This window comes from Anser anser, assembly GCF_964211835.1.
Source record: "Anser anser genome assembly, chromosome: 9".
Lineage (NCBI taxonomy): Eukaryota > Metazoa > Chordata > Aves > Anseriformes > Anatidae > Anser > Anser anser.
Window position 1 is genome coordinate 27,488,545 of NC_139729.1, and position 72,089 is coordinate 27,560,633.

The 72,089-nt window shown below is 45.8% G+C and overlaps 1 protein-coding gene across 5 annotated transcripts; it reads right to left on the minus strand.

Annotated features, from left to right (window-relative positions):
* Nucleotides 1-2,526: 2,526 nt before the first annotated feature.
* LEKR1 (leucine, glutamate and lysine rich 1) lies at nt 2,527-55,500 on the minus strand. 5 transcript variants are annotated; one of them, XM_083849070.1, is made up of 12 exons: nt 55,353-55,500; nt 47,268-47,482; nt 37,353-37,472; nt 36,536-36,711; nt 33,550-33,735; nt 15,109-15,190; nt 13,007-13,084; nt 12,517-12,720; nt 10,746-10,839; nt 7,044-7,196; nt 5,809-6,108; nt 2,527-3,338 (listed from the first exon to the last, which is right to left on the minus strand). In XM_083849070.1, the coding sequence occupies exons 1-12, from the start codon at nt 55,410-55,412 to the stop codon at nt 2,931-2,933; spliced, it is 2,076 nt and encodes a 691-aa protein (XP_083705196.1). In that variant the 5' UTR covers nt 55,413-55,500; the 3' UTR covers nt 2,527-2,930. The 5 variants fall into 5 exon arrangements, with proteins under 5 accessions (XP_083705196.1, XP_083705198.1, XP_083705197.1 ...); XM_083849072.1 differs by lacking the exon at nt 55,353-55,500 and adding an exon at nt 51,500-52,954; XM_083849071.1 differs by lacking the exon at nt 13,007-13,084.
* Between the last annotated feature and the right edge of the window lie 16,589 nt (nt 55,501-72,089).

Sequence of the window (72,089 nt, forward strand, 5' to 3'; positions counted from 1 at the left end):
TAAAGACAAAACCTAACACAAAATTTTCATTGTGTAAATAAGAACCCATTTTAAATAGCTTAAAATAAAGATGTGTGGCTTTTGCCTGAGACAGGAAATATCCCCAATTTCACTCACGCGTTTTCTTTTGTATTAAAAACGTACAGTGCTTTATGCAGCATAATACAAGCTTCAAAGGAAACAATTTATAAAATGCTGTGAGCTGAATCAAGAATTTAAAGCAAAGAACATCTCGCAGCACAACTGTCTCTTTAAATGAAAAAATGACTGTCTATGTTTTTTTCTGATTAATACATTTCAATGATATACGGCATGGGGTCTGGCTTCGGTTTCTATTTTCATATACTCTCAATGCTGCTAAGATACAAGATGATTTTTTCTGAAGTCTGCTTTATTCCTTCATGGAAAAACTCCATGTGCAAGCCACAGGCTGCGATCCCAGATCACACACACTCACTCGGTTAAAGGTCTATTTATCATTTCCAATACATGAGGCACATCACTGCTTTATTTTGTAATATTAGGAATATGTCTGATACATATGGCAAGCACTTACATCTACGGTACATATGGCAAGCACTTCAATACATATGGCAAGCACAAATTTCACCTCCTGTCAAAGCAGCGGCAAGACAGCTCCGTGTCACCAGCACTGCATTTGACTCTCCCTGCACTACTACCTGTGAAGCATGCAGAGATCTGGGGCAATCTTAATGGAAAAGTAGTGACCCACAATGAGATACAGCCTGACCTTCAAGTCTGATCGCTGCTGCAGCGAGCGGGGTGAGGCAGGGAGCACGGTGGGGGCAGCCCGAGCCCAGGCTTCCCGCGGGGACCGAGCCGTTCCTTGCCCACCGGCCTGCGGCCTGTGCTCCTGATGTGCTTCACATCAGGGGCCTGGCCCCGGCCATTGGTGCCATGGCCCCAATTCTCATCAACGTTTGGGTTAGGTTTGGCCTTCCCAAGGTTCCCACATACCAGGGGCTTCTGACGCTGCCCAAGGAGCCAGGTGGTTCCGCATAGCAGTGATGGCTTTGCACCCCAAAAGAGACAGTTGGCCAAAACACGTTTGATGTTTGATGCCTTCATGAAGCCTTCTCTAAAGCATCTGCCCAATATTGCTGACCCTTGCTTTTCTGACCAGAGGAACCAGGCCCGGCAGGGAGGGCAGACGGAGGCCCCCACAGACTCCAAATGCTTGAAACTACTCTGGAAGTTATGAGTACTGGCTAAAAATAAATTTGGATAAATGTGGTAGTAACACGGTATGCTGGTGTATTAGCTACCCTGGTATGCAAAGTGGCAGTCTACTAGCGGGGTTAGTACTGCATGGAAAGATTTAGGGCTCTACTCCCGATCTGGCAACAATATCAGCACTGTCCAGGAAGAAAACAGAAGCCTTTGCATTAGGAGAGAACAAGACAACCCGTTGCTGTAGGACATTTTCTTGCAACCTTGAGAAGTGAAAGGATGGCTTGCTTCCTGCAGTCAGCGGGTCAGGATCCCACAGAGACAGAGTTGTTCCAAGTTCGTTTTTTTTCATTATTCCCTTGTGCCGTGAGTCCTAGAGTACAAGGTCCAGCATAAGAAAAACCCATTCATAAATGACACCACTTCTACAAGATGTATTACCTCCAGGAAGTTTTATTTCCTGAAAATGTGGGGATATAATTAGGTGTCTGCATTCTCTGTGGCATTCTGCGCTGCTGTGTCTCATTGCGTTGCGAGAAATGCTTTCTAAACTTTCTTTCACTACGTGAAATTAATTTGTTTTTAAAAGCTTGTCACTGGTGAACAAGGCTTCCTGATACTAACGTACTTTGTCTATTGCTTAGCAGCGTGGGCCCGGGGTTTCTGTAAGGTAGGGGAAATACGGGAAATATCTGTTCCTGACTCAGTTTGGGCCCATGATTTATGCTCTCCCTCCTGCTAGAAACATTATTTCCGTGGCTGCTCTCATTAGTTTATGTGCTACTCCTTTCTTACAGTTTATCAATGCCCGGTGAGTCCTTACAGCTGCCGCTGCTACAGGACCTAAGCACTAAAGCAGTGGCCCAGAGCCCAGATCTGAGGTCTGCCCTGCGTGCGTGGCTCCAGCGGCACCATGGCACCAATGGGTGGTACGATGTGGAACGGGGTATTGTTATACAAGGGTTAAAACGGGACAGGTTGCTTGCCCCACCTGTGCTCTGCCTTTGCTTTTAGTACAGAGGCATCACTGCGTGCACCTCCACAGCCCACAGGTAAACATCCCAGCACTTCAATACCAAATTCCAGTGCTGAACTCCAGGTTACATCAACCACCACAAGCTTTGCCAGGAAGTCTTCGGCTCCTTGTCAACCAGCGTGGAGGGAAGACTTGTACACAGAAGCAGTAGGGAAGGTGTGTCCCTGCCACTGGTGAGCACGCGGACTTGTTGTGTGTCTGCACTGAGTGCTGTGTGCTCCAGCACCAGTGCCTCCCACGGACCAACACGGTCCGTGCAAGTACACCACTGCTCCATTAAACAACTGTAAATACCTGACTCTACTGGAACAAAACACATTTTTACACCAGAAACAGACAATGAAGTTACACAGAACAACATACATACAAAATAGGAAAATTCCAACAAAGTGGTTTAGGGAAGACAGCATTTGAAATTGGCAATTATTTTAATTACACCTACTGAAGACCTGCTCCTCTTGGAGAGGCAGTATTTTTCCTTCATACTGTTCTCACCTCGAAATGTAGATAGCATTTAATTACACTGATACTCAATGGACAAAAAAAATATTATTGCATCAAAAATATATAATAATTTAACTTAATTTTAATCTGTAGGAATGCATGAATTGCATCAAGTAATATCTGACCCCAAGGTCCACAAGTAAATGGATATTTATGCACTGAAATACTTCCCCGTGTGCTATGCATGTGCGTGCAGCTGTCAGAGCTGACTCAGCTGTCTCCTTATTACTGCAGTAATCCTGCTCCTGGGCTCATTCAGGGAGGACGCCCGGCCTCTGGGAGGATGCGGTGGGCTGAGGGCTGGCAAAGCCATGCTGCCGCCACGCTTACTGGAGGTGGGCGCCTTAGCGGCTCTGGAGATACCAAACTGTCCAGAGAGATTGATTTCCTTCCCGGAGCTGGGGCTCGGGCGGCTTTTCTGTCCGTAATCACCAAGCAGGGCAGCAGAGGAGGTTAGGCTGCCCTGAGCCAGGGAACACGGCGATAACGGGAAGTTTCCACTGAGCTTTTTTAGCTCCAGTACTTGTTCCCTGGCTTGAGTCAAAGCTGCAGTCAGCTCATAGCGTTCCTCGCACTCTCTGCGCACCGTTTCCTGGAGGAGAGTGTTCTGCAAACAGAAACAAACACTCGCTTTACAAAATGCCGTTAGTGAAAAAGTCTGCCTACTAAAGTCCTCTGGTTCAAGGCAGGGGTGCCTGGAGGGCACTGATGCATGCAAAGCCTTCAGTGCTTCCCAGTATTTTGGTTCCCCTGAAAGTTGCTCCGAGGACGTACATCAGCATTTACACACGCTTCATTCTCTCAGGAGACAATGGAAAATATGAAATAAGTTATCAGGAGCTACTTCTGATGTCCTGCCCATCCTCCAACTAGGGGAACTGGGAATCCTACTCTTGGAAAGGAAACGGCAATGTAGACTCCCAGTACTACTACGCCACCTTATTACGATAAGATGTCCCAGAACTTATCTGTATTTAAGCAGTTGTGAACTGATTTTTTGTGACTTTATTGATTACTATTTCACAAATAATTCTGATAAACGATTATCTATCTAGTGGTTTTCACAAACTTTTCACTGTGATTACTGACACCCAAACGATAAGTGACTGGTAGTGGTCCTCGGGCAGACAACTGAAGCTGTTCCGGTACTACACAAGTCCCCAAGTCAGTATATTACGTAGAACTTCTTTGTGATGCTACCTTTCCTGTTTCCAGCTGAAATAAAAAGTCAATAAATAACAAAGGGCAACATGCTAAGTGGATTCATAAAAGTCAGAACCCCTGACGGTACTAATAGAAGCAAAAAATAGCCATGTTCTAACTGTGGTCTTCTAAGCAAGCAATTGCTGTTGACTCCAGGAGGTACACGAGAACGGAAGGGAAGCCACCACGAGGACAGTCTCTGACACAGAGAATGACGAGCAAGTCAAATAGAGAATATTCTCAGTCGTGCACAGCCTCATTGCCCGGACACAAACATTTCTATGTAGACCTTTTTAGCGCTGAAAGTATGGGCCGTGGGCAGGGTCAAACCACATACCACTCCGAAGTGAGGACAAACGTCTAGCTGAAATTCCCTACAGCCAAATGACAGTCAGTATATACAAGGAAAAAAAAAAAGTGGAATAAACATAATCCCAATGGCACTTTTTTGACATTTGGAAGGGACAATACTGGCGTCAGTAAAGTCAGAACAGAAGCACGTTGCTACCAAACCGGATGGGGTAGGCTCTGTTTAGCCAAGAAAAGGCTATTATTAAATTATTAATTTTTTGGATGTGTGTTCCTTTCAAAACTTGAAAAATGATGGAGCAAATAGGAGTTCTTTGTTGACCACTTAAGTTAGATTAGAACCTCATTAGATTAGATCTAACCTCTGTACCTACCACAGGTGAAGGAGCTGTAGGAGGAGGAATGCAACTGCTCGTAGAAGTAGGAGAGATGGAATGTCTAAAATAATTTATTTTCTGAATACCTAATTGTGCAGACAGCTTAATGACAGGAAGTTAGACTTTAGTCTCTCTGCCACTCAGATGGTCACTGATAGTCCATGAACTGATCTGGGAAGTGTTACCACGAAAATCTGAGAGAGTATTCTAGTGTGAAATCTGTCTTAAAACCAGTTTTGATTTTCAGCCACTCTGACCTCCCCGTTTCCTAATACCATTATATGAGAAGAAGAACTATGCTTCGGAGTGGGAAAACTAAGAACATAAGTAGAGCTGAAGGAACCCCATGGCAGAGGGTAACAGCGTGCTCCTTACGACACTGAAGTTCCCGATCAATGCTTGGAGAGCACACGTCTTTCCAAGAGCCCTTCCCACACGTACAGGACAGAACGACTGCCAACACCCTTCTCATGCCACCAACACAGTGCTTCTGAACCTTTTTCATGCATTAAATAAATGTCAACCCAAGACCTAACTCATTTTGAAGAGTTTCATTTTCACTGTTTATCAATTTTCTTCTGCCACTAATTACTTCAAACATTCCAGTCTAATCTTATCTGCAGTCCCTTACTCCACTGTTTTCACATTTCTCATACAGCACTACAGCTCTCTCTCCTCCCTTCCCATTATATTCCAAACATTCGGCAAATGCTTGCGGTAAGAATATCCAGCAGTCAAATTTCTCTTCATGTTTGATCACTTTTACGCAATTGTGTTACAGAAAGTGGATTTACTGGTTGGAGGTGGGACAAACCCAAATGAGAAATATCCATGTCTTCTGCTCAGAAACCTTGAAGAATGCTTTATTGTTTACTTATTTATGTAGCGTGATGCGAGGCTACGGTCTAAGAAAGAAGGGTCTTAAAAGACCTGAAAATGTTTCTTTAAATAAAATAATATTTTAAATGTTTGTCTAATTAAAAATTTCACATATTTTGTGATAGTTTGTATTTATGAAATTACTATGAATTTGTTTCATAAATCTTTTAATTTCAAGGTTGTTTTTTTTTTTTTTTTTTTTTAAGCCAGTGTGTACCAGGGTCTGAAAAAATGTATGCTTTGAATGATTCTAGAAATCACATGTCTCAAAGTAAAAATAGCAAGGCATTTCCTCGGTCATGTTCCTACCTCCTCTTGAACTTGACTCAAATTATGAATCAGCTGTGTCCTCTCCTGGGTTAATTTTTCCAGTTCATCTGACTTGTGTTTAATTTCTTTCCTCATATTATCCAGAAATGATTCATTATTGTTCTTTTCCATCTCCAGCTGAAATTCAAGTTCAGTAATTATTCTTTTAAGGTCCTGAACTTCCTTTTCTTTATCTTCATCTTTCTCTGCAAGTTTGATCTGGACATCTTGTAGCTTCTTTTCAAGAATTTCTGCCTCCATCCTTAAGCTGTTGGTGGCACTTGATATTAATCCAGGTATCTGCATGACAAAAATTGCCTAAGTCTACATTCAGTGGTTATCTTTAGACACCTAGAATTAAGTATCAGACAAATGACTTCAGGAAAAAAAAGTAGAAATGCAAGCATGCAAGTCCTCAGAGACAAAGAAAATGCTTTGAATTTACATAATATTCTCAGAGGATATCAGAGAGCTCTAAGTGTATCAAAACTCCCTCAGAGCAGAGATTAATTAATATGTCCAAGATCAAACAGAGAAATAGTGGTAAAAATGGGAAAATTTAATTTCTTTACAGCAAGCCAATATTTCTTCTGGGTTCTACAATCATATTTGTAAAGCAAACTGTGATAAACTGTTCTTTAAAACACTGTGTAATGTAATGAATTTTAAATAACAATACAATTTCATCAAATTTATTTGATTTTTCCAGAATTCTCAAGTGACATGTCAAATCTTCCGAAAACTAAGGTGATAGGTACATTTTTCAATTTCTACGTAAAACCTCAAAAACTCTGTATCTGGGTAACAGAAACGGCCAGTTGTATGTGATGCAACAAACAAGGGAAGACATTAACTGGACCTTAGCCCATCGGTGAGGAATTCATTTAGGAAGGGAGAAAACAGTGCAGATGGTTCTGCGACAACCTGCCATAGTCTCAAACAGTCCAAAGGCTTTTAAAAGACGACAGTGTCAGTTGTTAGCAGCTACAGTCTGTGGACACAGATGAACTCTGGGTAGAGAAAATCTGATAAAAGATCCACAACCACAGTAATTACATATCAGCCTGTTTCATTTTCCAAAATTTGAAACACATGCTATATACTAAGATTGGGAAAAAATATTGTATCATCAAGACACAGGACTACACATAAGAAGATTTTATTCCTTCACATACTATTTTTCAAGGGTTTACGCGATCCACTGCCACAATATTTTTCTCTCGAGTGTCACACACCTTCTTCTGGAGCTCTTCGTGATCTCTCTGATATTTTGTGATCAATTCTTGCTGTTTTTGCCTTTCAATGTCTAGTTCCACCCTTGCTTCTTCCTTGACTTTGAGAATTGCTTCTTTGTGTCGTGCTTCACCTTTAGCCAGATCAATCTCCATCTAGGGAACAAGTGCATTGTAACGACACGTAGCAACTCACCTCAGGATTTATTTTTTCACATTTCACGGTACTGTAATGAGTGGTGTGAAATTTAGAAGGCTGAGTCCCTGGGAGCCGAACAACCACATCCGACCGACGGCAAGCACCTGAGCCAGCGAGCCAGCTCCCTCCTCCCGCTGCCCCTCCAGCGCCGAGCCCCGAGGAGCTCGCTGCCCCGGGCACGGCGTCTCCAGCAGCGCTACATGCCCTCCTGCAGGCAGCTGGACTCCGCTCTGGGTCACCACGAAACGCTGATTCACAAAACCTCTAGCTAGCCCTTAGAACAGATCGTTATTCTGCTGGAAGCGTTTGCTCTGGAGGTAAAACTCTGCTCGTTATTACATCCCAGTGCAGCAAAACGAAACTTTTCACAGTAAGTGAGATATACTGTGCTAAAAATAGGCCCTAAGCTCAAAACTAAAATAAAAAATACCGGCTTTCTTATGAAATCGTTTCCTATGCGCGCTCTGCCATCTGCAGCAGATAACGATGTGCCACAGGCAGAGGTTCTGCTGGCTCCCAGGGGCCCCGCTCACAGCATACACACACCGACAATTTGGAGGTATGGAGCGACTTAGCGCTGCATCCCTAGCTCCTCACGTGTCCCCTATCCACTACATCTGCCACAAGCACCAAAACCGAGGGGAAGGCGCATACCCGAGAGCCTCCCCCCGCACCGGCCGGTGCCCGACGGGCAGGTGGCTGCACGGACCCATCGCTGCACCCCGGAGCTGGAGGACAGGAAGGAGGCAGCTCCTGCCCACCTCAGCTCACTTATCATTACTTTTTTTTTTTTTTCATTTTTAAATTGCTCTTCAAATGTTTTAGCACTGCTCTGATGGTATATACATTGGAGAAGCTCTGGGTCAAAAAGTGGAGACGAGTAAGTAAAAGTGAAAGGTTTACAAACTGTGGGTAAAGCATCCCAGTCCTTACAGCACCTCGCGTATTAAGTATCGTGAATTTAAAGTTGAAAATCCAGCAATAATCGCCTCAAAATAAAAGCCTGGATTCTGGAAGAAATACTGAAGGCTGTGTTTTGAAGAATATTTTTCCCAAGCCGGTTTGCTAATAGTATACTGCTGCAGGCTGCATTCTAATGGACTTAATTGTCGTACGCTGAAAGAATATAAAAGTCATGTTAAACAAGCACTGCACTATCCTAGTTATTTAAAATTATTAAAAGCCCAGAATGAGCTTAATTATAGCAATCTAATTTCATACACTAATTATGAGCAAGAGTGTTACAAATTCCTCTAACTCTTTTGGGGGAAAAGATAAACTGGAAATATTGTAATTATTTTAAACATCAAAATATACACAATTCTGGGCATTGAATGGGCACAAATCCCCCCCTGAGATTTCTTTTAAAACTGGTACGTTTGTAAGACCCTCAGAATAGACCATGATTATTATTATTGCAATAATGTAGAAGATACATCTATATTTATTCGATATTGGAGTTTGGTTTCTAACCACAGAAAAACTTATTTATTAACTCTACATATTATTATAGAAGCAAGTCGTGAGCTGGAGGCTACTTGATGACTAAGACTAGAAAAATATAAGCGGTACAAAAACCTGAGCTCATTCTGAAGCTGATGCAAGCACTTTTCACATTTAACGTTTGAAGCTAGTAGAGCTGATAACCACAACAGGAAATAAAACGATAGGTGAGCTCCAAAGAAAGCATAATGACTACTAATTGCTTTAGAACTACTTATGTGTTCCCCAGTAATTACATATCAAAACACTCACAAATGCTTACATCGATTTTTAAGCCTTTTGTAAAAGAGAATTTTTTGACCCACTACAATTTAAGGTTTATCTGTATTTTACATATAAAACTGGAACACTTTATACTTATGCAATGGCACACTGACCCAGGAAAAGATAACTTTGTCACATTTCTGACTTTTGTCTGATGAGAACATCCTTAGAGTACTTGACGTTCACCGCATTTTAATGGCTGTGATACCAAAGATGTAATTGCTGTCTCCTCCTAGCAGCAGCCTTTATCTTGTTTTAATGTCAAGCTGAACAACACGTTGTGATTATGCAGACAGTGTGACCTCATTCCCAAATTATATCCTGCCACACAGAGGTTAAGAAGTTTTAAAAGAAATGTAACAGATCTTAATTGCTGGTAGTCCAAAAAATTTCCTGAGCCTAAATAAAGCTTTCAGATACTTATCACATACTGAACCAAACCCAAAAAAGACAGCAATTTTAGTCACCAATTATGTAAGGCCTAAATCAGAAATGTCAGAGTTATTGTTCAACGCCATTCGCTATTTTTCCTTCACATTTTTTTAAAACAATTTCTTACTTCTTTTTTTGTGTGTGTGTGCGCGCGTGTATGTTTTGTTTCCCCCCATCAGCTACAGACGGGCACGTATAAAGTCGCGCACACACGGAAGGTCGATCGGCCTCCCTCCCACCTTCCCCTCACTGCGAAGCCAGTCACAAAAGGAGCCTGGGGGGAGGCGCGTGAGGGGGGCTCTGCAGCCTGCTGTAGGAACCAGCGTCTAAAATAACAAATGCCGGGCCCTTTCACAGAGAAGCTAACTTGTAGGAGTGTGAGGTCTTCTCAAACGCACCGCGGAGGTATTCCGCTGGACTCTTCACCTCCACGCAGCTCCGATCTGAAGGGAAGCCACGTAAGAACAGCAGCCGTCAGCAGGAGCCTGTGTGGCAGAGATGCTGCTGCCTGAAAGAAGCTGGTGATGGTACGGGGCAGCAGGACAAGCAGGCACCTCTCACGCTGGAGGCCTTCCTAGCTCCGGGACTTCCACTGTGCAGCTCTTTAGCTCTCTTCCGTGGAGGTGAGCCCAGCTCACGTGGATGGATGTTGCTTTAGGGGTGTCCTTCTCCTCACCGTGCACGTGAGACTCGCCCTGATGCTGCAGGAGCTAGGGGTTCACATTAAACCCACGAGTTTCACGTGCAGAGCGGGCTTGGAAAGGACAAAGCTGTGATGGTACTTCTCCAGTTGTCTACTGCCACCAGCAGCAGGACGGTCACGGGGAGGGCAGGAGCGTGTATCCCGCCCTACGTCCTCGCCACCTCAACTGGACGGCCAGCAGCTCAGGGGCGTGCTGCTCGTCCACAGCTTGTGGCAGCTCCGGAATTAACACGCTACAGCAGCTCGTTTGTTTGGCTCTGCTTTGATTTGCAAATGCCTGTCCTTCTAGGGAGAGGACATTTTTGCTCATCCGCTTGCTATTTTATCGATTTGTTTCACAAATAGCCACCCCCGGTTTCAGTTCCCCGACAGCCCGGATCCAGTGTGAGCACCCACGCCTGTAAACGCTCACACTAAACACCATTTACGTTCAGTTGCAGCCTATGCAGGGATCACCCACTGAGACCTCTCACACAAAGAATCCTACTGACGTGTCTGCACTTGAGGAGATAGGTATCTGCCTGACGGTGCAGATCTGTGACAGCTGACTAGAGCTGAAAAAAAGAAGAAATCGAAACCGTGCCAACTACACATCCAGCGTTACCTTCTCCCTCCAGTTATCTTCATTCCGCATCTTCTGTCTTAATGTTTCCTGCAGCTGCTCTGTTCTGTTCTGATGAGAAATCAGCATTAACTCCCTAGAAACCACAAAAACTCGTATGTAAATATGTGCTCTGCCCAGATTGGTGGTGTGCCATTTCCTTCAATTAAGGCCTTTGTGGCAAGGGCTGGTCTTTTCTTCTTTGTTTAGTATTCTGTGCACTAAGCCTAACAATCCTGTCCGGAGCCCAGAGGCACCACCATAATCACTACTTAGTATTTGCATACTGCTGTCACACATTTTTTGAAATTTATGTTTTAAAGAAAATACTCTAGTTGATCATTCTTCCATATATACACATGTAAACCTCAAATATATTCATAATGCTCAAGTCAAATTAAGATTAATACTGACTAACTTTTATAATACTCAGAACAAGCTGTTGTATTTAATGAACTCAGGGTATTACTATCGTTATTTTAAAAAAATGTAATAGCCCCTGAATTAAAACCACCAAGTGGTTGCTATTGTTATCGTTACTGTTTGTTATGTTTTGCTTGTAGAGCAAAAGCCCCGGAGAGTTTAAATTCTTGTAACTTAGGTTATCAGCAATGTACCGACTGGAACAACTCACGTAACTGAGGCTTAAGAAGGGAAATATTCTTAAATTATCGTGTAATATCTTTTCATGCAGGTACTCACGTACAGTAGATATTGAAGCCCTTTAGATGTAAAAATAGCTTAATGCCTCTTGTGTACATTACTATCGCAGAAAATCCTTATCTTCTCCAAAACCCACATTTCTAAACGTATTTTCCCAAACCAAACAAATAACCTACTGCCATGTCGTAAGTAAGGGACAGCACTTTCTATTTTGTTAATAAAAGACAAGTTAATTTATCAGTAACTGCAAATGTATTAGCAAGACACTTTTAAATAGTAAAAACAACTCAGTGAATGTTAGGAATAAACCAAATATGTAGATTATACTCAAGGCAATTAAAGAAAAAATGTGGATTTAGGTTGATATGCGGAGAAGTCTAAAACAAAGGCACTCGGATACCACTCCAGGAAGCAACAAGCCTCTGCAGCTCAGTGCTTTATTTTCCCCATCTGAAAAGTAATTACAGGGAAAAGGCTAGCTTTGTCAGCAGCTGAGGACCTTCAGAATGAGATTAGACTGGCAGGAGGCTGTCCATACACTTCACCGAATTCTCAGCCATACCCAGCACCCTGCCATATTGCAGTATTTACAGCATTGTTACCACTTGCAAGTTGCTAATAACGTAAGTTACAAGAATTTAAAGTCTCCAGGGCTTTTGCTCTACAAGCTCACATAACAAATAGCAGCTATAACAACGGCAATAAATAGGTGTTTTGATTAAGCTTGAGCGGGATTGCCCTGGATTGCAAAGCAGGGTTGTTGGGTTTCTTTTTTCCTTTTTTTTTCTTTCTTTATAGGCATTATTTGTTCTATTCAGCTTTTGCCTATACTCCAATAATTTAAAAACCCCATCCAATGAATTCCAGAGTTCTGGGACAGGGCTCAGGGCAGTCCTGCCTGTAGGAGCAGATGGCCAAGGGCAGGGGCAGGACACAGCTGGGCACAGCGCCTCTCTCCCAGTCTGCCCAGTGCCCATAGCCAGGCTCCAGTAACAGCCAGAGGGGTGAGGACCTGACAGAGGAGGAATGCTTAACTGTTTAGAGATTTCCAAGAAGAAAAGCTAGGCTGAGTGTACATAGCGATTATCTGTGGTGACTCAGCTCTGATTACCTTTCTTGCTTCAACATCACCACCTCCTCCTCTGTTTGTCGAAGCAGAGCTTTAAGTGTTTCCAGTTCGCTTTCTGATCGGCTGGTTCTTCTTTTTAGATCTTCCTCTCTCCTCTCCTTCTCAGCCACCTCTTCCTGTAAATGTTTGCATACTTGTTGGGAAATCAGTAGAGATTCCTCCTTTTCCTTGAGCTCTTTTGTAAGTCTACAGATGAAATGAAAAGAGAAAAGCAGTATCAACATCACAGTTATCACATCCTCATTTACAGACAGAAACTAAGCAGATGAAATAATTTGTACCTGGAAAAGAAAACGTTAGACAAAAAAAGTATGAATTCTTTATGAAGTCAAATCTAGTAACTTGAACACAAAAATAGAAACTGAAAAGAGAAAAAAAGATTGTATAGAAGCTGCATTGAAACCGTAAAATAAAACTTTTGTTCTTATTGCTCAGAAATGTACCTGTCATGAAATACAGTTTCAGCATTTACCTTGACTCAGAAATTCCATTTTCGTATTTCATTTTTTTCAGTTCATTTTGACAGACATCAAGTTCCGTTGATTTCACCCTAAGAAAATGTTTTTAAAAAAGTGCATTTGTCCAAAGCAATGACAGCCTTTACTCATGCAATAACCTGAACATCATTAATTAATCTATTATCTAACTTGCATTTTCTATTTAATTAAAATGCAGATAACAATGACAACAAAAAAAACTCCATTCATTTCAGCTAACATTTTTAAGTAATATAGTTTATACTTGCAGTGTAAACTCAGCCTAACCCAGGATCACAAAAACTTTATTGTTGCAAACAAGAAAGTGGGAGCTTGCTACACTGATGAATGTTTCAAGCAAGATATGAACAAAAAGGAACAAACAACAATTTAGTATGCAAGAGGTCTGGAAACTTTGAAGGTTACTTCTCATTATGTCATCATTTCACCAATTAATAACCATGGTAAAGCCTCATATTTATGCTTAAACAGATATAGAATATGTTATTTTATTAAATTATACCCATATTACATTGAAATTTAATATTACATTTAGAAACACTGTACTGTTTATTTAACTCTGTTCATGAAATCTTTTTTTCGTACATAATACTTTTATTATCATTAAAATACGTTGTTGCTAAGCATTCCAAATATTTGCAACTGTGTTATGATCAGCCCCTGTGAATATAGGGGCTGAGAACAGAGAGTACGCATCACACAAGAATCCTTCTTTGAATTTCAGGAAAACATACAAAAAGATTGATGATAGCTCTGTCTCAAGATTGTCCATGCTCGTGCCCTGCCCTCAAGCTTCATATTTGAAGCAGTGACATTTATTTTCACTAGTGTGCTGTGCAGGCCGAATTGTTTTCTATGCAAGCACCATGGATTTTAAATGCGGGAAAGCACTCAGACCCCCAGTGCCCTGGCTTTTAAAGGTGGTGACTGCTCTCACTGAGCCCTGTGTACTTCCGAACCAGAGATCGGCTGCGTTTGAGGGGACCCCGGGGTCCCGAGCTGCTGCTCGGGATCAGGATGCTCTGAGGACGGAGCTCGCAGCGCCCCGTGCCCCAGTGGCCGGCTGCCCCTGCAGTGGGGGGACCTTCCCTTCTCCACTGCTGGGCCTGCAGAAAAGCCTGCCCATAAAGCCACCCAGAAGGGAAAATAAGGCAGGGTAATAAAGCAGGTCAGCTCAGTAATCGGTGTGGGTTGGCACAGCCTCGGCTCAGGATTTTGGGTGCCCAGAGCATCTCCTGTGCAAGTCAGTGGGGAACACCTTGGGGCGAGAAGCGCACATGGCCCTTGTTGGGCCATTCAAACATTACCCCAGAAGAACAATGCGCGTTTAAACGAGGTACATCTCCTTCCTTTGAGGGAGGTCTCCCCTCTCCTCTCCCCTTGATCCGGGGGCTGCAGCAGCCCCAGCAGGAGCAGGCTCGGCCGCAGCGCTGCGGGTTGCTGGGCTGGGCTGGATCTCGCTGAGCCATCCGCTCTGCGGGGGGGCTCCTTCTTCCTTGGTTAGCTCTGATAAATGTTTGGTGACATGTTCTTTCTCCTCTGTTAATTTAGGCTTTGTGTTCTCTTATTTTAAATCATACAACACAGTAAAAGTACAAATCCTAACATAGTGGTGCATGGGGAATACTCACAGTAAATTTACCTTTGGGGGAAAAAAAAAAAAACTGATTAAATACTAACGTTTCTGATGAACTTTACTGCACCCTTCCCTCCATCCCCAACTTGCAACGTGAAAGACTACTTTCCATGCACATTTTCAGTCCAGAAGTTATGTGGGTTTCACAAACTGTATCCTACACGTGTGCACTACATGAAGTGTCAGACTGAGCTGGCTTAACCCTCCTCTTTGCTGTGTCCTTAGACACAGCAGGAGAAAGCAAGCCCCGCTTCCTCACAGAGGCACGTTAAATCAGTTAGTTAGAAACACAGACTGTGTAATACAAATATAAAATATTTCCTCTGCTGGCCACAGCCTTCACAGACCACTCGGACAAGCAGCAGAACAGGTCTCTCTCTGCAGCAGGTGCCCAGCCACAGCTTTATGCACAGCGGCAAAACAAGCAAACAGAAACCTTACATTAGCAGCTTTTTGTAGTGGTCCATTTCCGCTGTTACCTTCTGCAGCTTGAGTCCGGTTGTCTCTACTCGGTTGGTTAAATCTGAAATGGAAACACAGCACTCATGTCATTCCCTTCTAGGCGCAGCGTGCTTTACGGGCACCCAGCGGCAGCTTGAGGTGCACCTCCGGCCGGAGAGCCGCCCGTCCCTGTGGGGCCATGCCTGTGCCAAGCAGCTTGGTGATCTGTGATACCCGATTTCTCTCTGCTTGCAAACCATGCAAGCCAGATGCTTTTATTTTCTTGGGAATAACAATTAAGTTCACTGAAAAGGTTGGAGTGCTGCTGCGCTGCTGTACACTTCGTTTCAGAACAGCCTTCCAATTTGTATTCATACTTGAGCACTGGCTGGCTTGAATAGCAAGAAGCTGTGTTATTTTTTATTCTCCCAGGAAACATCAAATTCAACTAAATGTAGATACAAATGTGTTCAATCATATACACATTTGTACATGAGGCTGAGCAGAAGCATGGAAGGTGGATAAATAAGTCACTAATGCTACTTCGTCTAAAATATTGACACTTCGTCTAAAATATTGACACTGACTTAGTGCTACTACATATTTTGTCTTACACTCTCTTATCTAAATGTTATCTTTCAGAACACATCACCTACCAGTTTCAAGCAGCCACTGCATTTTTTTCAGTACACATCCCAGTCCTTTTCATGTGTATCATTAGATTAACTATCTCTTTTTTTTTTTTTCTTGGAAAAAAAAAAGACTTCCGAAGAAAATACAGTGCAAAGATGAAAGTGCTGTTAAGTATCACTCCTTCTGCACAGGCTCACTTCAGTGAAAAAGTGACAAACTTACTCCTAGCAGACAACATAGCGCTTTAATTTATTAGCTTCCAGCCCTGTAAGGAGCCTGGGCTCTCCCCGGGCAGGGCTCTGCAGGACAGACGGACATCAGTTTGCTCTTGTAGCACAGGACCCCGGCACTTTGTTGCCCGCACGTAATGAGCATGGGCTATGCAAAAATACAGGAGGGTGAAAACAGAATGAACGTTCTCACCTGTTACAAGTAAGACTGTTCATTTCCTTACAAATGCAAACTAATTTTACAAGCTGATTTATAATCCCACAGTGACATGTATTAGATTGTTTTATCTTTAATAACAAATAGTTCAAACTTCTCAACCTTCGCAAACAGCTCCATGCCAAAGAAATCTCATCTAGAATTTTGTGTGTGGCACAATATTCCCCATAAAAAATCATAAGCATAGTCGTAACTTCACAATTTAAACCCTATAAACTGACAAAGCACGATGCACTTTAATCTGATTCCCATCTTTATGAACGTAATCTGATTCTCACTTCACCTAAATATGCTCATGAAAAAGGAGAGCAGGCTTTCCAGAAAACACAGGGCGATCTGAAATTAAAGTTCCCTCTACAGAAGAGGCGGCATTATAAACTACATAGAAAAAAGTCTACGACAGAACAATGCACCAAATCTAGGAATGGAAGAAAACACAAGATTTTCCCTCAAAATGCAACAGCAAGCTAAATGAGCGGACTGCCTCTACAGAGGCAAACAGCTACATCCACAGTGCAAACTCTGTTTTCAAAGCTCCCTCATCCATCCTCCAAGATGCTTTATGTGGTTGAAGTTATCACTTGTGATTTTGGAACTCAATTAATTTTCTTAACTTTTCCTACATGCCTGTTTGAATGGAAACAAGGTTTCTGAAACAAAGGGCTTTTTTTGCTATCAGTCATTTCCAGCTACTACTGGGACGATGGGTAATCCCAGAGTGGGGGTACACACAGGTTCATACAGTGTAAGGTACGCACTACTAGCACAATGCTTTCCCAAACAATCAGCATTTATAAAGAATTTTTCTTTATAAGAGAGAGTTAAATTTTCTTCTGGTTTGACCAAGCTCCTGCCAAAGTCAGTGGAAGTGAATTACAGAAGCAACTTCTATACCTGCCCCGAAGACAAAACAGATAAAATATTTTTTGTATAACATACTATTATCATCGTGTTTATACATTTCAAAGACAAAAATACTGACACAGTACTGCTGCATTTATTTTTGCAGTTGTTTAGAGGCATTGCCATGTCACTAAATCCTTTAACGCTGAATCAGCTTCTATTCTGATCCATATCAGTGAAATTCCACTGATAATTAAATGAGCAAATGAAAGAGTGTAAGTAGATATTCAGGAAAAAAGAAAAAAAAAAAAGCCTTTACATGTTTAAATGTATGAGAACAGATTCATACTGAGCACTGCTGCTCATTGCAAGCCCTGACTGGCAGAAGCCAACAGATCTGGACTTTGTAGGTCCTCCTGGAGTTACTCGATTCATTTATTTTAGCACACAGGGGATGCTGATAGCTCTCCACTGGGCCCATGGTGAGCTGCCTCAGACGTGATGTCATCCCAGTTTGTTTTTTGTCTCCTTGAAACAATTCAACCATGGAAGATGAGACACAACAGAAAATGCAATTTTTGAACAGATTGGAAAGAACAGTTTTCATGAGAAAACTTTAAAAGCGTATTTAATCATTCTACAGCATCACACAGATAAATAGTATCTATAGATACCCCCACACAGAACTACACATAGTAAGAAAGAAACAACATGCCATGAGAACAGTCAGTTGGAGGGAAGGTCTAAAATTATTCACTCCCAGTCATTGTTTTTTCTTATGTTTGCAACGCAGCTGTAGGAATTTCCTTCCTTCTGCAGTGTATTAAACATTTTAAACTTACTAATAATTTGGATTAAGGGAATTGAGACAGCAATATTACTGCTAAAAGAAACAACCAACACCTTATAATTACAAACAAAACAAAACAAAAAAACAACAGCAAAAGAAAGAGAACTCAAAGCTTAAGACCACTTCTCTAAATATTCTGTTGCAATGTCTAGTTGAGAAATGTGAAATAAGTTCCTTATGTTTGAACAGAGCAAATGTTTGCTGGTTTTTAATATAGACATTATTGATCGCAGATATTCACAAACCCCTTGCACAGAACCATACAAGACATAAAAACTTGTCTGGAAATCAGGGCTTCCTAGAAATATCTAAATTTTTTACATTATTGGCTTTCCAACAATTTCTGGCATCTGTTGTTCAAGTGATATATTTGAGAGGGTTTGGAGCCGGGAACGGCGCTGATGGACCATTTCCAGGTGAATCACAACCACCTCACCTCTTTGGCAGTCCTCAGAAAGCTGCCAGCAGAGCAAAGGCCCTTTCGGCACCCAGCGGACATGGGAGGTCTCCCTCGCTCAGCAAGGCATGCCCAAGTACGCAGCTTGCTATGAGTTACTGCCAACATCCACATTTCCGTCAAACCCCGTACAACTCAATTTCTTTTTTCCCATTTCACAAAATATGTAAATGAGAATTTATTTGTATTAACGCTTCAGCGACTAGAGAGTACTTACCATTTACACTAGGCTTTCAGAAGCCCCCGGGACCGAAAGGAGCAGCTAGGTACAGCTCTACCTGAGAACACCATGCCTTGGCACTTTGACTAGCGGGAAGCCTCAGAAACCCACGGAGACAGACTCTCCTCACGACGTAGGAAGAAGATATTCCTAGCTTTGTGGTGAGGCCTGTTTTCCCACGGCATTATTGAAAAGAAGTGGAAAACGAGAAGGTCTGGCAGCAGTTACACTAAGCCTCACACATACATCAAGCTAAGGTCTGGCAGCAGTTAACTCCATTTGCGCTCCATCCCACGCGGCCTCCTCACCCCCGCGGCCCGGTCCCTGCTGCTTCTCCAGCGTAGTTCTGTGTGGGCGCAGCGCCGAGCGCAGCAAGGGCCCACACGGTTCCGCTTCTGTGGGCCTGCAGTTGGCTGGGGGGAGGCCGAAGCCTCTCAGGGTACCGTACGTACATGTCCCAAAACACTGCTCCGAGCAGCAGCAGACACAGAGCATGTTCACACCATAAAACACAGCGCGGCGCGGCAGCAGCCCGGCTGGGAGAGCTCGAGGCGAGGAAGAAACAGTCGGTCGCCTCTTTGAAGAGGCATTCCTCACGCAGCTCTTTGCCTGCTTGGTGGCAGGAATCCTATTTAACAGCACACGCAACCCTGCTCAAACCGTTCAGCTAAAACCTGGTTCAACGTATTTTCATCTGTACTCCGCAGCCCTCCTTACCATGCTATGGCTGCATGCTTTTGTGTTAAGCAATCGGTGGCTTTGCAGGCATCAGGAAGGAATTTTCCTGAAAAAATCATATTGCTTCAGACACTACAGTTTCTCAGTATTCCATGTAGCATCACTTTTAAGCTGGGCAAGACCAAGGACGAGCACTCAGCAATTAGAAACAACTGAGGACTGTTGACCTGGACTCTTCGCAGGAAGAAGATAGATACGGAGGCTGGTACCTCCTCTTTTCCTGCTTAGACCAGGGGACAGCTGATGGAAGGCTTCTGAAGCTCTTCCGCGGAGCTGCTCTCAACACTGCCCCAAGTATGACGGTACGGGTGCAGGGCCGTGACAAATGGTGAGGACAGCATAACTGCTTGTCAGCAACACTGGGAACCAATGGTTTATAATCTCGCAATGCCCTCTCACTGTTCCGGTTTTCTGCCTGGCAGGCCAACCATATTTTCCCTCAGTTCCCAGCCACTGAGCATCCAGGCTTGCTGTTGAACAGCACCCCTAGAGATAAATCACCAACAACGCACTGCTATTCAGAAACTGTGTTTGTGTGACAGTGTTCTTGCCAAAACTTCCTCTCAGCTGTTTTAAAAATGTCCATGACAAAACCCCCATTGTGATCAGCCATGCAAGTCATGCAGCCGCTGAGTTATAACCCAAGTTCTGCTGTCTGCACCAAGAACTGCACAACAGGCCCCGGGCCAGGCCGCGACGCGTCGGCTCTCCGCTGGCACCGTGGCCTTCTGCAAGGACGGAAAGTCGTGGCCAAGTACATGAAGGACAGATTAGACCACCTGCAGTTACTTTCGTTTACTTTATTTTCTTCAACCGGGCATTCTGTTGTAATGTATTGTTCTGTACACTTCTCCAAAGCTACATAATTCAACTTTAATTTCCTGTCATTCATCCTGACGTTGGCTTAAGAAGCAAATGGCTCTGGATGCCTACAGAAAAAGGGGAAACTTTGGCTTCAAACACCAAGCAGATGTTAGACAGAACATGTGGGAATGATCTAAAATTCACAACAACAAACTCTGCTGCAATGTGACTGCTTTATTAAAACAGATTAAGTAAAGATCAAATTATTGTAAATCAACAACACAAAAAGGAGAGAGCCCTTTGCCTTTCCTTGCATGGGGATGGCTGCTACAGAGCAGCTTTTCACAAACATCTGATTTCGATGATTATTTTTTTTTAATTCTGTGATTATAGAAGATTTTGAGCAATTATAAACAACTGTTTTTTGTGTGTGTTTTTCCCCCCTCTTCCTAGATGTGAGAGTATGGACACAAGTTGAGAAAAAAGGAAAAGAATAATGCTTATTTTGGTTCTGGTACTTTGGGTGGTCTTTCAGCTCTGTTTCTTCTTGTACTCAATTTGTTTAGAGAAGTTTTCATAATGACTGAGCATTGGGCAGGAGTTTCTCATGAGGGAATAGATGGATTCAATTATACAGCTGGTTTCTGCAAGTCTTCTCTAGAGAGAGTTCCCACCAAAGTCAACAGGAGCTGTTAGTAGAAAGTCTGAGGGACCGGACCCACACCCACAGGGACTACGTAACACAGTCTTCTACCAAGTCTGAAGGACACAGGAAAACTGAAGAAACTAGTAAGTGGAATAGTAACACAAATGGAAACTTCAGCTGAAAACTTACTGAATAAAGAAAACACTATATTCAAATACTTCTGTAAAAGCATTCTCCAGCAATGAAAATAAAGCTTACTGTAAAACACAGAACAAAAAGCATTCCTGCTTTGTAATATTGATACTCGTTTTAAAGTTTTAAGTAGCATCACATTTTGAAGAATCTTCAGTCCAAATACATCTCAATATTGTTTGTGTTTATCATTATCTATCTTTGTGATTCACACTACATCTTACCATAGACACAAATCTTAGTTCCAGAGTAATTTTTCATAACATCAAAAGCAGTTTGGTGTTCTGAATTCTTACGTGTATACTAGCCACCTTCCAGACACCGACCAGCATACTCCGGGAAGCAAAGAAAAGACAGCTTTTACTGGCTAGTAGGTGAAACCTTGGAAAATAGTTTGATTGTTCTTACTGTCATTAGTCCCTACTTTTAAAGAACAGGTAGCTTTTGTTTTGTTCCATTTTTATTTTTATTTTTAAACTAGTCATTATAGGAGGGGAAAAAAGACTCGGAAATTCAGTGTAGCAACTCTTTTGACCAAGATAAAACTTCACTATTTATCAGAGAAGAACTAACCTTTTAACAAAACTTTACTCTTTTTAATGAACATTTATTTCAAAAATGTAACAATTAGAGAATTTCTTTGTGACTAGATGCCTGTTTCATGAAATAACAGAGCAAGGGAGGTTCTTTGAGGTCCATCCTTGAGGCCAGCTGTGGCTCTTGAACCCTTTCGTTCTCTGACAGCAGAGGTTTTCAGTCAACAATAACCTTTCAGGCAGCACGTGCAGCCAGCCCTGCCTTCAAACAGGTACAAAAGGTGGATGAGAGGAGAGGGTGCCTCACCTCCACCTCTGTATTTCAGCAGTATCATATTCTCCATGAGGGGAGGCTCTGCTGTGATACAGACAGAGACCGAGGAGGCACAGCATGGAAGATGCACAAAGAAAAGGCATCTTGAAGAACCACAGCTGGTCGCTGTTTCCTCCTGTTTGGGCAGATTCTAAGATATACAGTCCACAGTTGGGAACAGAGAGCATGAAGTCTGCCTGGAAATGGGTTTAAGAAATTTAGCCACCCAGTTGGAGTCCTTTCCAGATGCCCAGCCAATGGCACGGTGTTCAGTGAAGGTTCCAGTTTCTGGTTCACAAATAGCAACAACGAGTAAAGTCTTCAGAGGGAAAAAAAAAAAAAGGAAAGGAAGAAAGAAAGAAAGAAACAACAAGACAACCACCCATTGTGAACTACACCCACGTTGGGTAAGCAGCCACTCTGGAAGCCATCAATTTTCCGGCTAATTTGTAACAGATTCACAATGATATCAGTTCAGAAGCATGCATGATGAAGCTATGTAATTTTCTACTTTTCCTGCAAATCCTACTAAAAAAAAAAAAAAAATCCAAGATACTTTCTGAAAACTTTGGTTTCATCTAAATAAAGGCACAGTGTCCTCTGCACACGTAAGAAAAGGAAGACTACCTGCCAGTAATTCAGAGTTTCTGGAGAGGCCCCCGGGCACTGCACAATCCCATTGCCGTAGACACGCAGACCCCAGGGACGGCTGGAGCCCCTTCTGCCGTGGCAGCACCAGCTCAGCCCAGGGGCTGGCGGGCAGAAACTCACAGCTCAGCTCTACCTCAGTGCTGGTCACGGTATGAATGTACCCCATACCACCAAGTCTCTGGTCTAAAATGACTGTGCCTACCTAAGAATAAATGCATGCCTACGACGTTTTTCTGCTCCCAGTTTCAGAAATACAGCCCCTTTCCCACTGCCCGTCTGGGAACAGACACGTTGTACCAAAACAAGCGCGACTGCCACTTTTCACCACATCACTGCACTACGGTACATAAAAACAGCACAGGGAAAAAGTAGTTTTGTTTTCCCTTCATCTAAGCTTGCTTTGGGGAAAAAACTGGCAGATATTTTGGTTTAAAGACAACAAGCTCTGACTCATTATACTGGTCACCGATGAGAAAGACCTGCTGGGGCAGCCCCCTTCACGCTCCCTGAGAAGCGGAAAGGCTGTGTAGGCTGCACACGTTGCCCTCGAGTCCTGCTGACCAGAAATACCCACACACGTACCAGCAGCGAGGTGCAGGTATCGCAGATCGAAGTATTTTTGTTTTTACCGAGCTTCGTGATGTTCTCAGTGTGACTCAGCCAGGCTCAGCCTGGGAGGGACCTCTGGAGGCTGCCGGTGCTGCCTGCTGCTGACAGAACCAGCAGAGATGGCCTGCGGGTTTATCCAGCCAAGTCTTGCAGAGGCAGCCTCTGCCCGTGCTGTGCTGTGCTGGGCCGACAAGGCTGCTCCTGACGTCCAGCCTGAAGCCCCAGGCTGCAGCCGATGTCCCTTGCCTTGCTGTACGCCCCTTCCTCCTCTCCTACCTCCCCTTTGGGCACTTACAGATGGCTGCGGAGACAAGCCCAGCTCTCACCTCGATACCACGATATGGTTTCCGTTGTCCAATTAATCTCATTTTAGGAATAATCTGAATCTTCAGAGACTTGGCCCAAATCCTCTTGAACACAAGCACTCCGTGAGCCGCTCCCTGGGCTGTCCGAGACCAAGATAATATTTGTCGTGCTGGGGGCTGACTGAAACCTCCCCGAGGGTGCTGGCTGTGAGAACCGTCCCTCGTCGGGAGCAGAGAGCAGCAGTCAGCTCTCAGGCACAGCCTGGATCGGGTGGAACAGGAGCTCAAACGCGGGGTCAGGAAACACTGGGCGGTTGAGCAGGGAAGGCAGGAGCTGGCAACGGAGAACGTGGTTGAGACTGGCCCGTGGCTGGAGCCCAGCTCCTGCCGCTGAATTCCGCCGGTGTTCTGGGGAAGGGAGGTGGCAGACTTTCTTCAGCGACAAACAGGATCGCACCGAACTACTTGAACTGATCACCAGTTCTGCTCTCTGTAGCAACCTGCTAGGTCCCGAATATTGGCCGATCACTTGTGTCAAAAAGGGTAAAATACTTAATTTTTCTTAGAATATTAATGGTAGAGCAAATCAGGATGTACACTTTACAGATATTTTAAGTACATTTATTTAACGCACACAGTAGAGAAGCTGTGAGATAAATATGAAATACATGCATGAAAAATTACCGTCAGACTAATTCGCCCCGCTTTATATTTTTTAAGGAAACTAGAGAAGAGGACTAAATACTCAAAGTCCTTGCCTGCACAGAACAGAACTATTTGCTTTTATTTATAGTATTTCATGTACTATGTTCTCTAAAAAAAATATTTTTTTGTATGGAAAATAAAGTACTTTGCCTTACAGATTCACAAGCACAAGCCTGTCTGGAAAGAGCGAAGGGACGGGCTCCAGCCATGTAGACTGACATCCCTTCCGGGGGCAGTGCCACCAGGAAGGCTCTAAATCACTAAAAGCTGCCAGGAACCGGGAGGATGTGCCAGAAGAGGAGTGCCTGGTTCTTATCTGCCTACGCATATGTTCCTGACCACTGCCAGGAGTGGGCTTTCTGGACCTCTGATCTGAACTAGCACATCAGCTCTTTCATGTTCGCATATAAAACAAGCGTAAAGAAAGCAAGAGAAGGGACCAGATTCTCATTTTTTCAATGTGCAAATATAGCATCCCTCAGTGCCCTGAAAAGAACAAACCACAAATGTGGTGGCAGTCTCTTCCAAGACCTTCTGATGTGCTTATTTCCAGAGACAAAGCTATCGCAACACGCCCTGCTCCCTCTCCGTCCCGCTCCACAGGACACATTAACCAGTGTCACATCAGACGCGCTTCTGGAGTCAGACGCTGCCTAGATGGTATTTGCAAAAGATTTGGTATCTCAAAAGATTTGGCCCTTAACCCCGAATTTCTGCTTACATTCCTGCCCTTTCAAACCCAAAGTAATTGGGTGCAAGTCAGAATTGTTCCCACAGACCTTCTCCTATGTCTCAAAATTGAGTTTAAACACTGAGTTACTTACCTATTGGCTAAGAGAACTGAAGGTAAGAAGAGTTCTGACAGTAATTCCTTGGAGACAAATATTTTTGTCAGCGCATGGGCCAAGCAGATGAAACAAAATATGATCAATAGATTTCCTTCAATGAGGATTCCTGCTTTTCCTGAAGCGGGAGTGAAGAGCGGCCCTTCTTCCGCAAGGAAATCACGCTCCAACACAGCACTACCCAGGCACCTCGCTGGAGAGAAGAGGACGCTGTTCCTTCCATCGCAGTCATGTATTTCCTCTTCCATTTCAAAAGACTGCTGAAAAGCACTAATGAGCCATTGCTTGGCCGAACCAGTTTGTCACAGCCTGTTCAAACACCAAACTGCATTCCCCAGCTCCGGCCCTTCAAATTCTTAGTATCGCAGCTGGAATTGATAGAAAAATATTTCAACAGTACTTGTGGCATGAATAGGGGATACTTGAACTGCAGCCTACCTAAAACTACAGGAAACTATTCTCTCTTTTTGGATTTTCAAAGCAGTCTTTAAAGTGCTGTTAGAGACACTTCATGTACATGAAAATACCGCTCCTCCTTTCCATGAAGAGTGTTAACATTCCCCACTTAAACTTCCCAGCTACTCCTACAGCTGCCTGCATTTTTCTATCATCTCTCATTAGTCTATTATGTCAGCAGACCACTGCTAAGTTTATATTTAGTAACTTAAATAGACTATCAAGCAGTAGCATCAAAAGCCTTAAAAGACAGATTTCATGTGCATAGCCAGCAATTTAAATCCGTACAGAGGTAAATCTGCAACTATAAATAGGTTATGCAATGACTTTGTGAAGAAAAAATATTCTATATCTATGATTAAGTGAAGGAAAGGATTAGGCTAGCAATAAAAATGACAGCAGGGATATTAGCTCCTATCTTTTAGGAGCATGTGCTATTGCAGCTCCTCCACTGCTTCCAAGCCCAGGAATATAGACAATGACACTATCACAAGGCATTATCTTTTTTTTTTTTTTTTTCAGTCTATTTGATTAGACAATTATTCACCAGACTTTGCCCTTAGCTGAGAATTCTTCAGGACCTGTCATCTCTAGCTAACCAGATGATGCATCATGACTCTGAAAAGTGGTATGAGATCAGCAATCGAATCACCTCTTCAGCAAAACATAACTCATGAAGGTAATTTTCATAAAGTCACGAGAAGCAGGAGAACCAAGAAACAATAGTAGAAACTAAGGTTTAGTTTCAGCTCTTGCAAATGACTGCTATCATACGAAACATGCAATAATTTACAATTCACCAAAAATATACAAAACAAGAATCCTCATAATGTTGGTTGTAGAAATGAAAATCCTTTCAAAACACATAATACATCCAGGTGGTTTTGTGTGTTGTTTTTTTTTGTTTGTTTGTTTGGAGCACAGAACTACTTCAGTACTGAACCAAAAGGGGATATTAGCTTCTATAGTTTGTGGGGAAAAAAAAGAAAAAGAGAAAAAGAAAACCAAAAGCCGTGGGCCCTCTATGTCAGACTGATTTCATACACACTGACTACGTGGTGTAAACCTACTAACTGGAATTGATTTTCACTAACATCAAGTGAGACAATAAAAATGTGTTGTTTGTTCCTACTAGTTTATTTTAATACAATGGTAAGATATATTTGATTTTTGTTTCGTGAATAAAATCATGCTTTCTGTTTCAAGAAGAAAGAGAAATAGATTTTTATCATCACCGAGTCATCCAGCTTTATTACCCCTATCCAGTAATGTGCTCTACGTAGACAGACCACTTCAACTGTGTATGGATTTGTGGTTTGCTGATCAATTCAGAAAGCAAGGAACAAAAATGCCTGAGCTAGCAGTCTTTTCGCCTTGAAAACTCCTGGATATCCACATTTTATTGCTTATTAATAACTGGTTTATTAAGTAACTGATACATTTTGTTACTAATAAAAATTAAAAAGAATGCCTCACTTAACACATTGACTTGCTTAGCTGGGATTTTAGCTCATTAATACTTTGCAGGATGAATATTCTGTATGAATTCCACATATGACACTGTATTTATGTTTCCTCCAGAAAACGTCTGCTATTTCAAGTTTGTATCATACACAGTTTGAAAACGAAACCTGACATAGGCAAAATAAGTAAATAGTGAGTCAAACAGCACAGCAATACGAGCAGCGGTCACAGTGACCCTTTTGCTCAAGTGTTATGCTGCTGAGATGCTGGAGAATCCGAAGTCGCACTAACCGCTGAGATACTTTAAAGTGAACCCACTGCGTGCCCTTCCTTTGTCAGCCCCTCTTCTCTGGGGGCACACTCAAAAAGAGAGTGAGCAGGAGCGAGCACGCGACGGTGCGCTTTCCAGGCTTCTTGAGAGAAGAAGTACCTCTGTACAGCACTAAGCTTTCAAGGTTCCCTATTTACACAAACAAGCAGCTTCTAAAATATTCTTTTGAAGTAGGCAAGAAGAAAAAAAAAAAAAAAAAAACAGTTGCTTTATTTTTATCACAAAAATTTGGGTGGCAGCTCTCAGTTATGTCTCCTATCAATGTTAACAGTGGAAAAGTTTTAATGAAGATGTAAACATGGATAAAACGTTTTCAAAATATTCTAACATTTCAGGCTTTTTCTTTCAAGGGTTATGTCTTTACTTTCACTGGTATTACACCGAAGTGAGAAATGATAACTTAGTTCAATAAATCCCAGTCTGTCTCTCATCAAAACCAGAAATCTCTAGCAGCCTGTACTAAGCGTTGACTTCCACGAGCAGTGTAACTGGTGAGAGATTAATCATAAATGTCCTCTCCACATTAACTTGGAGAAGGGGTCTGGATGAAAGGAATCATTCTCTTTTTTGTGGGGAGGAGCTCAGGGAAAGTTAATGGTAAGTTTACATTCTGCCCGAGACGCGATACCCACCGCCTGGGCGGCTGCAATTTCTTTACTCTTTACTCTGTCTTTTCTTTACTCTGCAATTTCCTACAGAGGTCAACAACTTATTTGAAGATTTCCAAATCTTGTTAATAAAGCTTGGAAGAAAGTTCAGTGAGCATTCCTTATTGCCAGAGGCGCCCAGAGGCAGGATGGAAGACAAAGGCCGAAGGAGGCACGCTCACAAGCTCCACTACGCGGTACCGATTACAGTCGCTGCCAGCCAGCCATCGGACGGCGATTCAACTCCATCATTAGAGAAACCACAACGTGAAACTCCTTAAATGATAAATATGGAATATGAAACTCAAAAACATAGAAACGAAATCCACCGGCAGTGCCGACACAGGTATAAAACTACAGGATTTGTGGGTACAGAGTAAAATTTTTCATCAGAAGCAGGCAAAGGGGGCATATTCCATCAAAAATTTCACTTGGTAGAACGAGATCAGCTCCCGGTGACGGGCTGCAGGTGGAAGGGAGCGGTGTGTCCGGGCGGTGAAGCCCGGGCAGGGACGGGGGCTGGCTTGCAGCCCCGCTGCTGTCGGTGTCTTGGATCTGCTCCAGCGAAACTCCGGCCACCAGCGAAAGCCTGCTCTGTGTGTTCCCCTCCCTCGCGCGACTCACTGGCAATGGAGGAACGGAAACTAAAATCTGAAGTCTCTGTGAAGTGCGTGGGGGCTGTTACTCAGCGGAGGATGCACAGTGCAACAGAACATGTCAGCCGTCAGGTTCAGCTGGAACTAGGCCAGCGGGGAAAAAGGAAAAGCTCTTTCACTTTTCCTCCTCTACCTGCTGTGTTAAACCACACAGCATCTGGTAGCCGTCTCCTCCCTGCACGACACGAAGCCTGGGGAAGCGGCATTTCAGCCGCTCGACACGTCCTGCTGAGAGCACCCTCCTCCCAGGCACCACGGCTATCCCACTCAGAGCAACTTACTTCTTTTAGGACACGGCTCCAGTTTCCTTCTGTGAACTGCATTCCCTGCAGTGCCCACAGACCCGGGGATGACTCAGAAGCAGAGCAGGCCAGCAGACTGCAGGTCTCAAGTCAGAAGGGAAATGGCTCTGACCACGCTGCCTCGCTGAGCAACCCCAGCGTACCGTCTAGGATGCATGCAAGATACACACAAACCCTGCATTAGTGACTGTGATGAGTGCTGGAATTGAACAAAAAATTAATACCAGATGGCTTTTTCATGCTTTATAACTACACATTACCAAACAGTCGCTCAGGATACGGCAGCATACTGTTTCCTTGCTGCGGGATCAAAGAATCCAGCTACTCGAGACCTGCATCCCGCTGCTCAGCGTGCGCTCCCTGGCTTACTGACAGGACAGTTCCCGGCCCCCCCATCACAACGCCCTAACCTCTTCACTCCTGCTCCTCGCTGGTCTCCACCGCATCCCTCCTTGCTTTCTTTCCCACTGCCCAGCACCACGGTGACACGTAACGCATGGGAAAGCATCGCTCAGCCCGGTGTTCTGGGGCCAGAACACCAGAGTTTGGCCACCACAGTAACAGATATTTAATGCTTTCAGAGACTTAGACATCGGTTCAACATGGTCCTCTGCATCGAGAATACTGTCAACCCCCCCCAGCTCAAAGTCCTTTCTCAAGGAACAGAAGGTCCAAGGGTTTTTCAACGTTTTTGCATAGTAAGATTGAAACATAAAATCCAGTGACATTTCCACCCATCTTACCCTTGTTAAAGCTATGCCCATTTTGTGTAACTACCATTCAAAAATCACTGATTAGTTAAGTTTGGTAATATTCTAAGCAACTGAAAACAATGATGTTTTATTAGCAATTGTTGAGCAATCTTGGTAGACTTATACAATAATACTTAAAAAAAAAAGAAAGAAAGAAAGAAAAAAGATCCAGAGAGTACAATAGGGCCTCTAGAACAGAAACTTCTTTGTAAGCTTAAAGATCTTTTTTTTTTTCAGCACAAGTAGGGGTGCCCTGCGTGAGCTAGTCTGAACCTGCTCATGATGTGGCATACATATACTACAGTTAACGTACTATGTTATGCATATTAAAGACAAAAAACTAGAACATAACCGTAACTGCTTGGTGTGATGTTATGGTGCAGTGTACTAACTTAAGGAACTAACTTCAGACTTTCGAGAGTATTGGTCATAAAGCCATGCAAGTATCAAAAAAGTATATTACACACTGGTTAAGCTAAAAGAAGTTGACTGTGAACAACTTTCATTTTCTAACACAAGAATAAGGCAATTCTCCATGGAGTTAAAATGTGGGGAAAGCTAAGCAAGAAAACGTATTTTTCCAGTGCATGTAAACAAACTATGGAACTCTTTATTTACAGGAACCTGTGCAGTTCACAGCTTTACAAAACTGAAAGGGGAACTCTAATGATAACCCTGTGTAATTTTCATACCAGAGTAAATGTGACGATACGTCTGATGTAAAGATATTAAGCCACATACTTCAAAGCTTAACAGGTTGTCTTATTAGATTCAATGACCTCCTAGATCAGGATGAGACACGTAAGGATGACAGATTATCTCATAACTGCTGTTGTAGAGTTCCTGTACCTTCCTTTGAACCACGCCATTTTCAGTGGTGAGGACAGGATACTGAATTAAACGGGCTTTAGACTTCCTCCAGCAGCGGCGAGTGCCGACGCTCCAGCTCCCAAGAATGCGTGTGAACTGCCGCTGAAATCACCAAGCTCTCACATGCTCACATACGGCCACTCCGTCCAGCAATGTGTGAGATTATCTGAGATATATCGAATGTGGCACCTTATATAAGGCAAAATCTTCAGCCCTGAGCAATGTAAGCAGGAGCGTTCTCAGTGCTTACTCTGAGGAAGGAACTACAACGGGCTGCACAGCTCCAGTGGCAATTTAACTTGTGCCGCCCACGAGTTTCTTATTTCGTACAGAGAATTAAAAGGCACTTTAACACAAATGGAATGTCAAAGTGCACTTGAGAAGGAGCTATTTCTGCACTGAGATTATTTTATTTCGACTAATTTTTGCACCTGAAAAATGCATGTCAAACGTAATTATGTTTTCCTCAAGGCAGTCAGTTAGTACACCCACTCAGGTTTCTAGAGAAAGACAAATAATAAACGGTCTGTAACTGCTTTACGAGGTACCGTTATTTGTGCTTATTTATACAAAGTTAGGGGATAAGTTATTCCTAAAAAGGAAGTGAAAATAAGTTTGCTGGTTATATTGAGCACAGAAGAAAGTCAGGTATTAGGGCAAAACAAGCCTTCTGTATCCACTGCTACTTAGAAAACACAACAATGTGACCAAAACACGACACTACTCAACCAGGTAGCAACCAGGGACCAAAGCACTGGTGCACAGATTCTGTACAGAGTACTGGGGCCAACCATCCTCAAACTGACTTGCAAATAACTGCAATTTCTCAGCACTTCCAGCAGAACACCCAGACCGCTGTACTAAGGAACTTTAGGACATTTTCCTTACATGGCACAAGACCACACTAAGGACCAAACAGACCTTCCATCTGTGCTACCCTTTTAGAAGAGAAAGAAAAGCTCAATCAACTTAATAAATCACTGCTCTAAGTCTTATTGCAGGATCTGCAACTCTTGTGCTATTTTTGAGCCAGTCACCTTGGCTATCTTTTCAGTGATACTGCCTGCTCGAGCAATTCCCAGTACAGCAAAAGCCTCCAAGCTCAATCTCTGGTTACTTCAGAGTATATAAGGAGAGAAAAACATATTAAGAAAAAAAAAAAAAAAAAGAATATTCTAAAGTATACAACTTCCAAGTTTTAGACTGTGGTTTTGTAATAGTCAAACCTGGCAGCTAGACATGTACACAGATTATTTTGATAAAACATAAATCTCTTAATGGAGAAGAAACACACTTGTCTCTTCTACAGAAATGAATGCATTTTGAGCATCTTTTTCAAAACAGTTTCAAGTAGAACATAAGGAGTCACAGGTGACCTTATGCTCTTGGGGCAAGCAACTTGATTTGGTAAACCTATGCAACTACTTAATGTCTTCAATTCTATCTTCTTAAGTGATGTTATCTTGAATTTATTTCGGGTTTTGGTTTATTTATTTTTTTAAACCCAGGCACTTATCTCAGACATATTATATTATATATATATGCATGTGTACAGATAATATCGGTTACTTTTCTTGAAAAAAACAACACAGCAATTACCATTTATGCACTCCCAGTATTTTATTTCGTGCTTTCTTCAAATCTCACCTGGTTATTTTACACAGAAGCCAAAAAAAAAGGTACACACTTTCTGAGATGTGTTCACTGTGTTCAAGATTCTCTTGAAAAATGAAATTGAAATAAAATTGATGCCTTTCTTCCAATCTAATTAGATCTTCAGAATGAGCTACTGTGACTAGTTACTGACAATTAAACACTTTTAAGGCAGCCCTCCCCCCAGATCCTGCCTGCCAGAGTTTACTCGGAACAGAGGATTAAGAAACAGGATGTAGCTATGATCAGACAATGAGCCTACCAGAAAACGTCACGGACAAGATCCTGAGACACTGGATCACTATGTTCACTGCAGTAGCTCCCCAAGAAAAACCAGACAAAACAGCACACTGTGAACAGTGCACAGAGAAGAAGCTTCTCAGAGCCAAGTCTAACCGATTTTGTACTCATTTAAAGTCAGTTCTGTGAATAAATACCACAAAAAAGGAAGATATATAAAGTTTATTTCTTGTGTGGATGGTGCCTGGAGAAGGCTGTACAATTATCTGATACAAATCTGTACAAATCTGTATCTGTACAAATATCTGATCATATCTGGCATTCAAATCTGGAGCTTTCCTATCAGTATTGTTATCCAGTGACAGAAATGCCCTCAGCAATCTGGATTGATAACTCATTGGGGGATGAGTCCTCCACAGTCACTGCGGTCTTCCCCTCTTCAGTTTCACGTTTGATATTATCACTGCTATCGAAGGATCAGTGAAATTCCTTTATCATGACTAGCACCGAGAGCTACTGCTTTAGACCTGAAATTACATACTGTGCATAAGGCAGCGAGGTAATTACAGTGCCAATTTGATGACTCAAAGCCATGTGTGGAACAGCACAACCTCTATATGTTCTGAATGTCTTAAAATGTCTCTGAGCCAGCACCACAAATACAATACTGCTTTATAGAGACAACAGATTCAAGAGATACTAACATAAATACACAATAATCTTCTTGTAACAAGCCATTGTCTCAACAAAGCTCACAAGATGCTCTAATTCCAAGTGCTACCACGTCTCTTACAGTTTTCAAGAGGGCTGTATTCTTGAGACAAACTATCAAGGGCACATCATTAGACAGATTCAAGTTCAACAAATCTAGTGGAAAAGAGACTGGCTTAGGCTAAGGTTTATCAGTTCTGATGCTGATAGATCAGTTTGGCCTTCCCAATCAAAATGAGAGCACCTCTTTTGATTTCAATCTCAGAGCTGTCTCCCTGATGTTTTACATACTGACAGGTAACAGCATAACAGTATTACCACCATCTGCATCATTTTCCTCCCTTCCTTAATTTTATTTCTTATTGAGAATTACCTTGTGTTTCCAACAGGGTAACAGACTTCAGACTGACATGCTGTCTTTCTGACCATGCAACATCCATGCTTTATCAGGGCCTGAGTTCTGCTGTTGAGTGCACTCACAGTAACAGCCAGAACTTAGACACTTCAAATATTTCTGCATTTCATTTTATTTGGAAGTTTGCTTGGAATCTCAAAATTCTCTTACCTAACGTTTCCTTTTGTAGCTCACGGCACCTGCTTTGTAGCTCATTCCCTTGCTGAAGAGAAGTTTGAAGCTGTTGAGTTTTCAGCTCAACCGTGTCGGCCACCAGTGTCAGATGTTTTACCTTTTCCTGAAGACTTTCATTCTCTCTCTGGGATTTTGCTAACCTTTGATTCAATTTGGGTATTTCTGAGGAGAAAAAAATCATATAGCCTCTTGTCAAATTTACCTTCTTCATTAAAAAGCAGCTCACCTGATTTATGACCTCAGGACTTCAGTAACCCTAGTTTGTGCAGGGGTCGGTGTAAGCCACTGACACAGCAACGTTCCTGCTGAGAGCAGAGGGCCAAAGAAAGCGCCCTGTGCAATAAATCTTCACATGGGTAACCTGTACTTAGCCAAACAGATACTACTGACAAGCATATAAATTTTATTCTAAGCAATAATACATATTTCCTCTAAGATCATGATACCAAATTAGAATATATGTACTCCAAATGAAATAACCATAGATGACAAATACTTGAACCCAAACTTTATCTCGAGGAGATACACGAAACATTGCTGACATACAAAAACATTTGCAAACTTGTTTTGAAATTAATTTGAGAAAATATCTCAAAGGGGTTAGCTTCTGCCAAAGCTCAGTGTGAAACTTTTGGTTCAGAAGATGTTTGGGCATGTGTATTACAATTTATTTCCTCCTTTCTGCTGTTAAAGCAACCCGTTACACTAAAGGTAGGCTCTTTCACTCTAGCTTTCATCAGCTCTTCAACTTGGAAAAGCAGCAGTCCCCAGGAAGCTTCCCAGGTAGTATTTGCTGCAAGGTACATAAGTAAATCAGGGTGGGAATAGTGGATCTCCTACATTTTCATGTTTTTTCCTGACCTTAGCTTAGCTTGGTAAGTGCCCTTTAACATTTCCCATAGTTGCAATTCTTTCCTATGCCCTCTCCAACTACAGACCTAAATGTTCAGTTGTCCAAAGAACTTATATCACTTTTATTTATATTAGTGATGACAATTCTTGTTAGATGAAGCCTAATTATATCATTAAGTCAGCTGTTACATATTTTTATATTGTCTAAGTGCAAAATTTAAATTACATTTTCATTATCTACTATCTTGTCTAACTACTTGACACTTATATTGATTTATTGTTAGGCTAAATGATGTAAATTCCAAAAGATTTTAACTTCTTATACCTCTTCCTATTTGCCACTAATTAACCAAAGCTAAATAATTTACATACACAAGTGTTTTATAACTTGTTTTTTTTTTTTTTTCAAACTAACTAAGGAAACTGGTCTAGGATAAAGAGTAGCACTTTATGCAACATTTTTCTTCTGAAAATCTGCTGTAGAAAAGCTTTGAAAAATCTTGTTGCAAATAACAGTAAAGTAAAAGAAAAAGATGCTTTACAATGTTATGAAACTCCTTGAACCTGAAGATGTCTGCAGAAAAGCATGTACATGCTCTCCTTATTAACTAGAAAGAACACAGAGAACACAGGAAGAGAGGAATTCGTAGGAACACACGATACTTTCTGTGCTCGGTCTAATTAGGAGATGAAGTCATGAATCAAAATGCAAGATACTGGTGCTGACATTTAACCCGACCGTTCGCACGGCAGCTGAGCGCCACAGAGCAACCTCCCCACCGCGCTGGCCCCAGCAGGCAGCAGCCTGAGTGCCCCAAGCCCTCTGCAGGACCAAGGGGCTGCCCCAGGGGATGCGGTCCCCTCGCCCCCGCAGCACAGATGCCCCGCTCACTTCTTCCTTGTGTGAGAAAAGCAGTTGCTGGACACATTAAAAACGACCTCTAATCTCACAGGAGCCATTAGTTAAAATGGAGCTACCTATTTGCTGAGATACTCCATGCGTGCAGGTTTCACTTGAGCTACGCATTTACAACGGGGCGCAGACAGTTTCATCAGCACAGCAATTTGGGAGGTGCACGTTGCCCACCGTGCCCTCACAGCCCTTCTCACAAGGACAGAAAGGGAGACGTCAGCTCACCTACTCCTCTGCTACCTTATAACCCTGATAAAACTAAGCTCCAGACCAAATACTGGTTTATCAATTGATACAGAACACACTGAAAAACTGTAAGGACAGGAACACTTATATGGAAATTGTGTCCAAGGACCATTAAAGCTGCAAAAGCCAACACATGGCCCATTTGGATGCTCTGGATGGTGCAGTCTGTCATTATGCTACTGCGTAATTTTTTCAGCAAAACTAATCTCTTCACTGAGGCAAAGCAAAAACGGTTTTCAAGGATAAATCTGCGTTCTCAAGTCCAACCGCCAGCCTGAGGGCTGGGTACGACCTTCCTGAGCAAGCCACCAGTTGTGACTTGTTCCCAGCTTCTCTTCTCCTGAAGGCTGCCCTTGTCTGAGCAGGAAGCAGGCTGTGGGCCAACTGAATTATTCTCAGCCCATGGGCTGCTCCATGCCCCTTTCAATTCCAAAGCCCCCTCGGATAAAGAGTGGTATTTGGGGATTAAATGCTGTTATTCAGGCACAGCAGGAGGCAGTCAGTAGGTGCCAGGTGCAGGTTTGCTCGCCTGCGGTGGCCCCGGTACTGGAGACCACCCAACGCCTACACCAGTGGTTTGCTCAAGGGAAGAAAACTGGCAACAGGAGACACACAGCAAATTAAATCTCTCTGTGCCTTTGCACTGCAATCATATCTACACACAGTAAGAATTTATATTATTTATGTTCCATATCCACGCATTCATGGTATTTATATTACTTCTATGCCAGTCTGCAGCGAGCAGCGCACACACTAATCCTGCAGGAGCCAGAAACCAGTTCAACGCCGTTCACACAGTGCCGTGACATCTTGTACTACTTTGCATCTGGACAAATTAAATGTTAGAATTAGAAATTATCTAACTGATTTTACCTTCAAATTTACCGTGGTACACTCAACTACCAAAAAATATTTCGCCTTGACCGAAGTTATTGCAATATGATAATTTACCTGTCAAAGCTTCTTTGCTAACGGTTTTTATCTGGACAAAAATTTCTTCTTTCAGGGCAGCCCAGTTCTCTAAATTACTGGACACGGCTTCTTTAATATTTTCTAGTTCACTTCTGATAAAGGGAAACAGTGAGACAGCCTTGTTCAGAGTTGAGCAATGGTGTTCCAATGTATTTCTGCAAGACAGAAAAGTAATACCAGACGTACATTTTTAAAAGCAAATATACATGACAAAATATCTTAATTATTTGTAAACCTGATAAAGTAAACCTGATAACTACTTTTCTGTTATGTGATATTTTGTAGCATATTGGGTTACAACAATTCAGTGAATGAAATATGTTGAACATTGAATTTGTAAGAAATTTCACCCTTCTAAATGTTCATTTTAAACTTATATGTAAAAATGAAATTGTACAATTACTTTTTATTGAGAAATCAGAGCAATAATGCTTAAGTAACTATATATCCAAGCTTATGCTGAATTATCACAGACAGCCTATGTAAGAAATACTGTATCTCCACTGTGTTAAAAGTGGAACATGCTTGCTTTTAAGTGCTATTTAATGATTTTAAATTTGTGAAGAACTTAGCCTGTTGCTAGCAGTATCAGCCATCAGGAGTGGCATTTTCTGGTTACCTCTGGCAACACTACAGTGCCTCACCATATCCTGGAAAAGCAAGAGACGCTGGGATGGTTACAAACACTTCCCTCTCACGGTGTTCCTCCCGGCCATGCCTGCAGCTCCGCTGAATCCTCTCAACTGACAGCACACCGCAGGAGCCACAACTCCACGATTTCTGTTTGGGTTCTTACCTGAGCACTTGTGATTGCTTATAGGCAGCTTCCTTTTCTTCTTGGAAATACCGCAAATCTTCTTTCACATTTTTTAATTCATCTTGTTTGGTTTTGAGTTCCTTTGTTAGGTTTGTTATTCTACAGATTTAAATAAAACCAAGTGTTACTCACGCTATTAACCCATCTCCAACTTTTGTTTCCACTGTGCATAACGTCCTTCCTATGATAATTGCCTTTTCAGATTGACATACCAGACCTTCAAACGGAGAGAATCTAACTTAAGCCCACTGTATGAGATGCTTCAGCAACACTCTGGAAATAATACCCATAATATGCTTGCACATGGAAGCACACAGTACCAGCTCACGGGCCGTTACAAATACACTAAGAATGCAGTGTTATCCACAGAGGCCACACAGAACTGCTCAGTTGTTTAAATCATAGTCACATTTTCACTTGTATGTTTTTAATCTCAAAGGCACGAAAGAAGAGGTTTTATGAAAAACACAGCTAATTTTCATTCTTAAATTAAGGTACGCATATCAAAAGTAACTGTTTTTGAAGAATTACACCATTTCCAACATACGGAGGCATCAACCCCCAGATCAGTCCTGATCGTTCATCCTCCAGAAACACATGCTGTTCTGTAAAACAGGGCCTGACGCTGCAATGCCCAACAAGCAGGCGCCTCATCCCCGCAGGGCAACCCAAGGCACCACCGCCACCTGCGTGCCTTGTGCGCACCGCTGCACGGGCGTGCAGCAAAGGGAAACAGAGAGCTCCTCCGGGCTGCAGGGGGACGTGTCAAAAGCCAACCAACAGGAAACACCAAATTTTTTGTTACCGGCACTGTCATGTTTTTTTTCCATTCTGATTGTTCATCTGTTTCGCAGTTTCAGGCTTTTGCGAAACACGAATCCCAGCTGGTCGTTTTCTTTTGTCTCGATTCACATTCTAGTTCTCGTGTATTGCTGAATTAACGGTGCTCGGCAAATAATCATGGAAAAATACACACAACATATTCTGTCTAAAGAGAAGCTTTTCACAAAGACGTTCTCACCAAGCGTTACTTGTTCATACTCCAGCAATCACACTGGTATCAAACTGATCTAAAATGTCCAGTCAGTACGATCACTTTCCTGTATTTTCCTTTGGGAAGAGTTAAGCTCTGGACTAGAGCTAGGTTTCTACGTTCCCAGCTAGACCAACGATATACCAGAGAAAGTCTGCGTTGATTTCTCTTCACTCCCCCTCTTCCTTCCAGGAAGCAAAATAAAAATAAAATACATCAGCAGCGTTTGGGCTGAGAAAACTCTTGGCCACAAGCTGGGGTGGGAAGGCCACAGCGTGGTTGCTCCATCCGACAAACGCTGGCAGGGCGCCGGGTCGTGCCACAGCCTCGGCTCTCCTCGGGGCGCCTGCGAGCAGCGTCCCTACAGCAGAGGATGGAAGGAGACGCTGTCACAGCACATTTTAAGTATTTGCCTTAAATAGACTGAAAAGGCTTCTCCTGCGTCGTCACAACAGCGTGCAACAGACTTTTAAATTACAGCGTGGGTTGTGCTTTGAGCTTTTCCATCAAATCTGACACCAAAGAGAGATCGTCAATCTGGGACCGGGAAAGGAAAGGAGCTTAGCGCTACCTGGACTCACAAATATAACGTGCACGTTAAAAATGCAAATTAACGCTTGTCCCATCGTACTTCAGTTATGTCTACGTAAATGAGATTATGACACTGCAAAAGCCAAGTATCTGTGCTAGGGGAAAGGTGAACAGAAACAGAAGGCAGGTGCCGATGGTTAGGTACAGGAGTATCCAAGCCGAGGCACCCGGTAAGCACGAGGTGATAAAACCCCGCTCTGGGCGCTGCACAGCAGCAGCATCACCCAGCCGTGACACCCAGCCGGGAGAGGGGCTGCGCCCCGTCCTCGCCACCCTTCCCACCCCAAGAAGTGGGAACGAAACCGGCCGTGTCTCGGCGGAGCACGCCGAGCGGCTGGGGCTTTCCCTGCCCGTGGGACTTCCCTGCCTTCCCCTTTCCGCGCGGCACGGGACGCGGCGGGCAGAGCGGGGGCTGCGTTGTGCAGCTTCCTGCAGCCCCTGGAAACACGCAGAGATGCCTGCTACGGCCGTTCGGTTTATTCGCTAACACTGCATTTTTTTGTAATTTTTTACATTTATTTTTTAAATCCACTTACTGGACGTTATGTATGCCTACAAATTAACGCCGTCTCTAAGTTATGGAAGACGTGTAGCTGAACAACCTTCACGTGCCTTTCTCCTTTGACTTGCTTATAGTTCTGTAAATATATATTGAAATAAAACGGGCCCACGATGCAGGAGAACCAACCCAGCATTTCTTTTCCACCATCAGCTGCCTGCAGGAGAGGAGAAGGTGGGTGGCCCCTCGGGGGCACTGGGAGCTCTCCGTCACTGCGCAGCTGTGCACAGCTCTGCGTGTTGGTCTGCGGCACGCGCAGAATGTGACCCACCTTCGTGCCCCAGCACACACAGCCGGCCAGTTCAAAGGTATAGCTAAACTGACCTATGCATTCGTCTTTGCCTCTAAAATTTACCTTTTGAACTTCTTCGTTACAGCAGTGGTTCTGGCCTGTGTGTTTTTCAAGCACAACTATAGCAGCGTAAATAAAATTTAAAATACTGTTCTTTCAGTGACTCCTGGGTTATTCCCACAACTGCAATGAAATGAATGGAACCATACAGGAATATCAGATAGCTGACCCCAACTATCTGCCTGTGTAACATGTGCAAAGAGAATATCACATACAATACCACATACAACATTCATTAGCAGTTTACACTAGGGGTTTTTGTTCAGTTGCTAGCTGCAGTTATTATAGTATATTCTTCTATCCCTGAAAGCACAATGACAAGGACATGTAATTTAAAAACTAGTCCTTTTCAACACTACTCGCACTAGATTAACTGTAAAAGTAAATGATCTATTTATCTACTAGTGACTCACTGTCACTAATAAATAAATAATACTTGAATCCGCAAGTATTTTACAAAACCAAAGGATGGCAGAAGCATTACATTAGTATTTGCTTTAATTTTAAAAAGAAAATGAAAATGATTTATAGCTTAAAAATAAACAGCAAAGCCTGTTGTTTTTCTGTGCATCAGCTAGTGTTATCAGACGGATCATCTATAACACATTTGCACCAAAACGCAAACTTAAAAAAACAGGAGTCCCGATAAAGAAACTTGGATCTGCAGAGCTCTGCCAAAACCATAACTGAACATCTGGTAATTAAAAAGCAAGTTGTTTGGGCTCAACTGTGATCACTGAAATGAAATAAAATACAAATAACTTTAAAAATGAAGAAAGTTCTAGCATTACCTTGCTAGGAAAATTTGCCCACACCTACCCATAAATTTCTTATATTTCTTATAATAAAAATTATAGTCTTAAAATGAAACTTCCAAATAAGCAGACTTTTTTTTCCCCACTCCAAACATTTGATTTAGTGAGGTTAGCATAGAATTGCAGCCTCAAAGTGCAAAGCGACATTATTGGTCTTTTCCCATTGTTTGCACACAAAAATATATGCGGACAATGCAAGACAGTTGCACTGTCTACTCTCATCACCAAAAGAAGGAGGAAAAAATAAGCATGTTATTTTGGTGATACTTGGCTCAAAGGAAGGAATTCAACAGATCATTAGATGACAGAATTAAAAGAGAAGTGTGAGAACACAGTGGTCTTGTCCTCTGTCCTGTATTTTGCATGAACTGTGAAAATTAACTTCCAATCTTTGCAGCCAGCATACTTTCTTTGTGAACACAGGAGGAAGCCTGCACAGAGTGGGAGTTGAATTATAACATGTTAACTCCTAGTGCTGGCAACGAAAAGAATAGCACGAGAAAATACAGAAGAAGTTGCAAGGGATTATTGCCAGCAAACGAATATATTAATTGTCCTAAAAGTAGTGACAATTACCCCAACTGTTCAAATTTAAGAAGCCGCGTTTCTCAGAAGTTAAGATTTGAAAAAGCAACCCTCTTGCAGGCTACGTGGTACACAGCGCCTTTACGAGTGTGATCAGCTTTAGACCATCCAAGTTAAGACCAGGCTATTTCACAGATTTTGTTTGCCGCTACAGAGCCATCCACCTGTGGACTGCAGGTTAGCGCATGGCCCACTTTGACTGCGAATGGAAGTTATCTCCGGCAACCAATCCGTAGGCTTTTCGTGAAGGTCTCTGTCAAGTCTCATGTAAGCTGACAGTCATTTCAAGTCTTGTATTAATTGTTATCTTTATTAATGCAACAGAAATATAAAGTATGCTGTGAAGACAACCTGGATAATTTTTGTTCAAGCAAAGGTAAAACTCTGGAACAGGTCTGGAAAATAGCGACAGAAAGACGACTGCCTTGTCACAACCAGGTCAAAATTCACCTCTGAAGAAACCTAAGGTTTTATTTCTCAGAGCTACCACTCCAGCTGCTGATTTCATCCTCAGTAATTGCAATTTACATAGTCTCTGTCACAGCAGTGTAACTCAGGAATAACTTCTTATAAGTCAGCAGAATTACCTGACTCAACAGATTAATGAATGAGATTACAGTTATGAGTAATTCGATAATTGCGTAAGAAAAGAAATGGTGTTAAGGCAAATTTATAGGTGACTTTTTACTTGTACTATATATTTGCACCTGTAAATTTCAACAGAAGTTTCTCAAGGGGTGTGAGTAAGTGTATACTTCCTAACCAGAAAATTTCTAGTCCTTGCAGGTACAGTAGAGACTACAAAATTATATAGAAAAAGACAATACATTGTGTTTCCCTAACATAATACAAATCTAGCCAAATAGAAATATATTGCAATTTATGCACTTGGTGTTTCTTCCCCCCAGACTAGAGAAATGTCTTGCTGATGAGCCAAGTCTGTTGCATACATTACAACTTGGAGTACAAGGAGAAACTAAGCTTTTCCTTTCAACTCTAAAATAATAACAATCCATGTAAACTCATCTTTTTTACTAATTTCTCACCGCAAATGAAACCTCTTTTTTTGTGTCTTCCCTCTGACGAGAGGCTCCCCGACCTTCCAGTCCACAGAGCCTCGCAATCCAGAGCAGGAGGAGAGCTCGAGGCGCCCCATCTCCCCTCGCCTCCTGTGCCAGGGACGCCCTCAGGAGGCAGCGGGGCAGGAGCCTTCACCCCGCACCCTGAGCAGCCGCCTTCCCGTTCTGCAGTCGTCGAAGCAGAGCCAAGTTCAAGAGCAAGTCAAAGGCCAAAGTAAAAATAGGTCTCTCGGCACAGGGGAGAGGTATTCAAGGATTAGCCTGAGTTCACCCCGGTCCCATCCGAGCTTCATTGCTGTGTGGTCATCGAAAGCACCAGAAAATAACACCTTGTCCTACAAGCACATGCACGCAACGTATTAACCTCGTTCAGCAAATAACCGCAGAGCTTTCCAATTTCACTCTGATGGATAAAGAAGCAGAAGCCCTGTGGATTTTAGCGAGTCTTTTTGTCTGAGCATGAACTGAAAGAAACCATTTAAAGCCTTGTAATTATGTCCAGAATCATTTTACCGCTATTAAGGCCTTTTTTGCATTATGTGGCACCATTCTCAGATACGAACATCTGTGATTTTTAATCTAAATTTTAATTTTACTTATTAAATATGAAAATATTTTATATGAAATACATACAAAAAGAACGCACGGAAGCAAAAATGCAGATTTCATGTTACCTTTTGCATTTTCCACTGACTGCTGTCTCTGCCAGATAGGGAATTCTGCCTCACCAAGAGACAGTTCCTTTTACTAGGAATTTGGGAGAAGATCAAACCTTATCGCAGAGTTTTGTGCTTTGTGAATCACGCTTTTGGACTACCTTAGTCACCGAGTTTGTTTGGTTTATTAGCAATTGACCTTGGCAGCTAATGATGTTAATAAATTGACAAAACTGGAACAATCACAGCTCTAACACATGAAGAATGGGACTGAGCTATCACCAGTCAGCAAAGAGGACGTTTTGTATAGGGAAGTTACTGGCTTCAACATCCCTAACATAAGAGTCCAACAGCAAGAGCTCGTTTCCCCAAAGCAGTGCGGTGATCAGCTTTCTGAGACTGTGACAAGTTTTTGTCAGTGTGGGGTTTTTTTCCCATTCTCGTTTGTTTGTTTTTAAATATGAAGGTGAAATTCACTGCTTTACAGATGGTGAACACAGGATCTCACTTAAACTTTATCACGTTTTTGCTGGCTCTCTGCACAAGCCTGAGCAATACCTGAGTCATCTTGATGACACCATCAGGACAGAATATACAGATCAGTTTGCAAGCACTGAAGGGAACATATTAAAACACTGGCATTATACAAAATTCTGCTTTTTCCTGGTTAATAAGTACACCCTAAAATTATCGTGTAGCTAATTGAAGAAGTATGTACTGTTGCACTATAAAACAAATACAGTTAAATATGTTGAAGGCAGTCTCTGATTAAATTTCATATCCTCTCTTCAGAAAAAACTCGCACGCACTTGGCACTTCCCAGTACAAAACAGCTCTTGTGCTCTTACTTCTTTATGCTGCAACTTGAGCTGTCTAAAAGTAGAATTAAATGCAGAAAGAGCCAGACAAATTCCAGCACTTCTGTGCTCTGTATTCCCCCTACAGTATAAAAAACAATACATTATTTCCTTTTGCTTGGAAAAGATCTGTGCAAAACCCGAGGACTTGCTGAAGCCCATGCTCACCCAATGCCTCTTGCCGTTGTATTTACTCGCCTCTTTCCACCAAGCCCTGAAGGAGCACGTACCCAAGACTCACCCAGAACACCCGTAGCGTGGTGAAGTACTCAGCTACTGCTTTATGAATTGATTTCTTTTCAGATAAATTATATTCCAATATTCTGAAAGTACTTGACAGATCTGCAGTTAGTCATGCTTTCTAAAACAATGAAAAGAAGAACAAGATTCCCAAGTTACCCAGATACAATAAGACTGACTGCATGACCCAAACCGCATTTGATACTTATTAAAAATCATTAATTTCTAACAGAGCTTTTTATGTTTTCCAAGTGATTTGAAAACATCAAGGATATTGTAAACACATCTTTCATACTATGTTCCTAGCTTGAAAATCGGAGGAGTTCAACGTAATTCTATTTCTTAATTAATGACATAATCACTGATTAAATCCTTTCTTCCCACCACTCCATAGTGACACAACAAACAGAGTTCTGACAAATGAAAAACAGAAACAAGAAAGTGCACACCCACTGCAGATAGGCTAGTTAATGACTGGAGAACACTGATAAAGAGATGAAATTAGGACAAATGAAAAACCTGGGAGTATCTAAAGGTCCTCTCTGAAGCGTAAATTCCTTGAGGAAGGTCTCTTTATAGCTGCAATAGTCCTCATAATCTTGGAATTTTATAAGAAACCAGGCCTGATAAGACCACGTGGAGAGAATGAATCTTTAAACAAACAGTTCAATATCCAAAGTGACAAGATGAAAAAGGAACTCCAAAATTCCCAAGGGTCATGTAACACAAGATTTCTCTGATGAAACCACAAACCTGAACATCACGCTGCGGTTTCGGGTTCTTTGTTTTCCCTTTTTGGGGGTAGTGGGGTGGGAGGGGGCATAGAAAGTGGAGGGATAAGTGGGTGGGAAGGGATTCCATCCATCTTACTGCTATTGATGCTCAAAAGGTACTGACACACAAAAGTACTGCACACTGAAAATCTGAAGGTGAAAACAAAAAGAACAATCCTCATGAGGAAGTTTTATACAGTGACCTACACCGTTTAGGATATTTAGCCAGGTTAGTATCTTTCTAAGCTACGCAATTTAAGTTTAAATCAAGACGAAGTTATCATAATTTATGTGGCTAGACTGTCTGCCATAGCAAGGAAAACTGTGAGCATCATTGAAAGGACTGAGTGGATTTAAGCATGAATCTTCAGAAAGATGCAAGTATGAGAGCTTCCATGCAGACGTGAGCAAAGATGCTCTGGTAACATTAGTAATCTCTTCAAACAGTAACAAGGTTTTCTTACTACAGGTCTGAACACACACCGTTGTGTTAGATTGAATCAGTACAGTTACCTGCGTGACGGTCGGTTCCCCTTCTTCCGATAAAGTTTCAAAAGGGCAGGTAACTGAGTTCCACAAAAGCTGAAGCTCCCAGGTGGCTTTCAGTGTTAACCACAGGTACGAACTATAACAACACTTTAACCAAAAAGGAATATAAAAATGAAATAGTTTGCACCTAACAAGAAGGATTAAATCTCTTGGTCTACCGAAGATGAAAAGGGGCTTATTTGGCTTCTGATAAAAACTTGAAGTTTGAGAAGAACGATTTGTCAACCATGCAAGAACCAGGAGAAAGATAGTACACTGAGTAAGTTAGTTCGTGCCAATGGCACAAGGTAACGAGAGACCCAAAATAGTAGAGAGGAGATAAGGAATATTTAGACAGCTGATTTAACAAAGCACAATAGTTGATTTATGGCCTGAATGAAAGCCTACTGAAAGTATTCCATTTGATTTCAGCAGGTTTTAAATCAAGCCAAGCCTCAGGGGGAAAAAGTGCAGAGATTAAATTTTCATTAACTCTTCCAGCTTTGCTACAAAAAGTCAGCTAAATGAAAACGTAAGTCTTCCTCTGGCAAATGATCCTCAACAACAAGAACATGCTGTCACTGTATCTGCTAACACACTGAATACTGCCACTATAATTGCTACCCAGAGCCATTAAAGGAACAAGGAGTGAATGCGCTCTTCAGAAATGTGCTGTTACACCAAAGGAATCATTCTGGGGATGGGGGAGGAGGGAGGTTTTGGTGCCAGTGAAAATAATATCCTAAAGTACAGTACGAGCAGGGTGATCCACGAAATATACATTTTGTTCAACCTTAGGTGAACTTGTGTGTCAAAATGAATGCTTCATTAGCTATGTTAACAAACACTAAAACATCCTAACTAAAGGTAATAATAGTTATGCTAACTTGTTACAGTATCTGAATGATTCACAAAAAAAAAAGTAAATGGATGCGAGTGCCTCACCTACAGACAACCCATAGTTTCTTCTCTAATGTTTCCAGTCTCTGGGGAGAGCACCTGAATACCCCAAAAGCTCCATGTTTTCAGGCCTAGATCAGTTGCTACTGGGTGTGAGTCAGTCGTGCAAAAACACCCCAACTGGGAGTCTTCAGAATCAAAAGGACTGTCCCGATACTAAAATCATAATATTGCTCCTGTAAAAAGCTTCTGGCAAACAGTTTGATTCAGATGAGCAAGGAATTACCGAGAAGTTTCCAATTCCCTTGCTTATACTTCATCATTCTAACAGTAGTCAGTTTGAACAGAGCCACATATATATTTTGCCATACCGGAGATCTCAGGAATACACACTTCCCCCTTTAACGTGGCCCTTCACATACCACCAGAAAGCACTTGCAGGCTCCCGTTTCTGAGGAAGAAAGCCACAGGCAGCACCCAAGTAACTGTTTTAGCTTTCTGTATCATCACACTGATAGTGAACCGTAAGCTTCTTGGGGAAAGAGCGTTGATAGGAGACAGTAAGGACAAACTTCAGGGTGGTGAAACCCCCAGCACCATAGGATTTCTTTTGAAGTGTTTTTTATTACAAAAATGATAAGATTAAATATCTGATCGTTTCCCCTTTGTGTAGTGTAGGGGGGGAAATACCTCTGAAATGCCTTCAGGCCTTTCTTTCACTTTAAATATATTGACTGTTTTTAAACTGTTAAGGAATTCAAAACTCACTTCTACAGAATACTACAAAATAGGACTTACACATCACAATATATGTTACATCTGATAAAAGACAGACAAATCTCATTTGTATTTTTAACTTCTTTGGAATGGCATTACCTAACACCCACGCGTGCAGAATAACATCAGACTTGGTAACATGCTCTGACCTTTCTGTTTTTGATTCCCTGTCAGCTCGACAGTGTTCAAGGTCTTGGTAAAGAGACTGCAATTCTTCTTGAAGTCTTTTTTCCCGTTCTATACTTCCTTCATAAAACGCAATCTGCTTTTCCATTGCTTTTACTTTTTCTTCCATCACCTTAAATTCATGAAGAATCAAATAGCTGACGCCACAGTATTTACACACAGTCTCCTCCCGAGACATCTAGAAAGAGATACGATTTTAAGACTGTACGTGAGAAACGAGTTGCACAACACAAAAACTGAATGATTAGTTTCTATTCCAAACAGTTTAAACTAATGCTATGGAACATTTATGATCGGATATGTTATGCAGTAATAAATAACAAAGAAAATGCAACATCAGGAAAATGACAAACTATAGCAGTACTTTTGCTTACCCGAAACTTCCCAAGGCAGATCAATTATGCAACTAGCTATGTAGGAACTCCCACTGGAATTACAAACTGAAGTACCTCCAAGTTATGCTTGATGTACTAATTTCAAATAAAATGAACTATTCTGTGTTTTACAAAACTGTACCCTTAAAGAAAATTCTGACTGTGTGAACCAGAAAAATTTGACTTACTATGTTTTTGACAAGTCACATCCAATCAAGCAGGCAAGATGAAAAGTGACTAGAGTGACATAATTCAGTCGTCTTTACAAAAATAATTCAAGATGGGAATGTTATTGTGATGTGGCGTGTATGGCACTTGAGTGGGGTGGAAAATGTAAGCAGCTTGCTAGGTATGAAATATTCATCACTGATTAAAAACACAAAGTAATAGATATCTAACTGAAAGACAGTTGATTAAACTGGGAACAATACTTTTGTAATTGATCAAATTACTAAGCTTTTCAGCATGCAAAGCTTTATAAAAATGAACAGCTAGATGTGCCCTGACTTCAATACGTTCTTGTTACTCAGTGTGTCATTCCTATGTATTTTAATCTTCGTCCCTTCCAGAAAGCAATGCTCAGTTTACAAGTGATACGGAGCTGAACCTGCACGAGAAATGGATATTGAGTACACACGTTCACCAGACCTACGCCGAAGGTCTGACACTTCGGTAGAGGACACGCGAGCACCTGCTTACCAGCACAGATCAACGGGACGCAACGGGACAGGGGCTAGATAATCTCATCTAGGCTCCCTTTCCCATGAACGGTTGGACCCGATGAGCTTTTGAGGTCCATTCAACCCTGGGCTATTCTATGACCTTTGAAAATGTGAGGTTTTACCCCATTCTTGGGGCATCACAGCACTGATGCATTGGAGAGATAATCAGAGTTATGGCTGCATCAGAGGACACGCATCACACAGCTGAAGAGACAACCTCAAAGCAACAAATGTAAAAAGTTCTTGGCAAGCTTCAAGACATGAAAGATGGGAAGTGGGTGACAGCTGGCAGCGTAGTCTTTGTGTACCAAAAGCTTAAAATGTGCTTTAACCTTTCTTACAATTACCAACAGTTAGAAGGCTTAGAACAAAATGACTTACAAAGATCATAAAACTAGAAAAATGAAAGCAGTTTAAGTTAGAAAATATAAGAATCCTTTGTGTTACAAAAAATGAAAATAAGACATTTTGAAGCATTGGGATAAATTGAAAGAAACAATACTTAGGTGAAGGAAAACAGCTTTCAAAAAAAAGTATCATTATCCCATGATTCAATAACCTTTAGCACTTTAAATATAGCTTGATAAAAATGATATTTCAGGATGCCCTGGAATAACCAGGCCAAACTTTACCTTCCGATTTCTAAGTTTTGCCCCAGTTTAAAACACTCTTAGTTACAGTTGCTCTGAATGAACTGAATATTCAAGTTTATTTTTCCTGGCAGCTGCAAACTGTGCTTGGAAATATGAAACTGTTGCTCAGGATAAATACCATAAGGTTCCAAAGCACTGAAATTACCGTAATGAAAAAGGACAAAATGAGCTGTTATTAGGAGGACAGAAAGGTGGCTCTTGTCCCAAAAAGAACACTGTGCTCTCTTGTAGCACCACCACTGTTGTCTTTCAGATAAACAGTTACAGAAATTCCACTGGGTGCTAGGATTAAAAAAAAAAAAAAAAAAGTTTTATGCAAGTACTAAAACTTTTCAGTTTTCAACTTTAATCTTGCTGCTCAGCCTAAAAATAAATGATGTCATAGCACAATGAATAATATACACCTGGACTTCACAGGAAAAGGCTCCTGTTCTCCCTCACACCCATTCCCCAGGCGATAGGAAGAGGGAAGGGGACACAAAGGGACAGCAAATAGCCCCAAAAGGCCTGAACCGAGCAGAGGAAGGGGCACACAACCCTGCATTCTCACCCTAAATCCAAGAGTCTGGCCTCGTGCCCACCCGCAGTGGGCAAATCACGCACAGGACTTTCTCAGTCTCTCTTTTTGTCACCGCCACCAGCCACCCCAGCCCCTCGCCGGCACCGAGAGCATCCCCCGCAATCCCTGAGCTGCGGGCCCGTTTGCAGGAGCTGCTGCAGCGCACGCAGCCAGGTGCAGCGCAGTGCTGCCAGGCTGCAGGTGCTGACTGCGCTCAGCCGAAAGGACGACAAAGCCATCTTAAGGCCACACCAATTTAAAGGTCCGAGCCAGACAGCTTTTATAGCTGTGAAAACTACTTAAATAAATGAAATGTTTTTCAGAGTGGCACAATTTCCAAGAGAAATAATATTATTTTTTGTGTATTCCTCTTTTGCCATCCTTCAAAGATTTGTGAACCAGAACATTTGGTTATTTACAACCAAACCTGACACTAAGGGCAGAAATATTTGAGTGTCTAGAAGTGTTAGACAGCCAGACGGGCAAGAAAGACTTCCTGAGTCCCCTACTGAAGAAAACTCTGGAGCGTGAGCTCAGTCCTTATCAGGTAATCCATACGGGAGAGGCCTTGTGAAGGGTCTGTGCCGGAGAAAGGATTCCACGAGACACCTTTCCCTGCATCTGAGGCACCAAAGTTGATCAATCGTTGCATACAAATAGATAGGGAACAAGTTTTCATTAGCTCTCTGCTTACAAAGCTACCTTTTCTGGAAGAGGAGTACCGAGTAACTGCCAAGCGTGTGCTTTACGGACATGACGGTCTGTACTTTCAGATTCTATTTTTCCCTATTTACATTTCACCAGAAGACTGTTGTCATCATCCCAAATGCAAACAGGAAAAAAATAAGGGAAGAAAAGCAATTTGGAAGGACCAGAAAATGAAGAACTGTAACGAGAAAAGTGACTGTGAGGATAAGCAGTGAAAAAAAAAATAGGATTTTTTTTAAAAAGGGAGGTAATTTAATAGTGTGGTTTTGGTCATCCCGGACAGAGAAACTCAGGGCAAACAAGAAATGAAAAGATAACAGAGGGATACTAAAAAACCCTGCCAGTTGAGTTAGCATGACAAAAAGAAAAGCAAAGCAACTCACAAAGTGTATAAGCCAGGAATACATTTGATCCATACGGTTTTGCGCTGCAGTTTTGATAGGAAGGACAGAGCCAGGTCCAGAACAAACCACTTCGCAAGGCAGTATTTCTAGCTACCGTGTTCCAGCAGCTGTGGGAGCAGTTTCAGCTCCGAGCTGCGTTCAGTTTTGGAAGAACTAATATTATTCCACGGTTACCTTTAGCTACCAAGGGCAAGTGGAGGTCTGAGCCAGGATGGCTCGGTCCGTCTGACTCAGTACTGTAAGCATATGCGCAACATACGTTATATGGAAAAAAAGAAAAAAAAAAAAAGACTGGTGGTCTGTCCCATTTTTAGCTTTCTGAATAACAAGCTTCTCTCCAAGCTTCTGAAATATGACGTGACAGGAATTTACATAATTTCTACTTGACCAAATAATGACAGGGAACGCTGACTTGGGCACTGCATTCTCCTCCACTGGTATTTCAAATTCCACTGGCAAACCTTACAATAATAAAGAGCTAAGTTCTTGTTAAAAGACAAGTAGCCTACTTATGCACTTAGCAGTGCCTTGTTGTTAAGACATCCAGAACATGGGTCACCGATGCCGGAAACAGACGGTAACAAGAAACTAATAGATGGCCATGACTCTTAAAAGCCAGACCTTTAGTCCACAATTAATGAGGTTCTTTTAAAAAGTTTTGAATGTGTTTCTGTGCACCACAGAAACAAAAACAGAGCCATGAACACAGATGTACTCCGTGTACATTACTTTTACAGCGCAGGGGAGGCAGAGCGTTAGGAACTGAGGCACTCACCATCCTCCCTGCATCACCCCGTGCCCCTCGGGGGCATAGCACAGCAGTGACAGCTCGTGCTCCCCCTCTGCTTGCTCCATCACGCTGAGTCTGCTTTAGCAAGGACTGCACAAAAAAAACAAGCCAAAACAACAACAAAAACCACCACTGCATTTGTCCAACCTAACATCGTAGCAGAACTACACACAATATTCCAGAAAATAAAATTGCTTTATGCTACAGCTGGGTGCTCTTATATTATTTCTGTGTATTGATTGTTTCATTCTGCCTCTACCTGATTATCTGAATGTATTTTCTTCTCATTTTACTCCCCCTCTACACCATACTACTTCCCTTTCTTTCATGCTGTTTTCCCTCTTCTAGCACACTACCTAATCCCTGTTACACAGAGAAATGGTTACTTCCAGCCACGCAAATGATATTCTAGGAAGAAAGAGGTGTCTTCCACTGCATATGCGAAACCGAAGAGTTAGTTGATTGAAACTATTTATTTTTTCACTGAAATATTTTGAGTCCCAGTAGAATTTTCACTTCCTAAAAAAAAAAAAGTTTATTGTGAGCAGAGTTTTCAGTCAGCATCTAGTCAGAGAGCAATGCAGGCTGCAATGCTGAGCCATGCTGCATACATAATTATTTGTTCAACTTCCATAAAAAAAGCAGTTGCAAAATAAAAATAACAATACTTGCTTTGAATACATATGAATAATGTAGGAAAAGCCTTGCAGCAAAACCAGAATGTCCTGCTCTCAAGCATCCCATTCAAAACATGCCCCAAAATAATCAGTTTGCCACGACAGGAAATAATACTCGGATTTCAGGTAGCTTTAATTTTTTCCTGCTTGTGTTTAAAGCAGACTAATGAATCATAAAAGAGCACGCTGCGCTGCTACTGACTGCACACACGAGCCCTGCTAACATCCAACACGTGTCCGGCGTGCCACGCAGACCTCACTGCTGCTCCCGAGCTCCTTGGGGCTGTGTTGTGGCACGCTCCAGCTCTCCGGTGCAACACACAGCAGAGAATTCCTATAACTGAACCACGGTGTATCGCAACTAAACGTGACGCCTGTGCAGAGAACTGATGATCTAGCCCATCATTAACCTTTCGTTCGTCTGACAATACTGACTTGACACCGGCAGTTGCAACCATTGGGAAGTCCCTCCTAGCTACAACCCCGACGCTTGAGATGCAAGAGATTCTGCCAACCCTCAAATTCCTAGCAAGGTACTTGGGCACTGGTTGCAGAAAGGACACAGAAAAGCTGGCATCTAGCGAACACAGCCCTAGCCTTCTGAGCACAGCAAGAGATCAAAAATACCTCGCTGCCCTAAGCGATCACCAGCGACGCCAGAACTCTCGGAACTAAACATCACTGTCTGCATTCAGGAGATCTGCTCTCACAAAGCCTCCAATACCCTGACAAATAGCAGTAACAAAGCAGGTTGCTGTTACTGTCTGAAAGCTGGTTATCCTAAATCAACCACAGGTCCGTGGCTAACCAGCTCAGCGCTGAGAGCTTCCCACCTCTTCAGACTGTACTACGTGGGCTCAAACCAAAAATGGGGAGATACATTTGAACATTTCCAAAGCATGTCACAGCCACTGAGAACGCTCACGTAGCTGGAGCTTGTCATCCCAATGAAATCAAAACGGTAAAAATTCTTTAGCTAAGTTCTGAAAATCTCTGTCAACACAGGTGCAACTTGTGAACGCCATCTTAAGAAGCATTCGTAAAGTACGTGCCCATGGGACCTCCTGCCCCTCTGTGTCAGTGCTACCATGCGCATCCAGAGGCACCAACAGAAATACCGCTGCTTATAAATTAACACTGCAAGTAGTATGTACATAATGACCTTGGGTACTGTTCGCATCTACCAAGCCAGTCACTGTTGGCACGACAGATTCTTTAGCTAATTAAAGCAAACAGAACTATGTAAGAATCTACGTAGAGAAAAATAATCCCAGGTCCAAAGACAGCACAGAAAGTTACCAGAATGTGCTTGTAAAGATACCATTATGTGCTCAATCTACAAGTCCATGTGGCAAATCTAACGAGTAACCACTTGCTGCTAGCAATGTACGTGATGTTTTGTGGACAGTCAAACACCAGGGAACATTCTGCCCTGATGTGCAACACAGCTCCGAAGTTCCTGCACTGCTCGCTTTCTTAAGCTCCTAGGGCGAGAGAACTACTAATATGTAAGGATATCTTGTGCCCAATTAATTATGTGATCTGTGTTAAGCAAGGGTCATTTGTCTGCCAAATAAAATATACAATTAGGCATAACCTTGTTTGCTACTTGGAGGACTCAGGGTGTCACTTGACTCTCTTCTGTAGGTGGCTGCTGCTTTGCTTCCCACTTCGCTAGGATCTTCCTGGCAAAACCGTACCTTCCCATCCGGGTACATCGGAAGGGCAACAGAAATTGAAACAAACACAGAACTCGGCCACGGCTTTCAAGCGACAGGTCTTCCCCCCCCCCAGCAGGCTTTGGCAGCTGAACTACCTGCAGGACAGGCTGCTCCAGGCTGACGCTCCCTCCCCTTCCCCTCTCAGTGACATCCTCTAGAGGAGTGCAGCTCTGGAGGCAGCGATGTCAAGTACTGACAAGCAGCTTTTGAAGCTCCGTCCGCCAGAGCACAGAAGAGCAGAACGATGACAGCTCTGGGCTGCATCCTTCGCCTTGCCCCACTCTGAGCCCTACAGCCCAACCTCCTGAGCACGCAGCCGAGCAAGGCAGCTCGAAGCAGCTGCGGGACCAAGAATGCTCACTGCTAGGTGCTGAAATCACAACGCTTAACATATTCCCTCTGGATACACATGTTCCTTCGGCCAGCTAGCTGCATGTTGGGAGCATGTGCTCCGTTTGGCAGAACAACCTACAGCTGGCACAAGTTCCGCTTATGTTAGGAGCAACCTAAAAGCGAGATTACAAAAGAGATGCTATAAAATCCAAGAAGCAGAGAACGCGAAGGGAATAAGAACATGTCTACATAAAAGGTAGAAAATACAAGGACAGGAAATTGTGAGAATGACTTGTAACCAAGCCCAGTATCTTGTAACTATCCTGCAACTACAACGCAAGCCAGCTGAGCGAAGAAGTGAGCAGCAGCAAAGGATGTGTAGAACCATGACCCCTAACCGATCCCAAAATCTTGGCCTGTCGTTGCCTTAGAGCTCACGTTGAGGCGACTGGGTAGGATGGGTCAGGAACATGAGACTACTCTTGCTCACACCCAGGGGTGCTGGCGGGCGTACCCTCTGCATGGAGACCTTTCTGCTGGCGGCACGCCGCAGAGCTGAGAGCTCAGGGGCTTGCCTGCCCAGTCCTCTGCTCCAAAGCAAAACCTTGCTTCAGCCGTCCCCCCGGTACCACCAGAGGAATTCCACAGCTTCCCTGCTGAGCTGCTCCGCTGCTCTACCCCTGCCTCTGGGTTCGTCACTTTCAACCAAAGCAAGTCGAGAACGGTGAGGGTAAGATTAATTTCCAGCTGGAGATAAAGGACAACTACATACAGCGTGTGAATACCGTCAGCGTGCCCTGAGGCATCTTCTAGAGCAAGTAAACCCAACTCTATTGCCCTTTCCTAGGGCAACGGACTCGTCAGCTCTTTCCTAAATTCCCGGCTGTATGATTTTCCTTAAAGACCTGCAGCTCTGAGCTGACCCCCCCACAGCCCTGAAGAGGAGACAAGCGGGGCTGAGCTCCACACGCAACCCCGACACCGCTTCAGCCCAGCTACGCGCCCTGCATCGCCGCGGCAGCCACACGCGGCGCGCGGTACCGGGTCCGGGCTCGCTCGGAGCGGCAGCACGAACGCCTTCCCGCTCCCCCCCCCGCAGCCCCGTACCTCTCGGATCCCCGGGGGCAGGGCGTGCCCGGGGCCGGGCCGCTCCGTGGCCGCCGCCATTTTCTCGCCGGGCCCCGGCGGCGTCCTGGCGTCACCGCGGCAACGGCGCGGCGCGGCCACGGGGCGCGCCCCCGCGCGGGCGGGAACGGGAGCGCGCTCGGGGGTTGGGGGGGGGGGGGGTGGCGGTGCTCGCCCCCCGCAGCGGGTCCCGTCCCTCCCGGTGCCTCGGGGCTGCGGCCTCGCCGTGCCCCCGGTGGCGGCCCGCGGGTGATGCGGGGCTGCACAGCGCCCCAGAGGGGAAGGGCACAGCCCCAACGGGGGGGGCTCCGCGGGGAAACGGCCCGGGGGTGCGCCGGGGTGTGCCCCGGTGTGTCCCGGTGTGTGCCTCGGGGTGTACCGATGTGTGCCCCGGCGTACCCCAGTGTATGCCCCCGTGTGTGCTCCGGTGTGTGCCCCGGTGTGTCCCGGTGTGTGCCTCGGGGTGCCCCGGGGTGTGCCCCGGTGTGTCCCGGTGTGTGCCTCGGGGTGTACCGATGTGTGCCCCAGTGTGTGCCGATGTGTGCCCCGGCGTACCCCAGTGTATGCCCCGGTGTGTGCTCCGGTGTGCGCCCCGGTGTGCGCCCCGGTGTGTCCCGGTGTGTGCCTCGGGGTGCCCCGGGGTGTGCCTCGGGCTGTGCCGATGCGTCCCGGTGTGTGCCCCCCTGTGCCCCGGGGGGCGCCCCGGTGTGCCCCAGTGTGTCCCAGGGTGCGCCCCGGTGTGTGTCCCGGGATGTACCGATGTGTGCCTCGGTGTACCCCGCTATGTGCCCCGGTGTGTGTCCCCCTGTGTCCCGCTGTGTGCCCCGGGGGATACTCCGGCTGCCGCCCCGGCTCCCGCCGTGCAGCCCTTCCCGCGGCCTCGTCCCGCCCGCCCAAGGTCGGCACAAAGGCGGCGGCCTGCGGCAGCCCCCGCCGGGGCCGTGCGGTCGGGAGGGGCGGTGCGGGCCCGGCAGCGCCTCCCCGGCAGCTGGGCCCTGCGTGCTGCCGCCGCGGCGGGGGGGGGCGGCGGGGCCGCCGGATCGCACGCGATGGCCGCCCGTGGCGTGCCGAGCCGGGCCCTGCCGTGCCGTGCCGTGCCGTGCCGTGCCGTGCCGAGCCGGCGGTTGTGAAACGGGGCAGGCACGCAACGGCCCGGGGCGGCAGCACCGCCCCGCCGCTCCCTGCCCGGCCCCGGGGGATGAGGGGACAGGCGTGGGGCTGGGGGGGCTGGCATGGGGCTGGGGGGCCTGACATGAGGGGATGTGAGGAGATTGTCATGGGGTCTGTGAGGAAACTGACGTGGGGGCTATGGGGGGCTGTGGGGGGCTGATATGGGGGATGTGAGGGAACAGGCATGGGACTGAGGGGACAAACACGGGGCTGCGAGGGGACTGACACGGGGGCTGTGAGGAAACCGACGCGGGGTCTGTCAGGAAACTGACGGGGGGGTGCTCTGAGGAGGCTCTCATGGGGGATGAGGGGAGCCTGCCAGGGGCTTTGCTGCCACCAGCCCCAGTTGCTCAAGGTCAGGGGGCCCTGAGGAGAAACGTTGCGCAGGACGGCCAGCCCCCGCCTCGCCCTGCTCTGAGGCAACCCCCAAATTCCCCCCCAAATCCCCAGTCCCCCCGGGGCCGTGCTCCAGGAGCGGCTCAGGACCACCCCGCCGGCGGGCTCCCAGCTCCCATCGGGGAGGCGACGCCTGGCCCCGCGGGGTGGGCGAGGGAGCCCGGCGGGAGCTGGCCCGCTCCCCACGTGGCGTGGCGGCAGCGCGGCGTGCGTGCCAGCCCCAATTACCGCCACCGCTCCAGATCAGGTTCCAGGCGGCGTGCGCGGCTCCAAGGACAAACCACCAGGCAAGAAACGAGTGCGTGACACGCAGCAGTCATAAGCCAGCTATTTCCATTGTTTTCCTGCAGGCTTTGTACCTTCTCAAACACACGTGGAAAGCCTCCCGCTGCCTGCAAATCCCAACCCAGAGGAGCAAAGTCCATGCCAGCGGGCAGCTAGGGAAAAAGGCTAATAAACACGAACACCCTCTTCACACAAAGCAGGACCCGGTCACCGAGTGCAAGGGTGAACAGGTCTGCCAGCGCCTGCAACATTTCCCAGTTAACCCAGTTTCCTGATTAAAAGTGGTATTTTTATACCAGCCCTCTAGTTTCAGGCTGCCCTTTCATGTGCTCGGTACAAAGCCCAGCGCAGCGAAGCGGTTTTGCAGCGCTGCCTGAGAACCCCCGGGGAAGGTGCTGGGTGTCGTGGCAGGGCCCAGCTCAGCCGCCCGCCGCTCAGCGCCGCGGAGCCGCCGGTACGGGCACCGGGAGCTGTGCCGAGAGCCCGAGAGGCCCCAGCGCCGGGCCTGCAGCGGCGGCTGACGGCGAGGAGAGATGGCAGGAGACGTGCAGGGAGGGGTCAGGGGAAGGACAGGGTTTGCACCGCACACGGCAGCGAGGTTATTTCTGGTGCTGCGTGCACATCGTGTTAGTTCCTGTTTTCAAGACATATTGTTTGCGAGGTTTGTTTGGTTTGCTCCCCCCTCCCCTTTACCAATGTCACAAGGACGAGGTCGTCCTGGGAGAGCGGTCTCAGAGAGAGGATGTTTGGAGGAGGGATTTGAAGGTGAAGGCTACCTGGGAGTCAGGGTCAGGCAGGTCATCCTGTGCAAAGCGATAGCAGGGCAGAAGCTCTCCAAAGCAGCATGGAAACGATAAAATCAGGGGGAGCAGTCAGGGTACTGGCAGTGGGGCAGAAAGGCAGAGGTGAGGTGATGGTACGGGACGCAGAAGGTAGCGTGACGCCAGCCCCAGAAGAAGTGAAATAGGAGCGTGCTAACAACAGGGGGACATGCGGGGCAAGAGTCATAAGGGAGGAGATCCCAGTGCTCCTGCCGTGACATTGCCAAATCAAAGACAAGCTTTTGGCTGCAGGAGCACATGAGGTGAATCAGAGGAGGAATCTGTATGATTAAGCAGCAGCTGAGTGCCAGGAGTGAAGAGCTGTCAAGGATAATATCAATAGTGTATGCGTAGAGGACAGTGGGTTTATTTGCCGTGATAGAAAAGGATTTGAAAGGGAATACAAGAAGCTCATACTGACTGTGAGTTGGCAGCAAGAGAGCTTGGGAAGGATGCCAGGAAAAGCGTCCCAGATACAAGGCTGAAGTGAGAAAGAAATAGGGAGCAGAGGCTGTTTCAGCAGTCAGCAGATTCAGAACAGGCACGAAAGGCAGGAGGGCAGGGACAGCCAGCTAGCAGGACGTGCTCGGGGGGAAGCGACCAAGCAGAAGCCCAAACGCCTGGGAGATCGGTGCAGAGGGGTTCAAGGTTCTGTGCTGTAAGGCAGCCAAGGGCCTGGACTCCGCGTATCTGAAAGATCACCTAAAGCTCCAGGACAACAACGATGGTTGCACTTCTGACGGCTCCTAAGGCAAAACAGAACCTTAACCATACGGGTGAGGTTCATCTGTGCAGGGCTCAGCAGTTTCCCAGGGGCCTGCTAGGAAACTCCCACGGGAACTCGAAAACCCCATAAATCTTTCCCCTCCCCCTGTCCACAAGCAGACTGATCTGCTCTCTCCTAATTTAAACACACAATCTGTAGGGAGGGGAACGTTTATACTGTTGGTTTACAAAAAAAAAAAAAAAAAAAATTCACTGCACACACAGCCCTCCTCATTGAAAGAAAGAGTGTGAGAATGGATGAAACAAGACAGATGTTACTCGCAGCCTTAGTGAGCTACTGGAAGAAACGTTTATCATCCTGTGATGAAGGAACTGCGGAGTCACTGTGAAACAGGGAAAGATAAAGAGGAAAAACAAACGAGAAAAGCCTGGATGTTTACAGGAATGGGAATATCAAGGAGGATGGTGAGACTGACTTGAATTTGGGAGCAAGATCACTAGGCCTACATACATCATTCTGAGATCCAGCTGGCAAGAAGGATGCTGCAGTCTCCCAGCCTACAATTAAGTGAATGGGATTGTTCATACGAAGGAGGATTACTGAGGATGGTCAGGGTTTGCAAGCCCTGAAATTGTACCATGATACCTACTGCTGAAACAGTCTGGGAGCTTTCCTCGGGCTCCACCCCATCTCCTGGTGCTATGGGTGCCCTTTTAAAATGCTAAATAACAGCAAATACTCTGCAGTAGATTAGGCTGCTCCTTCGTCCACTTCACAATATTACCTCATGATTTGCGATTGCAGTGTAATGTCCTGGCACATCCTGATAGGAAAATGCAAATGTTGCATTTCCATGGCATGGCCTGACAATTCCAATTTATTTACCACAAGGAGATAACACTGTGTGTATGCTGATTGCACGCTGTAGCTACAACCTTGTTAACATACAGCCATATCATTATACCTTGGTGTGTGGCTCCTGGGAGAAAACATGAAACAAAAAGAATTTTCTTGCTCTGCTTTAGAGCCTAACCTGTTTCCTCTTACATTCCTTGACTTCAAATGGGGTATGGCCAAGACCCCATCCAAAATCGGGGCCTGCAATTTTTTTATTTGATATAAGTAATATTACTGAAGTGCAAAAAAAAAATATATATATTTTGTGGGATTGTTGTTTGTTTTGTTTTGTTTTGTTTCAGTGATCTGAAGATAGATACAGGGGTAGGTGATGGCCAGGTGAGCTTGACTTGATTGTGCTCCCTTGCCCCTGTGCACTGACGTGTCCAGCGGCGCTGCCAGCAGCGGCGCACAAAGAAAAGTGAGCTCAGCATCCTGGCCCGTGGCCATCTCAGGTGGCCTGCATCGCACTGCGGCTCTGATGCTGGCTGGGCTGACAGCTCGTGAGAGCTCGCGTAGCTAAATGAATTGTGGCAGGCATCACCGTCACCACGCGAGCTGGTTTGTGAGGGACCTGGGAGAGAAGTCAACAGAGCTAAGTTCCAGGGTGGTGGCTTCAGGTCTCCTACGGCACTTAGGAGCACGGGGAGCTGCTCACACCACAATTTGTCCCATCGGGTTAGCCCTCATTTCTGTGAATTACCTGTCAGCAAGTCGTGATTTACATAATCTGTGTGGTATTTGCAATTAGCCCAAGTGGTTTAAGGAAGGACATTTTTAGACAAAACATTTGCCTTACAAGTTCTAGGTTTCTTTGTTACTTGCTTTGAAAAAAAGCTCTTGAAGGATTTGGCACGGTGGTCAGTAAAAGGCCCAGAACTGTTGAGATGTTTGGGAGCATGAGTGGAGACTGAAGTATGTTATCAGGAGTATGCACAAAGGAGTGTTTGTGGCTCTGCTAAGAGTGTGTCTGGTGCCAGCCGGGCTTGGGATGCAGCTTTTCACCAGCACCGTGTTCCCTCTGCCAGGCTCCAAGGGAAGATCAGCATGTGGAATGGCTTCAGGTCTGACTTCTGCACCGCTTCGCTCCCCGATAAGGCTCGGGATAAGTTAACGTCCGGCTGTTCACCGGAGCTTGGGGCTCACGGTGTATGTTTTAGCTGCCTAGCAGCTTGTCTCTAGGGAGAGGTGGGAGGTCGAGTCCAGGGGCAGCACAGCACAGAGGGCTGGCCGTGTCGTGCTGTGCAGCGCTCTGCGAGTACAAAGTGCTGCGGAGGGCTGAAACCAGCTTGTCTCACTCACCTGACAGCAGCGCGCCTGGGCAGGAGAGCTAACAAATAAAACTTGACCCATAAGAGGAAAGAGACGATTGTGAAATTGGACAGCATTTGCCTGTCACTATGGAGTCACTAAGGGAACAGGCATATTTTCTTCCTGTTTACATAATATTTCACCAGTAGCTTTGCACCAGTGAACTGCGGCAGCAATTTCTGAGCTACATCGACACTCCGGGGCGCTACAACTTGCCAGAGCTTTTTCTGTGGAACTCTCTGAAACAGAGGGTCTGTGGCAGGCAGGGGCTGGCGGTGCTGAGCCTGGGCTCGCCGCAGCATCCTGTGGAGCAGGAGGCTAAGAGGAGACGTAGCTGTTGCCTCCTATTTCCTGAAAGCCCACGGAGGCTGCAGCCACTGGGGTACAAGTTAGGGCAGACTAGAGAATTACCCAAATACGTCACAGGGGTGACATTGCTCCCCAGGTAATGTGGGACAGCAAGGGACAACATTTGTAATGGGAAAAGTGGCAGTGTCCCAACCTGCACCAGTAAGAAGAGCAGGCTCCGAGCATGTGGCTGTCACAGGGGATTAGTCACGTCCTGAGCCACAGGAAAGCTGCGGAGAAGCGCAAACCTTGCATCCTCCAGCTTACAAGCTCCTTTCACAGCCAATGCTTTTCTTCCCTACAGAACAGAAAATTACAGAAAACGAAGCACCCCCATGCTGCTGTTTGCTCTTTGTGCAGGACACCGTTGAGTACACTCCACAATACACTCGCAGATACTGTAGCAGATAGTCAGCATCCTATCTCAAAGCACAGGAACAGCACCGTCACAGCCCGGGGATCAGCACTCCCTCTTGGGATACAAGTCACCTTCCGCACATTAAATATTGATATAGCTGTCACGCCTAGAGGCCCCATCAGGATTAAGGTCCACGGCGCTCGGTGCTCTGAAAGCTTGTGATAAGGGCCGGTCCCTGCCCCGAAAGAATGCAGCCCCAGCGCGGCCGTACCAATGGCCCTGGGGAGGTTGTTTGCCTGGGCTGTCCCGCCATGCCCATTTCACAAAGCTCCTGTTTGCTCAAAGACCAGTCGTGTTATCGGTGGTGCCGGAGGGCGGAGGGCTCTGCTTCGCTGCCAGGCCCTGGCTCCTGCTGGTTCCGCAGACCCTCTGCTGAGAGCGACCGGCTGGTGTGGGACACGCCGCCCTGCCAGTGGGCAGAGTGGGAGGGAATCAAGCCACAAAACAAAAACCAAACCGACCAGCCCAGAGGGGGCTTTCTGCATCAAAAAGTAGCTCTTCCCCTGAAACAACCTTCTTGCTGTTACAAGAAGGGGATTTCAGGTAGTCAGAAGCACAGCCCTTGGCCGTGGGAGGTCCGCATTCAATTCCTGTTCCTCAGACATCCTGGGCCACTGACTCAGCTCCTATCTTGTGCAACTCACCAGCTATCAAACACTGCAGCTTCTCGCAGGAGTGTTGCAGGCATTAATAAGTCAGGGAGGTGACACCGTGTCGGGCCGGTGGCCTGCAGCGGGCAGTGTGACGGGGCTGCTTGCTCGCCGCTGGCCTTCGTGGCAGCCGCGGCCTCCACAGCGCGCGCGGCAGGAAGCAGGGCCCGTGCCTGGACGTGACCGAGCCCGGCACCGAGGGCAGCAGCTTCTGGTCAGAGCGCTGGGCTGACAGCAGAGGAAATCCTGGAGGGGGGTGACCCCGAAGGGAAGTGCAGGCATGGGATGTGGACCTCTCACCGGCTGGGACAGCCGTGGCATCAACAGGACTCATCTCCTAGCACAAGTGTGCCAGTGGAAATCAGCCCGCTAGTAAATAAGATCAAGTAGTCCAAGAATGTGTAACGCTCCTTACGCCGGCACTGGGCAGAGCTCAAAGGCACAGCCCCAACGGAGGAGCCGCACTGCGTGGCCTGGGTGCAGCCAGCACAGGGCGCAGAGCTAAGGAGAGGCCGCAGACCCGTCCCTGTCTAGGGGAAACCCACGTTCAGCAAACTGGTTCTCTGGCAAAGCAACAGTTGAGGCAGCCTGCCCAGGTGGGCATGAGTTTATTCACTAGAAATTGACTTCATATCAGGGAGCTGATGTGAGCCTGCAGGACTGTCCTCCTGGTCTCCAGCTAGGCGCCTGGTACGCCCGAGGAGCCGATCACTGCAGGCCAGGCCATGGAGGAATAAATCGAGGCCAGTACCTGCCGCTCCGCCTGCATTTGTGCCTCTCGACTCCCTGTCGCTGCTGCCTGTGACCTGGTTCTTCACACGCACATTCCTCTACATTGCCACGCTGCAGTGAGAACAGCGCGCAGGCATTTGTGCCAGCATATTCGCCGGGATTTCATTAGCCTCCAGGGATCTGCTCATGAGAAATGAATGTAGGTCTCGCATCATCTGCTCACTGGCTGCTGCCTCACGCTCTGTTCGTTTCCAGCAGTACACGAATCGCCTGGGCTGACCTGCTGGTGGGGCTTTGCCAGGTCACCCCCGGGACAGCAGCACTCACGGGGCGCCTTGGAGAACGCTTCCGAGGACCGCAGGGCAGCAGGCTGCCCCGAACAGCTGCTGAACCCCGGGAGGTGGCTTTGTCCTGTGAGATAAAACACAGTCCTCCTGCCCCCTGGTCCTGGAACTGGCTGCCATCAGTGCTGCTGGGCTGTGTCTGCGCAAGCTGTGGTTTTGGAGGGGGCGTGAGGAGCTGTGGGTGCTGGCACGGCGCTCCCGGAGCCTTGCCCCGCTGGAACCCAGCCTGCAGGGCCACGAGCCCGGCAACACCACGGGCACCACGGCCCTGCTCCCCGCCTCCCCCTGCACGGCGAGGTGCCTGGAGCTGCCTCGTGGTTTATTTTAAGGACGGCAATGAGTAACATTTAGGTATCGCCTTTCAGAACTCTTAAAAATAGATGTTAAAAAATTGCTTCACGTAAGCCTGCCCACGTAATGCCTTCCTGGCTGAGAGGAAGAGACCGGCCACAGTAGCAACAGGACATGAGTGTTGTGGACTTAGCTTTGATCCAGAGAGGCCTAATTACAAGTTATTTATACAGAGCCCTTTTCCTTCTCAGACTGCACAAGCAGTGGATCAGCAGACCGATTTCCATTTCACGGCAAAACAGGCAGGTCGCTCACGGCCTGGCAGAGCTGGAAGGGGATCCGGACCTCTGGATGCTTCAGTAGCTTTCAGCCTACCTGACTGCAACTCCCTTGCCTTGTAATAAATGTGTGATCAGTAAAAGGTAATTCTATCAAGGCCTTAAAGGCAGTTAGTCATACAGGAATCATCGTTTATGTTTTCAGTCATTTAAAGCTCCCTGCAGAACTCTGCCTTCTGCCAGTTCTTCTTTGCGGGGATGAGAAAACAGCCCCCTCCCTGCGTTCTTGCAAACCAGCGTTTCCCAGCTGCGTGCATCATCGGTGAATCAAACAGAGACAAAATTGCTCGCTCGTTTCCAGTTAAGCCTGGCGTGTTATATGGCATTACATAATATGACAAGAAACCAATGCAGCTAATCTGGCGTGTCGCTGCTGCGAAGGGAAATTAAAACAAATACAGATCTATGAAAGAAGGCCCATTTTTGGCAACAGGCATGGGTTTCCTGTCTGACTGCTAACTCCGAAGTGCAGATCGTCTATTTTATGGTAGCAAAGGGAAATCCCAGCAATTCATGCCACAGCATTAAAATACAAGAGTCTAAAAATAGCATTAAAAAAAAAAAAAAAAGCTGGACTGGAAATGACAATAAAAACAGAAAAGAAAAACTTGCCTTTTTGTTTGCTTGATTTTTTGAAAATAATCAACCCAAGAACTAGGTGTGAAGTAGCAGAGCCTGAAAGCCATGGTTAGAACAGCAGAAGAGCCAGGCACCCTGTGGGGGTTGGCTGCGGGAGCCCGCTCCCTCTGTGGGATGGTTTTTGCTGGAGTCCTGTCCCTGGAAGAAGGTGATGTAAACTAGGCTGGGCTCCACCGGCCTGGGAAGCGTAGACAGGCGGGGAGAGGACTGATGGACCGGCGACAGACTGAGATTAAAGAAGACACCGCCAGCCCCTTCTTCCCTGGGCGTTCTCGTGGCTCTCCCTGTCCTCCTGCCCGGTCCCCCCGGGCCTGGCTCTCCCCTTCCTCTGCACACCCAGACATATTCGGAGGCTTCGCTGTCTGCCACTGCTCCGGGCATCCCTGAACTCAGCCCTGAGCCTGCCTACCCCAGCTGGCACGCTAGCTACAGCTTTTACCGCATACTAGAGAAGAAAATGCAAGTGAGCCCCAGCCAGGCCACGGCACGATTTAACGTAACAGAATTTCAAAAGCAAAGTGGTGAAATGAGAGCGGTGCGCTCATAGCAGTGATCGGTCTGTGTGTCGTCTGGGGGAAGAACAATGAATGATGTCTGCCCTGCCATGAGCCCAGAGCAGCGAGACCTGTCTGGTACAGACCAGAGATGCAGACAGAGATAAGTGGACGCTCAGGGTGAGCAGTCAGGAGAAAAAAATGGTAATTCAGAGATATGTAATCAAGGCAGCACGGCTTTTAGTGTTCAGCTTTTTATCCATGTGTCTCATTGGAGCAGCATAAATCCTCATACAGAAACATTTGAAAGGGCAAATAATCAATTTAAGAATGGAAAATATTCCATGGAGAAGCAGACAAGAACAAAAATGCTTTTGAAGCTGACTGCAGGGAAGGAAAGAGAGCATCCGGACAGTCCTGAGACTTTCCAGGCCTTTGAAAACTCCCCATGAATGCAGCTTGCTTTCATTTGATAAAGATAATGAGCTGAGCTTGGGGGGCGCTGCTCACTGCCCCTCGTGCACCAGCAGTCGCCTCTCCGACGGCTGGGCTGCGAAGGGCGAGGAATTGCCACGCAGCACAGGACAGGGCACTGTATGCCAGAGAGGAGGCAGGGCGTGCTGCAGGAATCCAGCTGGATGAAATCCCTGCTGCTGCTCAGGGACGTCTTTCTATTTAAAACGTGCATTTCTTTAAGATTTTCAACTTTTTCTTTTTAAAAATGAGTCTGATTTCCCATCGCTGGCCTTGTGGGGATGCGATTGCAGATTCAAGCTGAGGAATTTGTGGGCGCTGCTAGCGCTTACATAGGACAGCCTGCTTTAAATAATTACATGGCTTTAAATGTCTGCCTACATGGTGCGTATGGTAAGAGAGGGATGAGAAACAGCTCTGTTGCTGAACCTGCCTTCCTCTTGCAATTGCATTCCCTCAAACCCATGGGGAGAAGAAGAAACAAGGAAAAATCTTTCCTTGCTGAGGGCTCTTCACATACCATTGGGAGACCACACATGAAACACATCTAGTGTTATCCCACCATAACATGGGAAAAATCAAACATCCATAGGCCAGAGAAATGATGTCAGAGGCTGCAGGTTTCTCATAGTTGTCTTAAATACACAGTGTCCTTGAAAATACCAGCTCAGTTGGCTCTAGGCTGGAGGATGGCTGGGGGCTCGCAGCATTATCCCTGGAGATGAGCAATCCTTGCACCACTGCTGTCCCAAGGAGATCCTCTGGGTGCTCTCCTATGCATGACTCCCTTTGCAAACCCCTCTTCTTTGGCAGGTCGAGAAAGCAAAGTTTATGTGAATTTCTAGTGTTTTTCCCTTGGAAACTGTTTCTCAGGGAATTATACTGTGTGAGTGGAAGAGGTCAGGACCACGCAGTGGGATATTTGTACAGCTGGCTGATCAGATTGCCTTTGTATAGTTTTTCCAGAGGTCTAGTTATAAATGGTCCCACCAACTCGTTCTCAAACCTGACTTGTTAAAATTCATTAAGTAAGCACTTCGGTATGGCAACAGCCAGGATTGCTTTTCCATATTTGTTAGCATTCTTGCTAATCCATAAAATTTAGCAACTCGGAATGAAAACCACAGTCAGAAAGAGCTAACGAGGTCCTCCTGTAAGGGTCTGTTCTGCTCTGGGCTGGTATATACAACTCCCATTAATGTTAATTGGCCTTGCAGAGGCACAGCAAAAGGAAAATGCACCCTAGAAGACCACTTTTTTTTTTTTCTTTCTAGAGAGGTAATGCTCCCCTGTTCGGCAGCTGGGATTTGCTGAGAGCTTTATTTAATACAATGGCTACATCTATTTTTGCTTTACCTCCCTTCTGAAAGCCACGAGATACTTTCAGAAACAAAGATCGCCAAAGTAGTTCAGGCACATTACTTATGCCATTATAGCACATAACGCAAAAAGAGAAACAAAACCCCAGGCCACTACTGGCACCCTGTACCAGGAGAGCACTTAGCATCTGCTTAACTTTAAGCATGTATTTGAGCGGCATGGAAAGCAATAGGATTTAAACACATTTCTGGCTTGGACCTACATGATGGCTGGTGAAATCAGCAAAAAGTCCCAGCTGGCGATGCGAGACGCCGGCGCTGGGAGTTGTGCTGCCTGTACCCGCTGGGCTGCACGGGGCCGGGCCGGCTGCGGGGCAGGGCTCCGGGGAGAGGAGAGAGATGGCAGGAGCCATCGGGGGCTCCTCGGGGACGTGGCAGCCCCGTGCCACCGGTGGCTAATCCGTGCAATCTGCCTCTGTCACCAGGCTAATCCCCCCGGCTCACACTCCCACCGGGTCTGTTCCGCCTGCCGGTCGCCCCCGGCTGGGCTCTAAGCCTCTTAGGTCAGAGATCATCTCGCGGCTCGCACGCTGCCTTCCGCTGCGGGATCCCCGTCCGCTGGCTGTTCCACCACACCACTCGTTTCCATTGCTGCTCCTTCCTAAGGCAATCTCCGTGCTATTTGGCATCTTATTCCTCACGAACGATCGCTGCCGTGCTGTTACCGTAGCCCCTCATCCCCAGCGCCACAGCAATGTCCCGTGCATGGCTGCAGGGCCTGGTGGCTCCGCGGCCGGGGCTGAGGGGAGCTGCACCAGCCCCTCGCCAAGGACCAAGTCCTTCCTGAATAAGTTTCCCGAGAAAGAAAGCAGAAACACGGACCGAGAGGTTTTGTTTCTGTTTGGGCCTAAGGTCAGCATCCAGCAGCAGACGTTGGCACATGCAGGCCACAGCTCTCCTGCTCCTCAAGGAAAGGCCTCACGAGAAGGGCTTGGGAAGGGGCCGACACCTCCTCGATCTGCGCAGACCAAGGCAGCGCAGCGATTTGTACCAGCTGCTCAAAGCATACGATCCAGAGGCCGATGTGAAGTGGCACTGTCCCTCACCGTCCCTCTGCCTTCTGGTGGCACCAGCCTCTGCCGGAGGATGCGGCGTGGCTGAGCCAGGCGCTCCTCCTGGGGGCTGCTGAGGGGACGGAGGGAAGAAGGTTGGTTACCAGCAGGGGTAAAGCCCAGCACTTTCCTTCCCCCCCAAAAAAAATGATTGTGCCAGGCCCACGCGTACACATCCGCCCTCCTGGGAGTTTTCCAGCTGCCTGTCTGCACCGGCCCAGCCCCCAGGAGTTAACAGACAGGACCAAGCCTGTGGTGGCTTTTGTGAGATTTTAGGGCCGATGCTGGAAGCGGAGGTGCTGGAGGCATAGCAAGGTGCTGCTGGTCACCGCCACAGAAAATGCTGGCCGTGAGCATCGGTACCAGCCCGCGAGCTGGGCCGCAGCGTGCCCTGATGCTAAGCAAGGCTTGTCGCTCAACTGGCGTGCTGCTCGCAATAATTATTTGTGTTTGTGCATTGTAAAAGCTAATGGCCTCCAGAATGTGGTAAAAAACGTAGACTCCTATAAACACTTCTGCTGTTTTATTGAACATTTCTGAAATCTGCTTCACATGCTTAATGCTCTGGGTATGGAAACTACAGCAGTGAGGGAGAAAGCACCCGTAGCATCTCTGTCAGCTGCAGCTTTCTGACTTCAGCAGATTGCAGCTGAAGATTATCTGGAAAAGACATCAGGCAGTGCATTGGCCTCACCGCTATCAGGGCGAAAATTAAAGTATTTTAGTCTGACGAAGCAAATACTGAGTTCATGGGAAATAAACAGGAATTCGACTCCATAGTGGTATTTACTGCAAAATTTCCTTACCAAGGCCTTTGCACAGCCTGGCACAACAGGCGTGCTGTAATGGCATTTTCAATAAAATCCTGTCCTGGTAGGCAGCAGTGTGAACTCCTGCACAAACCTTAGCTGTGTAAGATTTTTCTCATGGAGGTCCCAGTTTTTGTACATCTGTGCGTGATTTGTCTTGGCGTGCAAAACAAAAGAAATCCTGTGTATTATTGAAATATCATTGCATTTAAATACCCAGCTTGACTTTTTCCATAAAGAAAAGAGTATAAAACGCCTTACAAACTGATCCACAACATTATCACAGCTGTTTAAATTCTTACCCTGCATCCCAGCTCAGACAGAAATTCATGGAAAAACTGCATCTTTTGAAAAAAAAGAAAAAAGAAGAAAGCCCTTGCCAGGTGCCACGTGCTGAGGCCATGGGGCGTGTTGGAGGAGCAAGGCGAGAACGAGACATCCGGACGTGGTGCGCGGGCGGGTTTTCCTGCTCTCACACCCATGCATGAAGAAATGCACTGGAGTATTTACCAAAAATTGCAGGTGTCTAAGCTGTAATTTGAGGGGACTGGCAGCAGACCTAACCATGCACACGAATTCCAGTCGGAGAGCTGTTTTGACAGCCCTTTGGTAATAGCCCCAGTGGTGCCAGCGCGCCGCGTGCCGCAGTGTTTACGCCGGGTGAAGGGCGCGCCGTGGCCACCCGCACCGGCGCGGTTACGGCCCAGGTGGAGCGGCCGCGCCGGCTGCGGCTCTTATCGTGCTGCCCGGGGTTACTGATAAACAGACCTGTCGGTGCCATTTATTGCTGGGCCGACCAGCAGGCGAGGCTTGGAGCTGGCTTTGCGGCGGAGGGGAAGAGCAGGGCGGCCTCGAGCATCCCCCGGCAGCTGCTGGGCAAGGAGGGGCAGCCGTGGGCTGGAGGCGCTCGTGTAAGCAGCTGCCCGGCGGCTTGAAACCAGGCCAACAGCCCCTGCTATGACCAGTGATGTCACTCCAGCAGAGCTGTTTTTAATAAGCTGTTGATATTTAATTAATGGGGATGGTTACTACGTTTAAATTTGCTAGGTGTTTGAAATGCACAGACAGAGGCCAGACAGCCTGGGAAATGAGAGGCAGGGAAACGCCGTGGGGCCGGAGGAGCGCGGGGCGAGGGAGCCAGGCCAGGCCTCGCTGCGAGGGAAGGGCCCGGCCCGCCCGTCAGCACGGGGCCGGGATGAGCAATAGCAGGTTTATGGCACGTCATCGTCATCGGGCTGCTCGTCAGGGGCTGTGGTAACCGCAGGAGATATCCAGGAGGCTTCTGAACTTCCCAGCTCTGAGAGACTTCAGAAGCGTGCTGCAGAGCGAATGCGAGCCCATCACGCCCCTGGACGGGCAGGGGGCTTTCTCGGCCCCGCTCTGACGCCCGAGATAGGCTCGCGCTTCTCCCGAGCAGGGAGGGATTGTGACCTGTAAAGCCGGCTGCTGAGCAGCCTAGGTGGAGACGTGGTGTGAGCCCGAAGCCATCCCCCAGGCGAGGAAGACATCAGCCATGCTGTACGGGGCAGCTGAGGCTGTGCTGGGCGAGCTCCAGGCGCCAGCCCAGCGCCGGCTGCCACCAGGCTGACAGAGCAGCACCCGAACCTCTGCTGCTCCTGCAGCTGCCCACAGCCCGGCGGTGCCCGTCCCACCCCGGCCAACTTCACACCCAACAGCTTCCCTTGCTCGTGTTACCTCAGATGTCCTGCTAACCACGGGACATCTGCGGTTACACCGATGAAATCCTCCCGGCTTGTGCAACGTGAGTAACAGACCGAGCCAGCTTTTGCTTGCAGTGCAAGGAGGCAGAGACGCCAGCTCACCCTTAGCAATGTGCTTGTTTTTGTTCTCAGTGACGATGCTGCCTGTTGTGATGAGGTATTTTGCAGAACAAAAATACCCTGACAAATCACTGTATACTTTTCTAAAAAGTCATTTCCAGTTTTACTCTGTGGAAAAGTATTAGCTGGAGCCACTCCGGGCAGTGGCTTCAGGATTTCCATTTCCTCCTGCAGAAAGCCTGGCCTTCCAGAAGGAGCAGGAACGGAGATATCTGCGTGTATCCGCAGCTCCCTCCTTCCATTTCGAGCTGGTTCCAAGGCAGCAAAGTGCACGGGGCCCTCGGTGCCCCTGCAGCTCGTCCTTCCCCAGGCAGGAGGGCTGCTCCCCAGCCCCGCCACGTCTCTGCTCATCCCACCCAACACACCAGCTGGGCAGGGACCGCGCTGGCCCAGTTCTGCCTGGTTGACAACACCCATTAACCTAATTGCAAGCTGCAGACGCACGCGAGGAGGAGCACACAGCCTGCTGGGCAGCCCTCCTGCCCCGCTCCTTCTCAAAGGTTTTGGTAACGAGAGCGTGGGCTCACCCAGGGTAGAGCAGCCCTGGTTTAATTTAACTGGTAAGCTTTTACATCCAGGCTGAAAGGCAAAATTTTTTAAGACACACCCCCAATAAAAAAATAAAATAAAATAAAATAAAAATCGAGCCCAGCTGGGGAACAGCCCCAGCAGGCGGTGGGAGGCCCGAGGCGGCGTGAAGCGGCGCCTGGTTTCACAGAGACCCTCCGCTCCTGACAGAATACCTGCAACAGCACCCGGGGGTTGGATTTCCTTGCTTTTTGCTTACTTTTTGTTTCCTGACAGTTGATTTCCAGCCGTTGGCACCTTCCTTTCCATTTCCTGAAGTTTCCTCTCTACCACTCCCACTTTCTACTCGTGTTTCTTCCCCGCTGGTTTCCTGGTGGATGTTTCCTTGAGCGCTCCTTACCCTCCCTTCCCCAATTTCTGTTCCTGCTCCTTTCACTCTCCCTTCCTCCCCCTCAGAAGAAACCAATTCTCACTTTTCTTAAATCACTTCCCTGTTTCCTTTTCACTCTCCCTCTCCCCTGCACCCGCACCTCCCCAGCGCTGCCAGTGCCCCCAGCACTGGCCCCCAGCTGGGGCGGGCCGCCCCCAGGCAGCCCCACGGGTTGCTGCGGGATCAGAAGCGCCCCTTGCCCTCCGCTCTGGTTTTCTGTAGGGCATCCTGAGGGTGGTGAGGCCCTGGCGCAGGCTGCCCTGAGGAGCTGGGGCTGCCCCGAACCTGGCAGTGCTGGGCTGGGGGGGATTTGGGCAGCTTGGGCTGGGGGCAGGGGGCCCTGCC

Bases quoted from the DNA above. Each gene is read 5' to 3' on its own strand.
- LEKR1 (XM_083849072.1), bottom strand. From the start codon at position 51,652: ATGCAGTGGTGGTTTTTGTTGTTGTTTTGGCTTGTTTTTTTTGTGCAG. The intron at 47,483-51,499 runs GTGAGTGCCTCA...ATCTCTTTCTAG, and splicing joins GGGGTGATGCAGGGAGGATG to ATGTCTCGGGAGGAGACTGT. The intron at 13,085-15,108 runs GTAAGGTTTCTG...ACATTTTCTTAG, and splicing joins CACTACAAAAAGCTGCTAAT to GGTGAAATCAACGGAACTTG.